The sequence below is a fragment of the Malania oleifera genome, chromosome 1, assembly GCF_029873635.1.
Source record: "Malania oleifera isolate guangnan ecotype guangnan chromosome 1, ASM2987363v1, whole genome shotgun sequence".
Lineage (NCBI taxonomy): Eukaryota > Viridiplantae > Streptophyta > Magnoliopsida > Santalales > Ximeniaceae > Malania > Malania oleifera.
In genome coordinates this window covers 114064291-114136379 of record NC_080417.1, presented here as the reverse complement: position 1 = coordinate 114136379, position 72089 = coordinate 114064291, and the positions used below count along the sequence as shown (strand labels likewise).

General features: G+C 36.6%; 1 protein-coding gene across 1 annotated transcript; it reads left to right on the top strand.

Moving 5' to 3' along the window:
• Positions 1-16289: 16289 nt before the first annotated feature.
• LOC131162588 (ubiquitin carboxyl-terminal hydrolase 8-like) lies at positions 16290-68558 on the top strand. Its single transcript, XM_058119204.1, has 14 exons — positions 16290-16584; positions 17180-17404; positions 25994-26135; positions 28284-28343; positions 28430-28522; positions 33421-33798; positions 33879-34019; positions 34146-34316; positions 35402-35659; positions 57323-57471; positions 58252-58809; positions 59294-59567; positions 67331-67457; positions 67827-68558. Exons 1-13 carry the CDS (start codon positions 16307-16309, stop codon positions 67445-67447), a joined length of 2844 nt encoding a protein of 947 aa, XP_057975187.1. The 5' UTR covers positions 16290-16306; the 3' UTR covers positions 67448-67457; positions 67827-68558.
• Positions 68559-72089: the final 3531 nt, after the last annotated feature.

Below are 72089 nucleotides of genomic sequence, written 5' to 3'. Positions count from 1 at the left end.
TTGACTCAATAAACGTAAATCACCCAGCCGACTGACCCAAAATGAACTGTGTCTCGCCACTCGATTGACTATTTCCTGAATTTAGTTTTTGGGTCGCGACGTCCCGGGAGCGCGTGTGCCCCGGGCGGCGAAATTAAAAATCAATTTTAATATTTTCAGGAAAAATATGGTGTAGGAGTCGCCACTAACCTTTAGTGCGGTTAGAACACATGATTACTACCCCGTTAGGGGTAGAATCGGTCTACATTACCAGAGTTGGGGTCGGGAGTTCGGTTACGCGAGGGGAAGGTACGAGCACCCCCTACGCGCCCGTTCTTACGAACGGTACCTAATTAATTTAAAATTATCCCTAAGTTAATCTAATAATCCTTTGAATTACTCCTTTTTATAAGTTTATAAATACATGGAGAAAATAAATAAATAAATAAATATATATATATATATATACATATATTCCCTCAGAGCTTAGGGTACGTGAAGCCCAAAGGCTAATACCCCCCGCAATTAAATCATAGGGATTTAAAAATCAAGAAAATATTTTATCAAAATATATACCATCGTACGTATAAGATTGAATAAAGAAAATACTAAAAATAGTGATAATATTATTAATAATGATAAGAATGATAACGTTAATAAATAATACTAATACTAATAACCATACTAATATTAATAGTAGTAATAGATATGATAATAATAATAATAATAATAATAAATGACAATAATGGTAACAATAATAATATTAACAGTAACAATACTAAACATCATTAACTAACAATATACATATTTTAATAATATGATATTTATCCTAATATTAACACGCGGTCAAAGATATGCACAAGACATACATATGCTAACAATTAATTAAGGAAAACAAATCGAATTTAAAATATGTAAACTACTAAAACGGGCAAGAAAATAATTGAATTTATGGAAACAAGTTAATTCTAAAATTAATAATTACCTATTTAATTAACACGCAACCTTAACTATACAAATATTAAATACAAAGAGAGTACAATAATGACCAAAAAACCCTAAGTACATAATTTATGTGGAAGCAATTTCAACCCTAAAAGTACATCAAGATACAATAAATCAAAATACGAGAATACCATAGAATGTGCATGAATATGCAAACAATTATATAAGACAATCACAATAATAATACAAATATACAAACTATACAAAAAAATGTGCATTCAAAATAATATAAATATACAAATAGACATATAAGACAATAACAATAATATATATGCACATTAGATAATAACTAATAAATGACAACAATAATAATAGTACTCCAATAATATAATAATAATAATAAGAACATACCAACAATATAATAATAATACTAATAATAATAAGTCAACAATATAATAACATTACTAATAATAATACAAACAAAGTAATACTAATACAAGTAAAATCAATATAATAATGTTAATACAATTAATATAATGGCAATAATAATATCCAAGCAATTTACTAATAACAATATACAAATAATAATAACAATATGATCAACATAAAAAAAAAAACCTTCAATAACAATTTTAATATATATAACAAGGATAAAATAAAGAAAAATTTAAACATTAAAACATAAGGTGTGTGTGTGCGCATGTATTTATAGAGGGGGTCACCGTGGGTATTGCCAGAGTTGGGTGATTGCCGGAACTGGTGAGGAGTTGCTGACAGGAGCAGTGGAGAGGCCTGGTGGTCTGCTAGTGTTGCTGTGCGCGGGTGTGGAGGACCTCCGGCGTTTGCAGAAGAGTTGCAGAGTGGCCTGGTGAGTCTCGGGTGTTCTGGTCCTCCACGGCGGCTGTAGGAAACGATGGTGATGCCAAGTTGCAGCAGAGATTGGAGGATGGAATCTGCTAGTCTGTCGTGCGGGTGTTGCAGCGAGATTCTGGTTGGAGCAAGGGCGGCTACTTGTTGCGGGTTTGCCGGATTGCTGGAGTGCCACTGCGGAAGATGGTTGGAGCTTCAACTGCTGCAAGGACTCGCCGGTGAGGTCGTGGTAGGCTGGATGTTCGGGTGGCTCTGGTTCGTGCCGGCGTGATAGTGGTTTCTGGTGTGGCTGGCTCTGCAGGGAGCGGCGGCGATGGCATGCACGGGGGCAGCGTGTGCGAGTGTAGAGTTGCTGAAGATCGGCTGGATGATGGCGAGTTCGAGTCTGCCACAGCCGTGGAGTGTTGTGGTTCTTGCGGAGATGGATGTTGCCGGAGTGAGGAGCGGCAGCTGGGAGATGGTGAGGGAGGAGGTGGTCGGGGCTGGGAGACTGAGGGGGATCGAGAATGGCTGCGAGAGAGTGGGAGGGGGCAAGGAGACAATGGAGGCAGTGGTGTCTAGGTTGCGCAGAGAGGGTGACAGGAGATGAGGAGATGGGGATCTCGGCGGCTATGGAAGAAGAAGAAGAAGAAGTAAGAAAAAAAATTTTGTTTTTGGGTTTCTTTGCCTGTCGGCGCTGTGCGCAGCCGCCTCCCCCTAGCTTGGCTGTGTTGAAGCCTTTTTAAAGGCTTAGGATACCCCCCAAAACCCTAGTATAATAATAATACATAAAATAATAATAATAATAATAATAATAATAATAATAATAATAATAATAACAGAATAATAATAATACTAATAATAATAATAATAATAATAATAATAATAATAATAATAATAATAGTAACAAAAACAAATATTAATGGCAATAATAATAATAATAATAATAGTAATAAATAATACTAATAATAATGATAGTAAAAATAATAGATAATAATAATAATAATAATAAAGAAAAATAAAAATAATAGTAAAGTAATAATAATACCATAAAATAATTTTTAAAATAATGATAATGATCATAATAATAATATAAATAATAATAATAGTAAAATAGTATTGATAACAATAATAATAATAATAATAATAATAATAATAATAATAATAATAATAATAGAAATAAATAATAATAATAAAAGTTAAAAATAATATTACTAATAATGAAAATAGTAAATAATAATAATAATAATAATAAATAATATAAATAGAAGTAAAAATAAAAATAAAAGTAATAATAAAAATACTAATAATAATAATAATAATAAGAATAAATAAAATAATAAAAATACTAATAAAATAATAAAAATAATAATGATAATAAATATATTGGGCCTGGGTAAAAATGGGGTGTCTACAGCTGCCCCTCTTTGTAGGCTTCGTTGCTTCAAAGTAAAAGTAGGAACTCTCCTACGTTATTTTGTAGCAACAAACCTGTAAAGACAAAAGACGCTAATTTTGGACCAGGCCAATGCATCAAAAGAGATCAAAGTGTGACTTCCCAAAAATGACCAACGAAGGATCAACATGAGTGAGACCGCAAAAGGGTTAATAGAAGTGGATCGTGAAGGGTCAATAAGAATGGACCGCAAAGGGTCAATAAAAGTGGAACCGCGAATGATCAATAAGAGTGGGACCGAAAAGGGTCAATAAGGTGGGACCACGATGGGTTAATAAGAATGAGACTGCGATGGGTCAATAAGGTGGGACCGCGATGGGTCAATAAAAATGGGACCGCGAAGGGTCAATAAGATGGGACTGCGATGGGTCAATAAAAATGGGACCGTGATAGGTCAATAAGGTGGGACCGCGATGGGTCAATAAGAATGGGACCGCGATAGGTCAATAAGGTGGGACCGCGATGGGTCAATAAGAATGGGACCGCGATGGGTCAATAAGGTGGGACACAATGATGGCTTGCTTCGAATGTAAGAATCCGAGCCGTAGGGACACGATGATCCAGCCATGGGACACAATGATGGCTTGCTTCGAATGTAAGAATCCGAGCCGTAGGGACACGATGATCCAGCCATGGGACACAAGGATGGCTTGCTTCGAATGTAAGAATCCGAGCCGTAGGGACACGATGATCCAGCCATGGGACACAATGATGGCTTGCTTCGAATGTAAGAATCCGAGCCGTAGGGACACGATGATCCAGCCATGGGACACAATGATGGCTTGCTTTGAATGTAAGAATCCGAGCCGTAGGGACACGATGATCCAGCCATGGGACACAATGATGGCTTGCTTCGAATGTAAGAATCCGAGCCGTAGGGACACGATGATCCAGCCATGGGACACAATGATGGCTTGCTTCGAATGTAAGAATCCGAGCCGTAGGGACACGATGATCCAGCCATGGGACACAATGATGGCTTGCTTCGAATGTAAGAATCCGAGCCGTAGGGACACGATGATCCAGCCATGGGACACAATGATGGCTTGCTTCGAATGTAAGAATCCGAGCCGTAGGGACACGATGATCCAGCCATGGGACACAATGATGGCTTGCTTTGAATGTAAGAATCCGAGCCGTAGGGACACGATGATCCAGCCATGGGACACAATGATGGCTTGCTTCGAATGTAAGAATCCGAGCCGTAGGGACACGATGATCCAGCCATGGGACACAATGATGGCTTGCTTCGAATGTAAGAATCCGAGCCGTAGGGACACGATGATCCAGCCATGGGACACAATGATGGCTTGCTTCGAATGTAAGAATCCGAGCCGTAGGGATACGATGATCCAGCCATCTCAACAAGTAACAAGGTGTGTAAGCAAAGTTTTGAAAGTTGTTACTCTATTTGGAGAATGCACTTGGGGTAAAGTCTGAATGTCATTGAATGAATCCCCCTGTCTTTGGTATTTGTTGCCCCAGTTCAAGATAAATCAACGTATGTCTGGGGTCAACTTGCCCTAGTTTTCCAAGTAAATCAATGTGTGCTTGGGGTCAGTTACCCAGCTCATATTTAAACACAACAGGAATCTCTCCATCAAGGATGTCAAATAATCATTTGAAAGCTGAAGACAAGTGTGAAGGGTGCTCTATTGCTGCTTGTGATGCTAGAATGCAATGATATGCTGCTATATGTATGCATGTTGCTAACTTGTGATTATATGTATGCATTTTTATTTTTTATTTTTGTGATGCTAAAATATGAAATGCATAAGATGTATGGTAATGCGTGAAATGCATGACAATGCATGAGATGCATGGTAATACATGAAATGCATGGCAATGCATGAGGTGCATGGTAATGTGTGAAATATAAGGTAATGTATGATATGCAAGGCGATGCATAAGATGTATGGTAATGCATAAGACGTATGGCAATGTGTGAAATGCATGGAAATGCATAAGATGTATGGTAATACATGAAATGCATGCAATGCATGACGATGCATAAGATGTATGGTAATGCTTGAAATGCATGACAATGCATGAAATGTACGGTAATACATGAAATGTAGGTACTGCATGCAATGGATGATAATGCATGAAATGTAGATAATGGATGAAATGCATGACAATGCATGAGATGAATGGAAATGCATGGAGTGCATGGCAATATGTGCAATCTAAGTAATGCATGAAATGTATGACGATGCATGAAATTTGGGGCAATGCATGATAATGCATGAATCCTTTCTCCCAATGCACTCGTGATCAATGTCCTCATCTTTGGTCTCTACATGAGATTCGCCACATTTGAATGGATTTGTAACCGATCTTAGCTTAATCTTCTTTATTCATCCGGTCATGGAAGTGATTAACTCAGCTCAAATGAAAATCATAAAATCTGCCCCAGTTGAATGGACCTACAGATGATCTTGACTCTGATTTCCTATTCCAATCCGATAAGAAAGTACTTGAAGGGGACCTACTGAGACTCAACTCGGAATTTGCCCCAATTAAATTCATCTGTCACCGATCTTGAATCTATTGTTGGATTCCTTTTGAACTTGACATAACATTTGCCCCAATTTGACTGCTTTTTCTCCACAAGGATCTTCTTTATAGAAATTTCTGGTGATTCTGAAACTCTTTGACTATCCATCCTCTTTTAATGCTCTAAAGAGTAAAAAGGGTTCCTCCTTTTTTTTTTTTTTTTTTTTTTTTTAAGGAACGAGGAATGATTATGCAACTATGACATCAACTTGTTAAATCAAAAGGCCATCTGCACAAAATAAATGTTTTACCATGTTTCAATGCTATCATAGGAAAAATTCATACCAGTATTCAAAAGTCGTATAACATTAATTTCCCAGCTTAGATGATTGTCCTTCTCTTCAACTGCCCCTGTTTCATTAACTCATGCTTTGATCTCAAGATGGTCTTTAAGACTTGGGACGAAACGTAGGCTTAGGGATGTAGGATTTCAGAATAAAAGGGAAACTAAGGCTCAAAAATACCACCCCAAATAATGTTTTATGCCCCCAGTTCGAGTTGAGGCGCTTTTGCAAGATGTTGACCGAACTTGTTATTTAAACAAGCTGCCTACGTACCTTTTCAGGATCAGGTCATTACGTAGTTCAGACTCAGTATTGAGTCTGACAAATCATTTAAGACAACAATGTATACCAATCTGGTCAGGACTTTCATTTGGGCCGTAATGTAGGCTAAGGGTATAGGTTGAAGAAGAAAGGAGTTACATAAGGCTCAAAATCATCAATTTCATCAAGGGTAATTTGGTCAAAGATCACATATGTAGTAAGTCCCTTATTCTCTTCTTCTTCCTCCTGCTTTCGTTTTTCTTTCCCTTTTAATCTCTTTTTTCCTTCTTTAACTACAAATTTAACTTTTTCTTTTATAAAGGAATCTTGACTTCATTTTCATTTGAACTTCAATTGGGACCAATCTTTTAAAAACTGCCCCAGTATGGGGTGTGATCCTTTGACGGGTTAATCAAGGAATGAATTTTTCAGACTCAAAAGGGTTGTCAAGGGATTTTTTCTTTTACTTTCTTTTGGATAGCAGAAAAATGGCCTGCCATCATTTTGGTAATGACTATTGTCTCAAACGATTTGCCAAACATTAAGGGACCCAAACCCAGGTTGGATTTTTGGTGATCTGACTTTTAAGAAAAAGATGGTTTAACATTCAGGCTCAATTTGGTTAACAAATGGTAAATCATTGTTTGGGTTCTTTTTAGGGATAACTGGTCGGCCAAAGAGGGCCATCCATCATTTGATCAAAGCATATGAGATTAATTGATAGGAAATTATCAGAATAGCGTAGCCACTTCTGAAAGTAACAAAAAAAACTTCTTCATAACGTCTGAATTCAATGATTGTTTCATCCTTTAACATCTCTTTCTAGCTTATGAACACTGGCAATATTACTTTCCCTATTCCGGCATGAAACATAAGTAAACAAAATTTGGCAACTGGACTCTTGATGCAAGTAAGATAACTAAATGCATAATTCATTTTATTGAATATAGAAAATATTCCGAGACACAGGTGTCCACGGATTACAAAAAGTAAATAACAATGGAAAACAAAAGGACATTAACTGAAAAAGGATTAGATAGTCAAAAGTTCGGTACTCCATCATTTTAGCCTCGGTGGATAATGACTGAAACCATTGATTTGGGAACCTCTTGGATATGTTAACCACTTCCTTCCTCGTGTTTGGGCAAAGGATTCCCCTGAACTCCTAGTTGCTTGTCATCAAAAGCTAACCATCCTGCGTCTCTTAACGATTGCACCTTATGCTTGAAAGCCCAACAACGGTCAATAGTATGGCCAGGAGAATTAGCATGGTACTCACAACGAACCCCAGGATCATACCATTGTGGAGGAGGGTTCGCAATGGGCATTCCAGGAATTGCAGATACCATCCCCTTTTCCCGCAGCTGAGGAAATAATTCGGCATATGTCATGGGAATGGGGTCCACCCTGCGGAAGTTTCTGGTCATAAACCTGTCTTGTGTTTGCTGATTCGGTGGACCAGAGTGAACAATCTGGGGCCTTGTGCCTGTATGTGCCATTTGATTTACCATGGGCTCAAAACCAGAGTTTCTATTGGGCCATTGGTTCCCACCTCTAGCATACTGATTCTTCCAATTAAACTGCCCCTGTATCATTTGAACCTCTTCCTCCTTCTTCCTATTAGTCCACCTTTTGCCTAACCCAGTTTCCGAGCCATTATCCTTAAATAGGCCTGCCTTGATATCGCCTTCAATTCTTCCTCCCGCAGCCACAATATCCATAAAATCGTGGGGAGTTGCCCCCCGAAGGTGCGTGCGGTAGGGGTCTTTTAATGTACTTACGAACAAGGAGATAGCCTCTCGGTCACTCACCGGGGGGTCCACTTGGATTGACATATCTCTCCACCTGTAAGCATATTCTCTAAATGTTTCGGTGGATTTCTTCTCCATTTCTTGTAGCATCATCCGATCAGGCGCCATTTCCGTCACATGGCGGTAGTGAGTGATAAAGGCACTAGCCAAGTCCTTCCAAGTGCGGACCCGAGCCTTATCTTGTTGAATGTACCAACGGATAGCAGATCCAGTCAAACTGCTTTGAAAGCAATGCATCATTAGTTTTTCATCATCCGAGTAAGCGGCCATTGCTTGGCAGTACATCACTAGATGTGTTCGAGGGCACCGGGTCCCGTCAAACTTTTCAAAGTCTGGCATTTTGAACTTTGGTGGCAGGGTGACTTTAGGCACCAAGCAAAGGTCATTTGGATTAACTGAATCGAAAGTATTAGAACCTTCCATTGCTTTTAAGCGCTCTTCTAATACGTCGCAGCGACGCTCAGCCTCAGATTTGCTTATTCCCATATCAGACGGTACTAACGGAGGAGTTCCTACCACTGGGAACCCCTGTGCTGGCATAGCAGGGATGAAAGGAGGCATATTTGGCGGTGGACCCCCCATGACACCAGACGGTGGAATTGATGTTTGTCCATGATCAGGGGTGAACCCTGGGGGATGAGCGGGGTCCACATCTACTTCGGGATCAACATGCACTGCCTTTCCCTTGTTCATCAGTAACTCCAGAACCTTACTTATCTTGTCATTTATCTCTTCTTGTCCTTGTTCTAGACCCAGGACTCTACTTTCCAATTGTTCACTCATTTCTCTTGCTCTTCGCCTGGTATTGTACTGATGCGTGGTGGTCTCAATTATTGCTTTATATTACTTAAACCACCTCTTTGATTAGGAGCTGAAAACCAAAAAACTTCCTTTTAGAATCATGAATGCATGATTATGTACTGCATGAGTGAATGTGTTTTGATGCATGATTAGGGTACGCAATAGGTGTTTATGCATGGATGCAACTAGTGCACTTGTATATACAAACAAAAATATGAGCATTCATGCAGCCTATTGTGCATGACTATGTATGAAATGAAATGCATGAATATGATGTCCTAAATTACTACTTAGCTAGAATTCTAGAAAAATCCCACTAATGAGACGAGTCAAGATTAACATGACCATTGATGGGCCACGATTTCAATTCAATTTCTCCCTTACCCATTCATTTCCTTGATGATGGTCCATGTACCTCAGATTCTATAAAGGGTCAAATTATGTTCTGAGGTTGGGGTTGACCCAGGCTAGTCAACCCATTGGATTCATTCAATGTGGGCTTGTGGACTTTAGTGTGCACTTGGGCCTCAAGTATTTTAAAATATGGGCTTCGAGCTATTTCATGATGGGTTAAGGCCCTAGTTGAAAAGGAATTGGGCTTGGATTACTTGAAAAAATGTTGGCCCGAATTTTTAGGTGATAGGGCTGAAGCTCATTTTCGGAAATCTGGGTTTGACCCTCTTTGGAAATCATGTCTGGGCCAAGTTTTTACTTAGGAAAATGTCGGGCCTAAGTTTGTTTCTAAAGAATTGGGCCCGTTTTATTGGAAAGGGTTGGGTCGATCCATATTTCATGATGGGCTGAGGCCCTATTTGAAAAGGAATTGGGCTTGGATCACTTGAAAAAATGTTGGCCTGAATTTTTAGGCAATGAGGTTGAAGCCCTCTTTTGAAATCTGGGTTTGCTCATTTTTGAAAATTAGGCATGGGCCGAGGTTTTGCTTACGAAAAGGTCAGGCCCAAGTTCGTTTTTAAAGAATTGGGCCCTAGTTTGTTTTTAAAGAATTGGGCCCAAGTTATTTGGAAAGGGTTGGGCCAACCCATAAAATGCTTGGGCCAAGTGCTTCATTTTTTGAAAGGATGGGCCATGGTCTCATTATTGGGCTTTTTCAAAATACCGGCTAAGTAGTATGTAAGTCTAAAATGGATGCAGAATGCATGGTATAATACAAGGTATCTCACAACATATATACAATATACTATACGTGGAGTAGGATGTGGCTCCTGTCCCAACCTAGGGTAGGTACGTATATATGGGGTTTTTCATGGCTCTATCCTAGTTAGGGAAGACTATAGACAAGTACGTGTGGGTAGGCTCTAATTCCTATATAAAACAGGTTCCCAATCTAACCTCCATCCTCACCCAAAAGGGGTTTGGACAAAGTTTAAACTGAGTGGAGTGGTTCGCGGGTCCCCACAAGCCCTGCCACGTGGGGACAAACGCTATTACACTCCTATCTAATCCTAGTAAGGAAAGCTCGGGTATAGAGCGTGAGAGCGTGTGATTTTAATTTTTAACCTAATCCCACTATCCCCACATTTATTCACATGCTATAAACAATATGCAAACAATATATTTACAATTAATATATATATATTCAAAAGATAAGGAAACACAATATATGCAATTAATATGTTTATTCACAAAAAAATTTGGAAACAAAAATAAGGAAACAAAATATTTACGATTAGTATAAAAAATATCTACTTATTCAAAATATCTTACAATTAATAGGCTCTATTTAGAATATTTAGAAACAAAATATCTACAATTAATATTCACACAATTAGGAAACAAAATATTTTTAATTAAGTAGGGTTATTTGTAAATTATGGAAGCAAGATATTTACAATTAATTAAGGTTATTTACGAATTACAATATTCACAAAATAAGGAGCAATTAAAAGATTTATTAAATTTGAACATGGGATAATTTCTAATTATTAATGGCTCGACTCTCTAATGGTCCCCAGTGGAGTCGCCAAGCTGTCGCGACGTCCCGGGAGCGCGTGTGCCCCGGGCGGCGAAATTAAAAATCAATTTTAATATTTTCAGGAAAAATATGGTGTAGGAGTCGCCACTAACCTTTAGTGCGGTTAGAACACATGATTACTACCCCGTTAGGGGTAGAATCGGTCTACATTACCAGAGTTGGGGTCGGGAGTTCGGTTACGCGAGGGGAAGGTACGAGCACCCCCTACGCGCCCGTTCTTACGAACGGTACCTAATTAATTTAAAATTATCCCTAAGTTAATCTAATAATCCTTTGAATTACTCCTTTTTATAAGTTTATAAATACATGGAGAAAATAAATAAATAAATAAATATATATATATATATATACATATATTCCCTCAGAGCTTAGGGTACGTGAAGCCCAAAGGCTAATACCCCCCGCAATTAAATCATAGGGATTTAAAAATCAAGAAAATATTTTATCAAAATATATACCATCGTACGTATAAGATTGAATAAAGAAAATACTAAAAATAGTGATAATATTATTAATAATGATAAGAATGATAACGTTAATAAATAATACTAATACTAATAACCATACTAATATTAATAGTAGTAATAGATATGATAATAATAATAATAATAATAATAAATGACAATAATGGTAACAATAATAATATTAACAGTAACAATACTAAACATCATTAACTAACAATATACATATTTTAATAATATGATATTTATCCTAATATTAACACGCGGTCAAAGATATGCACAAGACATACATATGCTAACAATTAATTAAGGAAAACAAATCGAATTTAAAATATGTAAACTACTAAAACGGGCAAGAAAATAATTGAATTTATGGAAACAAGTTAATTCTAAAATTAATAATTACCTATTTAATATGGCAACCAAAATTAACACGCAACCTTAACTATACAAATATTAAATACAAAGAGAGTACAATAATGACCAAAAAACCCTAAGTACATAATTTATGTGGAAGCAATTTCAACCCTAAAAGTACATCAAGATACAATAAATCAAAATACGAGAATACCATAGAATGTGCATGAATATGCAAACAATTATATAAGACAATCACAATAATAATACAAATATACAAACTATACAAAAAAATGTGCATTCAAAATAATATAAATATACAAATAGACATATAAGACAATAACAATAATATATATGCACATTAGATAATAACTAATAAATGACAACAATAATAATAGTACTCCAATAATATAATAATAATAATAAGAACATACCAACAATATAATAATAATACTAATAATAATAAGTCAACAATATAATAACATTACTAATAATAATACAAACAAAGTAATACTAATACAAGTAAAATCAATATAATAATGTTAATACAATTAATATAATGGCAATAATAATATCCAAGCAATTTACTAATAACAATATACAAATAATAATAACAATATGATCAACATAAAAAAAAAAAACCTTCAATAACAATTTTAATATATATAACAAGGATAAAATAAAGAAAAATTTAAACATTAAAACATAAGGTGTGTGTGTGCGCATGTATTTATAGAGGGGGTCACCGTGGGTATTGCCAGAGTTGGGTGATTGCCGGAACTGGTGAGGAGTTGCTGACAGGAGCAGTGGAGAGGCCTGGTGGTCTGCTAGTGTTGCTGTGCGCGGGTGTGGAGGACCTCCGGCGTTTGCAGAAGAGTTGCAGAGTGGCCTGGTGAGTCTCGGGTGTTCTGGTCCTCCACGGCGGCTGTAGGAAACGATGGTGATGCCAAGTTGCAGCAGAGATTGGAGGATGGAATCTGCTAGTCTGTCGTGCGGGTGTTGCAGCGAGATTCTGGTTGGAGCAAGGGCGGCTACTTGTTGCGGGTTTGCCGGATTGCTGGAGTGCCACTGCGGAAGATGGTTGGAGCTTCAACTGCTGCAAGGACTCGCCGGTGAGGTCGTGGTAGGCTGGATGTTCGGGTGGCTCTGGTTCGTGCCGGCGTGATAGTGGTTTCTGGTGTGGCTGGCTCTGCAGGGAGCGGCGGCGATGGCATGCACGGGGGCAGCGTGTGCGAGTGTAGAGTTGCTGAAGATCGGCTGGATGATGGCGAGTTCGAGTCTGCCACAGCCGTGGAGTGTTGTGGTTCTTGCGGAGATGGATGTTGCCGGAGTGAGGAGCGGCAGCTGGGAGATGGTGAGGGAGGAGGTGGTCGGGGCTGGGAGACTGAGGGGGATCGAGAATGGCTGCGAGAGAGTGGGAGGGGGCAAGGAGACAATGGAGGCAGTGGTGTCTAGGTTGCGCAGAGAGGGTGACAGGAGATGAGGAGATGGGGATCTCGGCGGCTATGGAAGAAGAAGAAGAAGAAGTAAGAAAAAAAATTTTGTTTTTGGGTTTCTTTGCCTGTCGGCGCTGTGCGCAGCCGCCTCCCCCTAGCTTGGCTGTGTTGAAGCCTTTTTAAAGGCTTAGGATACCCCCCAAAACCCTAGTATAATAATAATACATAAAATAATAATAATAATAATAATAATAATAATAATAATAATAATAATAATAATAACAGAATAATAATAATACTAATAATAATAATAATAATAATAATAATAATAATAATAGTAACAAAAACAAATATTAATGGCAATAATAATAATAATAATAATAGTAATAAATAATACTAATAATAATGATAGTAAAAATAATAGATAATAATAATAATAATAAAGAAAAATAAAAATAATAGTAAAGTAATAATAATACCATAAAATAATTTTTAAAATAATGATAATGATCATAATAATAATATAAATAATAATAATAGTAAAATAGTATTGATAACAATAATAATAATAATAATAATAATAATAATAATAATAATAATAGAAATAAATAATAATAATAAAAGTTAAAAATAATATTACTAATAATGAAAATAGTAAATAATAATAATAATAATAATAAATAATATAAATAGAAGTAAAAATAAAAATAAAAGTAATAATAAAAATACTAATAATAATAATAATAATAAGAATAAATAAAATAATAAAAATACTAATAAAATAATAAAAATAATAATGATAATAAATATATTGGGCCTGGGTAAAAATGGGGTGTCTACAGGGAGATAGAAGGGTGTTAGCCGCCTGTCCAGCCGACTGACCCTGTGAATTTACACTACCCAGTTACTTGTCCAGCTGACTGACTCCATGAGTTTTGACTTTTTAAATTCCAACGAGAAAATTTCAAAAATTAGTTTTTCAAATATGAACGTTATAAAAACTTGGTAGACACTCCAAGTCACTTGGGGAACAAGGAATCTAATTCTTAAATGCCTATAAATACTCTTTTAATCCCAAGAATTCAAACATCTAAGCAATTACTCAGCACTCTTGCAATCAAAACCTACAATCTCTCAAGTTCTTTATTGCTCACACTCCATTTGGGAGAAAAGTTATGAAATTGTTGCTGAATCATCAAACCACGGTTCATACACTAAGTTTTCTTAATCAATGAACCTTTGGTGATCTCTATACTAGAGCTTCATACTTTCTTTATTATTATTTGATTGAAGTATGCACTCTAACTTGTACAACTCTACTCTGTTTTGAGAGTTTCTTTGTACTCAGATTATTGTAGAATTCTCATTGTATTGTTGACGATTCAAAGCTTGTTTGGATCATTGTACTAAGTCGGGATTGATCGCTTGGAGAGGTTTCTTTTCCTGAAAAAGAAGGAATATTGTAAAGGTTTGCTTTGCCCGGAAAAGAGCACGCTTAGTGGAATCCTTTGGTGGGATTGACCAAAGATGAGGACGTAGGCTGGGGATAAGCCGAATCTCGTAAATCTCTGTGTTCTTCTCATCCTTACTCTCTTTACTATCTACACCATATATTGTGTATGCTAAGTGCAGGTTGCAGGGCTTAAAATCCATATTCAAAAAAGACTCTTGATTTTAGAAAGTACGTTTTAATTAACCGTTTGCGGAAACCCACAATGGAGTACGTTGGTTAATTTGCGAAAATCTTGATTAAGAAAAGCACAATAAAATTTCATTCAAAACAGGGCTTGCAAACAAATACAAGGCTGTTACCAAAAAGGCATACCATTCTTGAATTTTTGATTAATTTTCATATTTTGGTTGGTTGGATTGTGTTTTTAATTTTTCAGTACCTTGTGGTGTGATTTGGTTGTGATTATAAGCTGGTAAATTTACTTTTTCGTTGTTGCATTAAAACAAGTAAGAATTTAAAAATAGGTTCAATTTTTAAATAATCCAATTCACCCCATCTTGGGAAAGCTATTCTAATTTCAGATACAAACATCTACTCATTAATGGAGAAATCTATTGCAAGATATATCTTACAAATATGTATAACTTGTGGAAAGAGATAAATTTAAATAATATATATTAAAGCCCCCTAAGGGCGGCTTAGATAGTAAACTCAAAACTTTCTTGATTAAATGGTCAAGATTTGAGTTTTGAGAGCTATACTTTCCATTTGAGAGCATCAATGATATCTATTTGTAAATGGGTATCTCTAATACCTATTGGAATAAATGCTTCTAATAGAATAAAAATAAAACTATGAAAAAAAAAAGAGTAATTTTGAGAAGTTCTATAAGTTTGGATCAAGACTTTGCTTAGGGAAATGAAAGGAAAGGAAAAGGTCAGGCAAATAATAAAGAAATTTATTTTTATAGTATTTTTTTTATATCAAATATGATAAAAAAATTGACAAAAATCAAATGTTAAGGATGTGTAAAATTAAAATATTATCTTTAATTTAATAAATTTATATTTTATTTTCTTTTCAACATTTCTTGATAATTGATGATGAAAAATTAAAATCATTCATATATATAATTTTCTTAATAATTTTTTTAATTTTTTAAAATTTTCAACGATAATTACTTTAAAGTTGGGTCTTGTTAACTAAATTGTTATTTGGTATCATTGTTGTTTCAATATTCAATTTCTCTTTTTGTACAATGAAAAAATAGATTTTAATAGTATTTTTTTTATGGTTAATTTTTTATTTTTATTTGTTGGTTTTAGCTATTTGTGAAAAAATAAAAAAATTAGATTTCATGATTTTTAGATGTTTCACTTCGATTGGTTCGCCTCACCAAGTCCAAAAGTCTCCAAAGTCATCTGGAAGAGGGAAGTGGGACCGTCGGATCCATTGCCACTTGTACCCCTATATAACATTAAAGGTCATTTGATGGATAGCATTGGTCTCAGACGTTTCCCCTGAAGCCCAACTCAACTCCCACTCCCACTGCCGCGCGTGCAAAGCACCGCTCCCGAGATCACGTGCCCTGCATGCGCTTTAAATACATGTGGGAGCTATCCGAGGACAAAGCTCATACATAACCTGTTTTGTCTCACACTCTGATGAGCCCGCAGCGAGTCTCGGAAAAGCTCCGTTTCTCTCTCTTCAAATCCGCCCACTTTCTCTCTCTTCTCCTCCCCTTCACTCTCTACCTCTGCAGGTGCCTCCTCGCCAAAGCCCTAACCCTCTTCGCCATGGACGACATCTTCTCCCAGGATCCGGAGGACGACCTTCTCGACCTCGACCCTTGCCTCCGCCACCGACCTCGTCCTCGTCTCTCCCTCTACGACGACGCGGACAGCCGCGAGGATGTTGATAGATTATACTTCGTCCCGTACAGGTTGCCTTTCTTTAACGCATATTTTCACTTCTGAGTGTTGAGGGAGGGAAGGCTTTATTTTCGATTGGCGGGAAATGTGGGAGAGTGGAAGAATTTGATAGTTCGAATCTCAGTGTTTTGGGGTATCGGCGATTGGGGCTAATTTCGCTGCTCTCTGGAATTGAAATGACGTCAATTGTAGGGTTCAAGATTCATTTTCGTGTCGTTCATCTGTTTTTGGGGCTGCCAAACAATTAAATTTATTTTTTGGCTACTGGGAAAGTTTTGGAGAAGGAAAGAGATTGATACTTCGATTATGCCTCTCAAGCCCTAGAAAATGAAGAACTATACTCGGTTCCTAGTACAACTATCTATTTTATTAGAGTGGAGTTTTTCTTTTTTTGAGTAATTTTTTTCAACAATATCAAACATGAGATTTCCCCCCTTCCATTTGTTTTAGTTTCTGTCATTTTATTTTCAACCAATGGGAGGTTGATTATCTAGTTGGATTGGTGTGGTTGTATGGAAATAGGCGTCATTGAACTGGACAGTGCAATCCCAAAAAAATTTCTCATTCTCTCTTATGCAGTCTTGCTGTGTTTGCGTTGCATTTCAGGTGGTGGAATGAGGCACATGATAATGTGTTTGGTGATGCCGTAGAAGAGAGCTGTGTTATTTACGTTGCATCATCTGAGACTTTATCTGGCCATTCAAATTCTGATATTGTATTGAGTTTGAGGCGAGAAGTGGATAATAATGAGGGAGACAATGTGGAAGAAGGGTCTTCAGGTGGTGAGTACGCACTTGTGGCTGAAGGAATGTGGTTGCGGGTGCTCAAATGGTGAGAAACCATGACTGCTTTGTTATGTTTCATTCAAATTTCTGCAGAGTTAATTGCAATAGAAATGTGCCTTGAAAGTGTGGTAGTTGCTGTTTTTTGCACTGCGAAGCCATTTTCCTTACATTGGGAATGATGGAAAATAGCATTAAGCACGAACCTGAACAAAATCTGAAGCATTGACTAATTTTATAATTTTGATGGTTGCTTATGATGTGAAAGCTGACCTGCAACTGCAAGAAAGTCCTCATACTTCTTGTTAGAAACAATACTATATGATGAAAGTATGTTAAAAATTTGTGCTTATATTAGAGAGTTTATAGAAGATTGACTAGGAGTAGGGTTGTGAATTGTGATCAGTACGTTCAGTTTTGACTCAAATTAATAGCTAAACTGAATTAATTATTTTTACAATTCATAAACCAAAACTGAACCAAACACCAAATGCTTAGTTGAAGCAAACAACCAATTTAATGGGTTTGGTAGCCTGGTTGTAGATCCAAGTAAGCACAATGGCTTGGAGAAGTGAGTACATAGATACATGATTTATTAGGGTGGAGTGTGGAGTTTTATGTTGGGTTGGGGGGGGGGGGGTTGCCGGAAGGGTCTATGGTAGAGCCTTCTTCCTCTTTGTTGATGTGAGACTGCATGTTGCAACACCTAGACGTGTTTCCTTGTGATTGCAAGGCAGAACCCCTCGGGGCTTCATAGGCTTCATCCTTCTCTTGTCCCATTGAAAATTAGAAAGGTGCATGAGGCTCCTTTTCTCTGTAAAAGGCCTACCCTCAATTCTTCATTTGCTGTTGGAAAAATCACTGCCTTAAATAAATACAAATTAGCTGGATTTCTGCTAAATGGTAAGAGCAATGAAAATAAACAAAATAATAAATAAGAATAAAAATAAAAATAAAAATTATTAATTTGTTTTTTCATTTTTTGGTGTGGTTGTTTGTGTAAAACTGATATTGAATTTGAAAACTGTTTTTTATTCTTCTTTTTAAATATAAAAAACCGAAACCAAAAGTTGAGACCAAAAAATTAAACCTAGATGTCAAACGGTTTGGTTAGCGTGTTTTTTATTTTTTAGTAATTTTTGCACAACCCTATTTAGGAGTGGCAAATTATGGCAATGAAAACATAAATGAAAATTTACTTAGAAATGAATGCTTACAATTTGTATGGTTAATATTTCCAAAATTAAAATGAATTGAAAACCTAAGGGCCTGTTTGTTATCGTTTCCACTTGATGTTTTCTATCTTTTGTCTTCTATTTTCGTTTCTATATGGTGAAGTAACAAATTATGAAGATGCATTTCATTTATGTTGCTAGTTTTCTGTTTCTATTGTTAGTTTTTAGTTGTTTTTGCGAAAAAAATAAAAAAAACTAGATTTTATGGTTTTTAGCTGTTTTGGAAACTACTTGTTAGAATATTTTAATATCCAAATTAAACTATTTTTTTGGATTAATCACTCATTTTATACATCTTAATTAAAATAAAATTGTCCGTAAAATTTTTTTTAAAAATGAAAAATAGTAGAAGCAATTTACAAATTTTGTTACTATTTTTCAATTGTCATGTACAATAAATAGTTCTTGTAAAGTGAATTTTAGAATATAGTAATTAAGTAAAATAATTTTATGAAATTTATTATTTTATTATAGTATTTTTAATTTGTATTATTTTGTACTTTTCATTATTTTAATCTTATTTTTAAATTGTTATTTGATTCAAGGACAAAAGTGGTCATTTGTTTAATCAACTTCTTAATTTCTTTCAATTTTAGAAATAATAATGAAAAAATGTTGTTAGTTTTTGAATTTTAGTTTTTGTTTCTAGTTTTGGTTTTTATAATTTTTGGCAGTAATGCCAAATGACCTGTAATTGAAGAAATGCTCATTTTTTTCATTGAATAATAACCATAAAATATGGTTAAAATAATGAAAATACAAAAAGTTAAAGATTAAAAATATTACACAAATAGAAATTATAATTATTTTTAATTGTTATCCTTCAGAACTCCCTTTTTAGTGCTCCAAGAGTTGTTGCACATGACAAGTGAAAAATAGTAAAGGAATACTTTTTAAATGACTTATTTTATTTTTATTCAAAATTTATGGATATTTTATTCAAGGTATATCTTAAACTTGCATGATCACTTTAGTTTGGTCTTAATTAAAGATTATGTATAAAATGAATGATTTAATCTGTAAAAATGAATTATGCTTTGGCAACAGGTTGACAAAATAACTAGAATTTGGTGTTTAATTTTTGCAAATATAGCTGAAAATTGACTTCAGAAACAAAAATAAACTAGCGTTGTAAACTAGTGCATTGTCATAAGATGTTTGTTGACTGTACTACAATGAATATTGAACATAGAAATGTATGAAATGATACTATACAGCCCCATAGTTTCTCGTCACTTTGTTTAATTTGTGCATGCAGGAAGCATTATTCCTTTAGGAGCATGTACTTCACATTGATTTATAGAAATAATATGTCCAGATATGTGATTGTTTTAGTTACCAATTACATGGCCAAGAATAATTCTTTGACTACAGGTGGAGAGTCCAGGAAATTTCTATGACAGTAGTGTGCATATTTTGAATCCTTATTTTTTTGCATTAGTGATGGATGAATTTATTAGGGATACCCAAAACAAGTTTTGGGTATGCTGTTTGAGGATGATTTTGTCTTGATTGATGAAACTAGAGGCGAAGTAGAATTTAAGTTGCAATAATGAGAGGAGCTTTAGAATCTAAAGGTTTTTAAGATAAATATAAAATTGAAATAAGGAAAAATGTATGAAATAAAAATCTAATCATTTTTGGATGAATATTGGAGAAAAAATTAATCTTGATGGGCAAGAAGCACTGGTAGATTTTGATACCTTTGATCTATTATGTAAGCTAAAAGAGAAATTGAAGAAAGATATAAAATTACCCTTAAAATTAAATGGAAAGTTTTGTAGGATGGCTATAAGATCAGCTGCGCTACATGGATGAGCATGCTAGACTCTGAAGAAACAACATATCCAAAAAGTAAAAGCTGCTGAAAAGAGATTTTAAGTTCATCTCTTACTTTTGGAGAACACTTTGCTAGTTGTGTGGCACTAATTTGATGCTGGGCGGCAGGTGCGAACTTGCCTAGCGTATTATAAAATATAAACTTGCAGTGATATGCATTGTAGAGGTAGGGATTTTGATGTAGGTGAAGTTATGCATTGTAGAGGTGAAGATTTAATGTAGGTGAAGTTGTCATGGTTTGCATTCGTCCAAAATGATACTCCAAGAATTCATTTAAGAAATTGCTTGTGCGAGTGATGGGTCAGTTCCTTGTTATTAGAAACTAAGATCTAATGCTTATCTACTTGATTTGTTTGCTTATATGAATATGAATCATGCTTTCAATTTGGAGGTTGACACCTTATCAATGCGCCTCTGAGCTTTGTAGGTTTGTTATTCCACAAGTACCCTTCATTCCACAATAACAAGATGTGACCAAGACTACATTAGATAATGAGGCGAACTTTTTAGATAGACATTTGTTGACAGTTTTAGCGGGTTGCCTTTGCTTCAAAGGCTACCTGGCTTCTTGAGGATGATTTTTGTGCACTTGGCCCTAGTCTCTTATGATACTTTTTGCAATTGTTGTATGGTGCTAGTTCCCCAAGGGGGGGGGGGGGTGTTCGACACCTGAATTGAAAATGAAGATCAATAAAAGGTGGGATGAATACTGGATCTCGACTAAAACAAAGCCTACGGATTTATTGGTCGTAGACTCTCAGTCTATGCTATAGGGTTGGTTTCGTACTACGGTTATGCAAAGGAAAGGTGTTAGAGCCCCCTGTATGTCCATTCCTCGAATGGTGCCTAATTAATATGATCTCGAGTTGAATCAAAGTGATGTTCAACTAGCCCCTGTTATTTCAACTACGAGCCATTGTATTATTGAATCCCTTTTTGTCAATTTGAAATTCCATTTAGGACCACAAAATTTATCTTATCTCACGAAATCTGGAAAGGACACAAATGCCTTGCTTTTGAGTTTATTTGCTGGATTGGTAATTTTTTAACCAAATTCATTTCAATCACCTGCCTTTCAAATATTAATTCTCTCATGACCATTTGGAATTGTTTTCAAGCGCACGAGTTCATTGCCCTATTCCCTTTCATTTGTTTAGTTGCCAAAAGGTTAGAGGGCATTCAAAGGGGTTCCCTTTAGGGGATCTTGGGGGAGGGGGAGGAGTTCAGGTAATAATCTTGTTAGATGAGGGGTTGTTAAACAACCTTTAAGATATGGGGGTTTAGGGCTCAAATCCTTCTCTATATTCAATATAGCCTTCCTTGGAGATTCAAGGAGAAGGATAGTCCTTGGAGGGGAGGCATTGTTCATAGTGATTGGACTTTTTGGAAAATTTTTTACTGTGGATAACTTGCAGAAAAGGAGGCTGCCCCATGTCAGCAGTTTCTTCTTGTGTTTGGACTCTGACCAGAATCCTTTTGGACTTGACCACTTCTTTGATCAGGCAACAGTGGGTTATTGCTAGAATGATGGAAGGAGACTTATGAGCTTGGAAAGGTATCTCCTCTAAGCAAGGAAGGAGAGGAAGAAGCCGTGCCCCTCATTCCCCTTGCCATCTTTTGGTTTGTGTGGAGGGAAAGAAATAAGAGAGCTTTCGAAGGATCAACCACATCCCTACATGTTACTAAAGAGCACTGGATTACTACTGTTACTTGATGGCATACGGTTTTTTTATGGTTGATTGATGAAATTAAAGATGTATTCCCAAGAGGGGTTGAATTTAAAATTTTCTTAGCAGAATTTCAACAACATTAAGTAACCTTGATTCGTTATCATCAAAACAAGATTAAGCCTTGTTAGGCGAACAATTGACTTGTAACTCTTGATTTTTTTGACAGCCCATCAGTGCAGGTGTTGGCTTGTTATTTGCACTTGGGTGGCATCCCCCTTGATGGAACTTTCTTTGCCGATTAGATAAAAAGAGACTCACGTGATCTCAGAAAATCTCGGAAGGCCTTGTTGTTGGATTCATTTAACAAGATATATAAGACAATAGTGAAATAGCAAGACATGAATCAGGATGTCATTTCTAGGCTTTGTTGTTGGATTCATCTAATTCGTTTAACAACAGTACAATAGTGAACTAGCAACCTACGCCAATTAGAATGTTGAGAGAGAGAGAGAGAGGGAGAGGGTATGTGGACCTAGGAGGTTAATGGAGATGAACGCTGGTGGCAGGACTGTAGCTGTGGCTTCTCCTCCTCCTTGTTCTTCTTCTTGTGGAATTTGGCAAACGAGGTTTTAGAGGGATTTAGGGTGGATACTGGAGACGAATGCTGGTGGCAGGACTGTAGCTGTGGCTCCTTCTCCTCATTCTTCTTCGTCTTGTGGTATTTGGCAAAGGGGGAATTAGATGGGTTGAGGGTGACGGTGATAGGAGATACGGTGAGGATTGTGTGCAGATATTCTTGTGTGTATGGGTAACCCCTCTGTGGCTCTCTTTGTGTATAATTGAAGAGGGAAAGGGGTGTTTATAGGTGATTGGGGGAGGTTTTTTGGTGTGGAAAGGGACGGGATTAGAGTTGACATGTTGGCCGCCGGAGTGCAGGGTGACTGGCAGGGATGGCCGATGGCAATATGGTGGGGGGCCCAGGGGACAAGGCTGGGCTAGGGGGCAAGGGGCAAAGCCTGCAGGCTTTGTGAATGGGGAGGAAGCAGGGCCTGTGCAGCCCTTTTTCCCTGCAAACTATTATTATTATTATTTTCTCAAAAAACAAACCTTTGTTTTATATATATTTTTTTTGGGGGGGGGGGGGAGGGGGCAAAAAAATCTCTTAGGAGTGAAGTTTTTTCAGCTGAAGGATAGTGATGGAGGACCAATTCTGCTACATTTTAAACAGTTATATTGAAGGCAATGATTGATAATGGAATTTATCTTAGTTTGGGGATATTAGCTAGGCAAAAAAATCTCTTAAGAGTTAAGTTTTTTCAGCTGAAGGATAGTGATGGAGGACCAATTCTGCTACGTTTTAAACAGTTATATAGAAGGCAATGATTGATAATGGAATTTATCTTAGTTTGGGGATATTAGCTTATCTTAGTAATTTTTGTTTAATTTGGGGTTGTTTTATAATTCTTGATTGTTTTGGGGTTATTTTGTAAATTCAGATACTTTTTATCTTTAGAGGTTCTTAATTATTTGCATATAGATATAGGCTTATACCTTCGTAATGATTATTGTCTCACTTAAAAATCTCTCTCATATTAGTCTCTCCTTCTCCCTCTGCTTCATGACTGATTCTCTCCCCCTTCCTCGTGCCTCTTCTCCCTTCTTGTTTCTTCTTGGTCTTTTTGATTTCCCTTTCTAGTCTCTTCTCTTCTCTGTTTACTCTATCCCTATTTTGTCTCTAATCTGTTTATTTTTCTGCGTCCTCTTTTTCTGTTGCTGACCTACATCAGACTTCAGACATGCAGAGGGCAAAACGGTCTTAGCCTTGACCCCTCTCACATTTTTTTGGGTTGTGTGAACGAGGGAGAGATATAGTAGAATTTTTGAAGTCTAAAACCACCTAACTTTTAGTTCTCAAATATAGGAGGTTTAAGGCTTGATATGTTTTTTTAGTGGAGAAGTCTTGGACATGCATTTCCTTCACACACACACACACACACACACACACATATATATATATATATATATATTATTTTGGCTCTTTTACCATGTATTGATGATTTTTTTGGTTGTCCTTGGCCAGCATCCTTTTGCTGCCCTTCATTGATTCTTTTTGGCTTATAAAATGGCTCAATTGTTGTTGTGCCATTATTTGTTGGAAGGTTTTAGAAAAAAAAAAGGTGTATTTGTAGGTATATTGATGCCATAAAGGATATGTACGATGGAGTAATGACTAGCGTTAGGACTACATACAAGTGGAGAGGCTAGGGAATTTGCAATTACAATAGGTGTACATCAAGGATCTACTTCGAGCCCTTGTCTTTTTTCCCTAGTGATGGATGAACTTATTAATAGTATCCAAAATGAGGTTCCATGGTGTCTATTGTTTGCAGATGATATTGTCTTAATTGATGAAACCTAGGGGTGGAGTAGAACCCCAGTTAGAATTATGAAGAGAATTTTAGAATTTAGAGGTTTTAAGAAAAAATAGAAACAAGATAGAATATATGAAACACAATTTTAGTCATAGTAAGAGGAATATTAGAGAAAATATTAAACTTGATGGTCAAGAAATCAATAGCATTAGTAGTTTTTGATATTGTGGATCTATTATGCAAGCTGATAGAGAAATTGAAGAAGATGTAATACATAGAGTTAAAGCAAGTGGGATAAAATGGTGAAATGCTTAGGGTGTGTTGTGTGATTGTGGAATACCATTAAATTTAAAAGGGAAGATTTATAGACCAACTGTAAGACCAGCTATGCTATATGAATCAGAATAATGGGCAACTAAGAAACAAAATACCCAAAAAGTAAAAGCTGCTGAGATAAGCATGTTAAGGTGGATGAGTGGTATAACATAAAAGATAAATTATGGAATGAACATATTCGTGGTAAGTTACGCACCGTTCTTGTAGGAGATAAGATAAGGGAGGGGCGACCAGATGGTTTGGGCATGTGCAATGTAGGCTGAATAGTGCACAATTAAGGAAGAGTGAGTTAGTTATTGTGAGGGTTAGAAGGGGTAGGGTTAGACCTAAAATAACTTAGAATGAGATAGTGAGTAAGGACTTAATAGCCCTGAATTTGTTGGAGAAAATTGCCCATGGATGTGTAAATTGCTGGGAATGGATTTATGTACCTAATCTAACCTAGTGGGATTTAAGGCTTGGTTTTTTGTTGTTGTTTTGTAGTACTTGGAGAATGCTTTGAGGGTTAGAAGAGTACATTTTTATCTGCTTTACAACAGATAAAAAGCAGACCAATGACCATTGTTTAAAGTTGTGCACATTTATGTATGTAATATGACATAAGTAATCAACAAAATTCTTAATGAAATGCTTTGCAGTTATGTATAGGTTAAAATATAGTATCCATGATAGATTGCTTCATTCGATCGCTTTCTAAATAATTCTGAACTCTTTTGGAGTATCTTAACATAAACAACAAAACCCTTTCACTTGAGCGTGTCACATGCCCCAAGGCTATTGACTGGGTGGTACTTGGGTGGCCATACATGCGCTATCATGGGCCTCAAAGACTGCCTTGCCTGAGTGCTTTATGCAAGTGTCCGAGTTGCTTTTTACATGATGTCAACTGTAAGTGATCTCCTCTTTCATTATTGTGGCTCCTTATGCTTGTCAACCAAGGAGGATAGTCAACCCTCAACCACTGGAAACTCTCACAGAGTGGAGACCCAATATGTGGCTGTTGTTAACATTGCCTGGATAGGAGACTTGATGGCCTACACTTGATGTGCATGTCAGCGTGTGTATGCGCACAGATCATGTGTATTAGTATGATTATGCTTGAATGCATTTAATGCTATGTATTGATTTTAGGAGCTAATATATCTTATTATATTCTTAGTATTGATTTATGTGCTTTTTCCAATAGGTATAATGATTCTAAAGTAGCACTGATGAATTTCGGAAACCACCTAGCTGCAGAAGCTGATGTGAAGGGTGTGTTTCCATTAAAAATCAGGCTCTCATTTTTGAAAGAGACAAATTCTTTGGTGGTAAAGATTAGTCAGAAGGTCAGTTTTGCGGTCTTGCAATTTCTTCCATTATTTGTCTTTATCATAGGGCTAAAGTAACCAGGCCTTTGAATGTGAGGATATGGGTTTTTTCATTCTGATTCAGAATTCATTATCTACTTTGTTTTTTGAAAGATTTAGTTTCAGGTATTTAGTATTCTACTTGGAGTTAATTTGTCTTCTAAACTTATGTAAAATCTTATAATGTGGGGGAATAACATGTCAATTGGGCAGTGCATTATTTGAATGTAGTAGTATATCAACGAATCGCTTTGGCTCTGCATTTTTTTTTTTTGGGTGTTTCTTTTGACAACTTGCAGTGTTATTGATGCTGTGCTTCACTAGCTATTTTTTGTAGGCGTTTGTCCTTTTATCTTACTAGTTGTTATTTTCATTCAGTTATTGGAGGATGCCTTATTCTTCATGCTGTAATCCTTTATTTCTTCCAAATTAATTTCTTTTTTCAGAAAAAAAGAGTAATTTTTTAAGCCTCAATTTGAAGAGCTCATGTAATTACCTTCAAAGATTTAATCTAAGGAAAAGTTTCTTAGGGGCTGTTTGGTATCACTCTGAAAAGTATGAAAAAGAAAGCAGAAAAAACTGTAAAAAAACAACCTGTTTGGTTAATATTTTGAAAACTAAAAAAAACTAAAAACCTAATTCAATGCATGTTCATTTTTTGCCTTTGACTCAAATAGAAATTTAAAAATATGATTAAAATAATGAAAAGCAAAAGAATGCAAATTAGAAATATTATAATAAAAATATAATTAAATAATAAAAATTTTTAAAATTAATTGCTCTACTTTTAAACTCATTTTTAGTGGTACAAGAGCAATTGTATTGTGTATGACAATTGAAAAATGGTAAAAATATCAAGGATCAGAAGACTTCTTGCATTTTGCTTTGGGATAAAGTATTTTTTTTTTTTCTTTTTGTTTCTTTTTGGCACATTTCTTTAGGGTCTTTGGGAGATTTTTTATTTTTATTTTTTCTTAATAAATTTTCTTTGCTATAAAAGATCATTCGATTATAATTTATGCATGTGGGATCATAATATTTTATCCTAGTACTCTTACCTGGCAGTCTTAAAATGCAAATTTTCATTTATTTTATATGCATACTTGTAGACTTGGAAATGCGATTAAAAATGTATCTTTTTGAAGGAGTATATTATAACTAGAATATGGAAAATATTTCTTATGGATGTCTAGATTCCCCACAAAAGCTAATTTTGTGCAAATCTTGATATGCCTGTGTTGAGTGGGTAGCTGGGGTTCTGGAAATATGCTTTATTATGAAAAATGGTGATACTGAAATGACAATAATATCTCCGTGTTCTAGGAACATAATGATATTCTTAATTTGAACAAGACATGTGTATCATATGTTTTGGGATAAGTGAAAATTTTTATTAGTAATGATATCAACGTACAATAAATCTGAGGACACGGTGTCCACATAAAACAATGAACAATGATCAAAGATCAAAAGATTGCAGAAGAGCTTCTCTCCAATGCCTTTGTGACAATCCCCCAAAAAAGCCAGAGAATGAACGCTGGATGAGCATCTCCTAAAAAAATTGCATTCACAAGATCCCCAATAATCTAGATGTCATAGGGCATCTAAGATTTCCTAAACCAGAAGGCACATTAGTGACAGTGAAAAGGTAACTTGTACAGGCTGCGGACTCGATATTTTCTGTATTTGTTATTGTATGCTCTTTGGTCTTGCATTTTTCTTCTTTTTCTCTATCATGGAAGGTGAAAGTTGTGGGTGGGATTAAATAACAAAATTTGGTTTCTTTTATTGACTGTGAAGTTTATTTTATTTTATTTTATTTTATTTTTTGTTGTTGCATGCTGTTTGATCTTGCATTGTTTTGCTTTGATTATCATTGTGTAAGTTCTAATTTACTGCATGGTACACGAATTCTTGTCCTGGTGATTATATAAATATAGCTGTAGATTGTTTTGGTCTTATTAGAATTCGAGTGCAATCAATGCTGAATTCGTAGTTTTCTTAATTTTATTTATTATCTGTAGCCTGCTATTGGCTCTTAAATTGAATCCCATTCCTTTTGTTTTACGGCACGCATTTTCAGGAAACTTAAACCCATTCCTTTTGTTTTACAACACACATTTTCAGGATAATGCAATTGAGTTTTACGAAAAGGCCCACAATATATTCGGTATTCAGGCTGGGTTGGTGAGCTAGCTAATCATATATTACTTTTTCCAATAACAAATGTTCAATGTTTGGAGTGCATCACTCACTCAATTCATGGACGGCAGCGTATTTGGGACTTCTCGGGGCAGACAGCCTTATTTTTCTCAAACGAAAGAATTAAATTATCCAATCATTGCCCAGGCAAACCAGACAGTGAGGTAACTCATTGATTTATTCAATCGTTATTCTTTTTTAAATATCTGTATTATTTTGTTGAGGTCTTCAGATATATATGACAAAGCTGCTCCCCAAATATGGCTGAATATCAAAATGGAATGTCTGTTAGGCTTATTAGTGGTTTTGAAGAAGCGAAAAATGGACTTGTTTACACTCATCGAAATGTCTTATAAATTTCTTTTATCAATGGGAATCCTTATGGTTCCTCACCTCTCTATGCTCATTGGAGTTTCAACATTATTGGCTGGCTTTTCTTCAACAAATGAAGGGATTTTTTTTGGAGTTAGGTTTGGATGGAAAGGTGAAAAATTCAGTTTTTGTTCCCAGTTGAGAAGAAGGTGGGTGGTGAGGGTTTGTGAAGGAAATTTGTTTGGTGGCTAAGGAATCTTGTGGATGGCTAATGATTCCACAAAGGTGAGGGAGTAATGTTTGATTGTGGAGCCAAGTTGTGACGGAAGAAATCAGATCTGTGATTGTTTTGGGTGTGCAGTGCTGAGCGTGATGCCTGGCCTTGCATCCCTTGCTGTGGATACTCAGTTTTTAAAGTTACAGAGGCAGCTAGGGTTTCTGAGAAAGGCTGCAAGGAGTGGAAGCGGCTGGGCCTTACAAAAAGTGTGCCTGACTAAATGGAATGGGTGTGTATTTATAATGGGCTGGGCCGGGCATTATGAATATTACTCTGCATGTGGGCCACTTTCTGGGTATTTGAAAAGGGCATTCTTCAGCTAGCCCAAAACTTAATGGCCAAGAGTATACAGCCCATTAATTCCCATAAAATCAGGCCTGTAATATGAAGAGGTGCTGAATCCTAATCTGCAGATTAGTGGAAGATGCTGTCTCTCTAATATGGTGGCTCCTCAATCTTCACTGATGAAGGGAATTACTATTCTTCCTAAAAGGGTTGATCTGCAATCAGAGAATAGGTAGCTGCATCTTCTTTGCAAGCTAATGGATCCATGGGTCTTGTTAGGCAAGCTTTGGTAAGAGCCAGGAATTGTGTAGGTAGATCTGGGAATTCAGATGATGTTCCTGCTTCTTTAGTTGGTGAGAAAAGTTACATGATGGGAGATTGACTAACAAGCACCATTTGCTTAATATCGATGGGGGTATAGATATGAAGGTTCAGGCAGTTTGTGGGGATGGTGTTCAGGTTAATCTTGGTGTGGTGGCGGAACGAAGCATAGATGGGGGAATTAGCAATGTAAAGGGCAAGGGCAATTAGGTTTATCAGATGTTAACAGTCAAAAGAGCATTCAAAAGAAAAGGATATTAAGGGTATGGAGAAAAAGAAATGGGGAGTTGTGTTGGAGTATGAAAGTGAGGCTTATAGTGAGTTTACTTGTGATGATGGTCTGTTATTGGATGAAATTCAGGAACTGCAGGGGCATATGCCAAATTCATCTGATTTACTTGGAGCTCTATCATATGTGCCTCTATCTTTGATGGAAGGCTTGGAGGAATTCCTGTTTTTGAGGAAGATGGTCTGGGAGAAGAGCAAAGGGTTCTGACTATTTTTGTGGTGGAAACTAGTGGAAAGAATGTAGCAACCTAATATCTTTCGGGTAAGATGGGTAATGGATGCCAGTCCTGGAGGAAATGAAGTTTGTCTAGATGGTGGTGCTAGAAAGGTGAAGAAAGGCCAGCAGGAATTAGAGTTTTCTTTCTTTATGGAGCTGTATTTTTTCAAGAATCTCTTGTTCTCTTTTAGATTGTAACTCTTCTTCCTTAGAACACTTCTTTTCCTATAAAGAAAGGACTAGTTTACTAATACTTGCTGAACATGGTTTTTTAGAGGAAGGTCCATGATGTTTGCTGGGACTTCAATTGGGTAACGGCGAACGATCATTCATCATCAAGAAACATCTTTAGTGGATTTTTTTCCTTCCAATTTTTGCATTTTAGTTAACATAGAAATTTATTCTTCCAATCAGAATATGATTTGTAAGAATATATTTATCAAAGTAAAGATATCTTGTTTCAAAAAGTTCCCCTGTTTTTCTCTCTTTATGGATGTTCAAGTGACACCTGAAACAATTGCAACTTACAATAGGTCTAGCCTTCAAGAGAAATTTTGCAAATATGAAGAGGCACTTGGGAAGTCTGGACTGAAACATGGTGTTATCCATTAGTGCCCTTTATTTTTGTGGTTGGTCCTCCTTAGGGTTCGGTCTCCTCTGCTGCCCACCTCCATAAAATGAAAGAGGGGAGAAAAAGAGCTACACCATTTTGCATGTGTGGATTCCTAAATGCATTCCTAAATATGACAGCAACATCTGGATCACTTTCGTTGTTATGTGCTTTATCTTCCACTTAGTGTTTCCATTGGATGTTTGGATAAAAATGGTGATAAATATTGTTTTTCTAAGAAATTGATTTTATTCTTATTCAAGCTGTCTAGTAATGATTTCAGTTCCATGGATGTGTCAGTAAAAAATTACATCACTGAATGTGTCACCTTTCATTGGTTCTTCATTATTGTGTTCTAGTCTCCAATGTGCTTTTATGAGGATGAGGCCAATACTTGTGTGTGCTGTTTGTTAGGGACTACAGAATCAGTTTTTTTTAGCCTACCACTGAATGTGTGTGTGTGTGTGTGTTTGATTTGAATTGTCCTAAATATGTTACTGAATCTGTTACTTTCTAGTGATCTGTGTTTAGGAATTGCCCGCAATGTTTTCCTATCTGCTATTGGGCCTCTCATTGTGTCACTATACGGGATATGCTTCTCAACAGAGCTTGTAATTTAGGCATGTGTTGCCCAAGGCCATACGTCTTGATTGTTGATAAAATATGATACACTTGTGATTTTAAATATATCGTTTATAAATTGATTTTTGTTTTTGATATTGGCTTGCTATCAAAGTTTAGTTGATGGTGTGTCTACAGTGTGGCTGTTTTACATCAACTGGTTTTCAAAGTTTGTAAAGAGGCTTACTTGTCTTCTAACCTTCACTGCTGAATTCTAGGACTTTGATATGAAAGACTGTTCTCTTTGTAGTGGAGAACTCTAAAAGGATCAAAGCAAATAATTTCAGAAGTCATATTCTGTTCTCGTGTTGTACCGCTGCACACTGGGGCTTCGCAAGAGGATAAGTTAATTTTGATTCATGGAATGCAATAGAGTGGGGTAAGAATATAAATTGTATGGGGACATAGTAATTTATGAAAGTCACATGCAAAATTTGTGTTATTCAATCTAGCATGGAATAGGATTGGAACTGGCATTCTTATAGTGAAAATTGGGAATATCCATTCTTTGTTTATGATAAAACATGTCTTTTGTAAGTATGATTATTCCATTCCTAGCCTATTCCATCCTCGAATCAAAGGTAACCTCTGGTGCTATCTGATGTGCGGAATAAATTTTTGAAAGACATTTCCAGGAATCCCATTTTGGGAATGGTATGCCTGCCTCATGGGAATATTTTTGTTTTGGTTCGCATTGTAAGATTCCTGGCATGTAACGAGGAAGCCCATATCAATGTTTGGTTAGGCATGGGAATCTTGGCAGGCATTTAAAAAAACGATTACCATTGTTCGCTTGGCCCGTGTATGGAACAATATATGAAGAATAATCATATTTCCTTCACAAAAAAATCAGTAAATGTGTGCCAAATTGAATTTTTGTCAAAAAGTTCTGATGAGACTTTGGTGCTACCTTGGGACTTTGATACCTTCTTGTTGGTGCAGTACATAGGTTTTGGGAGTAAGAAAGAATTAGCCTTGCCCGTATCAATGTTTGGTTAGGCATGGGAATCTTGGCAGGCATTTAAAAAAACGATTACCATTGTTTGCTTGGCCACTGTATGGAACAATATATGAAGAATAATCATATTTCCATCGCAAAAAAATCAGTAAATGTGTACCAAATTGAATTTTTGTCAAAAAGTTCTGATGTGATTTTGGTGCTACCTTGGGACTTCGATACTTTTTGGTGCAGTACAATGGGTTTTGGGAGTACGAAAGAATTTGCCTTTCGGAGATGTGCTGTCTTTGCCCTTACTTGGACTTCATGGATTGAAATGAGTGCAAATATTTGCGATGGCCAAGCAACCCCCTCTCGTCTTTTTATGGTTTTGCATGCTTCTTTTGAGCTCACTCTTTTGGCTGTTTTTTTTTACCCCGGGGGCTTCTAAGTGGTTGAAGGGAGGGGGCTTATTGTAACTTTTTTTTTTCCTGTCTTTTAGGAGGATATCATATGCTTTGATGTTTTTATTTTCTTCTTTCTTTTAATGCAATTATTTTCTATCGAACAAAGAAAAATTTCAACTTTGGTAAGTGACAAAAAATTCCAACACAAGGATATAGTACTTTTTTTTTTTTTTTTATTGCTCTCTTTTTTTTAATATGATAATAATTATTATTCTAAACGTAATGATAGTGTATAACATTATAATTGGCCAGAATAGGAGACAATATAGTCCCAAAAATAGGACGCCCATGGGAATGAGATTCTCATGAAAAGTACTTGTGGGAGAGCATGGGAAGAAGATCCCCAAATTTTCATGTTGATATTGCATTACTAGGGACAGGTGTTACTGCTACGCCTCCTTATTGCTCCAAACAAATGTGGGAATGTTGAAAGATCCTGTTAACCAAAACAGCCCTTGAGAGTAAAAACATAAAAATAAAAAATGGAAACGAGAACAGACTACTATAATCTCTTCTCACAAGAGTAGGGGTAAGATAAGTATAAACAGCATCAAATGATAAAGTGTCATTATGCACATTTTATAGATGAGGAGAAACTTATTCTGAATTTTAATATTTTTGCTGGAAGGATTTGTGATTCATAAATTATTTTGTTTCACTGTTGGTCTGTTAAGTATTTATATAATTTTATGACATTCTTATATAATTTTCAAAAATTTCTGTCCAGATTCTTTTGGAATTGCAAGTTTATGGATCATCAGATTCGTTGAAGGTTAGAGAAGGGATGAAGGAAGAGATGGCGTTAGAACAATCTAAGAGAGCAGGTTCCTATTGCAGTGTCTCACAGACAATAAATGGGAGCACTGGTGATGTGAACTCCTTAATGTCTGGCAGTTCAACATTTCATGGAAGCCATGACTCCCCTCCATTTCATAGTGGTTATAGAGATTCTTTCTGTTTGGGTTTGACCGGATTGCAGAATCTTGGAAACACGTGCTTCATGAACAGTGCCATCCAGTGCTTGGCACACACTACAAAGCTTGTGGATTATTTCTTTGGAGACTATAGAAAAGACATAAACTATGAAAATCCTTTGGGAATGCGTGTATGTGATTATACATTGTGCTATACTTATTATAGTTTTGTTTTGTTTATGAACTTATGATAAGCATTCATTTTGGTCAGGGTGAGCTTGCTTTAGCGTTTGGTGACTTGTTGAGGAAGCTATGGGTTCCAGGAGCAGCACCAGTGGCTCCAAGAATGTTCAAGTTGAAGCTTGCTAGTTTCGCTCCTCAGTTCAGTGGCTTCAACCAGCATGATTCCCAAGTGAGTGAAGTTTTATTGCTTCTGGACACTGCATATTTTTTCCCAAAAAAGTGTATGATATTTGGATCAATATTTCTATGGCAATTAGAACAACTGTTCTTACTAAGTTCTGCTTTTGTAATGCAGGAATTTCTCGCTTTTTTGTTGGATGGACTTCACGAAGATCTTAATCGTGTGAAATCAAAGCCTTACACAGAAGCTAGGGATGCGGATGACTGTCCGGATGAAGAGATAGCAGATGAGTATTGGCAGAATCATCTAGCTCGCAATGACTCTGTAATAGTAGATGTGTGCCAAGTGAGTGTACATTTAAATCTAAGGTTGCCACGTCTTCTAGATTGAACCTTTGATGACATTTATTTATTGATACAAGGCAATTAATCTGTGATGGTCATAATCATGATGTGTCAAAAATTAGAAGTTGGGGGACAATGCTACTTCGTAGAAGTCATTGATAAAATCCTCTCAAATGGGCTCCTAAGTTCCTATCTGGGAAGCACTGATACCGATCTGGGATATGGATGCGGATACAACATGATATGGATATGGCGATGTGGCAATTTACGTTAGTTAATCAATATTAAAAATATATTAATTTAGGCACATTTTTCCTTTTAAATGAAAAATGTTGAGGTAATAGGCATCATTCATTCTCAATTATGAATTGCATAATCATTAACAACTCATATTAAAGAAAAGGAAAAGAGGTCCAAGGCCATTGAGAGAAAGGAAGCTTCGGCTTTGAGTTTGAGTGTTGGACCCTTCAGCAGAGAATAGGCTGTGAGCCTTCATATACTGAGATTCCGGCATCTGGAGGGAGTTCGAAAGGCTGATTCTGATGACTGGAGGGAGTTTGGGAGGCTGAGATTCTGGCGAGTGGAGGCTGGGGGGAGGTTTGAAGGCTGGGAGGATGGGTCGTGAGCATTAGGGTTCCAGACTGGTTGTCAAGTGTTTGACCTGCTTGTTTTCTCCTGCCCCAGCTCTTTTTTTCATTTTTTTTTTCCCTGATTTGAATTTATATAAAAGGCAGAGTTTTGCCTTGGGGTGTGTCTGAACATACCAAATGTATCCAGGCGTGTCCAGCTGTATCCTAATGTGTCCAGAAAAAAAAAAAAACTTAAAAAATGATTTTGGACATGTGTCAGACATGTATCCAACCGTGTTGGGGCTGTATCTGTCAGATACTGACACTCCTGCCCTTTTGAGTATGTGTGTTTCCTAGGTTCCTATGTCCGCTTTAAAATTATCATTGCTTTTGTTTTTTAGCAAGTCAAGATGGAGCACTCAATGTTTCTTGGCTTTTGTATATGGGTGATAACTTGAATTTTTTTTCCTCCATTCAGCTTAATATAATTTTATTTTTCTTCTATAATATTTTATAGGGTCAATATCGGTCTACATTAGTTTGTCCTGTTTGCAAGAAATTGTCGGTTACATTTGACCCTTTCATGTATCTATCACTGCCACTACCTTCAACAACAATGCGGACGATGACAGTAACAATTTCAAGTTCTGATGGATCTGCTCTGCCTTCGCTGGCGACTGTAACTGTACCCAAATTTGGAAGCTGCAAGGATCTTATTCAGGCTTTGAGAAATGTGTGTTCTTTTAGGAGTGATGAGAACTTACTGGTGGCTGAGGTATGTTGCAAATAGCTATGTTGTGTTATGACTAGTTCTCTGATTTTCTTGTATTCCTGTTAAAGATACTTGCATTTGAACCTTTAAATATATGGGTCTAGCACTATAACTGACCACATTGTGAACTGACCACGCCATAAATGATGCTTGTATAGTTGTATAACTTTTGTATGCATGTGTGAATGCATGTATGGAACAACTTGGATTCACTAGTGTGGCTTTCTTAGTTTTTGAACACTTGGTCATGTAGTTATAGTATGATTGTAGCCCTTTTAGTTGCATTTTCTGAGTTGTTTGCGCATACATGTGCACACAATATGGAATAACTTGCGTGTGAGATGTACTGAAAAGATTAATGGCAGATCATACCCTATTTTTTTTTTTGGATAGACAAAGATATTCATTGACGGGAAAGAGAAGAATTTATAAGGAGTAGAGGATAAGACACCCTCCTACAAAACAAGAAAAAATGAATAAAGCAAAAATTAAATAAAGCTTCCCTCTCGGAAGCGTCTATACTGACACGAGACGCAAATACACCACAACATTGACATGGCGATACATCTATTTAAAAAAAAATGAGGATACAGCATGCAGGGATATGTTAATATTTATTTTCCTTTGAAATATGACAAATATTTGGCAATTTTGATTCAAAAAATAAAATATAAGCACCATTCATGCAAAATTATAGATTACACATTTTACAAACTACATTTGTACAATTATCAGCTACATTCATAATTTCATATTATAGAATATTGGTCGAACAACAGAAAAGACAAATCAGGGGCATGGTTGTGGGCTATGGGCGTTGCTTGTCAAGAAATTTTTATAAAGAAGAATCACAGATTAACAAAGAGTGGCAAAATGGCGATGACTTTACAAGGGGGAGCTTTGGGGGCTTGGATGTCCAGTGGTACTCTACAAGGCTGGTACAGTGGCAAAAAACCTGACTCTTAATCTCTTGACCTGTCTGTAAATTTTTTTTTTTTTGGGAGTTAACGGAATTTAAGGGGCAACAAAAAATGCAGTGTTTCGGTGCAAGAAGTGTCCCGGGGGTGCCCTCTGCTGTGTTAGGAAGTGTTGGGAAGTGTCTCAACTGTGTTCGAAAGTAAAAATAAATAAATAAATTTTCTCTATGTGTTGTATATGTTTCATGGAGTGATGGGCTGGCATCCATGTTTCCTAGGCTCCCCTCCAGTTCCTTTGAATATCTAATGATAACAATCCTTGGAAAAACCAAAATAATACCAAAAGGAAGCAAGGAAAATCACTCTATCCCAAAGAAGGCTAGAGGGAGTAGCTTTGCCATTAAAAATCCTAGTTTTTTTTTTGGTTCAAAGATTTCAAAAAGAGAGTAAAGATCATGGTTTTAAATCGCAGTCGCGGGTAACATCGCTTAACTGTCACGGAAGACGTGGGTGTTATGTAATAGGAAGCAGGTGTAATGGTTGTGAAATTTTACGGATGTACAAACATGCCAAAATTGAAAAATAAACATGAAATCCATTAATACATGATTTTTAATGAATTTTGACTGCTTTTATTCAACCTAGAAATGCTTTTTAATAGGCAATATGATTTTTATATTAATTTTAGTGCGCTATTTACAAAAAAAGGCATATATTTTTTAGTGCATTACTTCAATGGGTAAAAAAAAAATGTAGAAATGTAATTAAAATGAAGAATCAATTAATTAAAGACATTAAATTACTAAAAATGAGTCTTTCAATATACACATACATGAATTTGAAAAATGATTGGTATCAATAGTTGAATATATGGATGCAATATTACAAATTAAAAGAATGACGTGGAGGGCATTCATAATCTGCATTTCTATCTTGAGATTGGGATTGGGAATTATCCCCCCACCCTTGTGGAAATATATAGCTGAATATGCCCATGTTTATGTTATTTCGTTGGTGCTCCTGAAAATCTATGGGTGGTGAAAATCCAACTAATATAGGAGATGCATAATCTCCTCGTTGACCATATCTTGAATAATATCCATAAGTTGGGGCTGGGGCTAGCTCTGGGTAGTGTGTAGAAAAAGACTCACGAGATCTTGACCCACTAGGATAAAGATGAGACGCATAATATGGATCATAGTGTTGAGGTGGTGGATATGCTAGATGAGATTCATATGATTGTGATGATGAATCATCTAAACCAAAGTTGCCAAAACTACGAACCACGCCATATGAATCTTCAGCAGAATCACTATCTCACTGTCGGTGACTTCTTCTAGTTTGTGCACCATGACTCTTACTAGTACCACCACCAGTAGCACTCCTCCTCTTGGGTTGTGAAGATTGGTACTGTGGAGGAATACCTAGGTCATAATTTTCGGGTATATCATGTAGTTCATAACGACTAGGAGGATATGTATCCCCTACAAATGATGTCCCTGTGTCGTACCCATAATCATATTCTACACTGCCACCCCAACCATCACCCCTAGCCCTAGTTGCAGCACCACTACCGCCATCATCATCACTTGGTGGGTTCAAACCAAGATTGTCATCACTTTGTGTACGTTCAAGGCTTGAACTTGAACCATGCACGTTTATTGTTGGTTGATCACCTCCTTTTGTAGTACCACCAACCTCTTCATCTAGCCAATTTGAGTTGTCTTGATTGTCGAGTAATGGGGTCTTTCTCTCTTCTAACCATGGACTTCGAAAATATAGTCCAAATTGATAAGGTTGAAACTATCTTTAATTTCCTGTTTGCTTATTCTCATTGTATGTCTTAACTTTAATCTCATGTTGTAATGCACGAAAACAAGTTTTTGTAGTCTCATGTACTTTAGTCTATTTCTCGTTTTCGTATGGATGAGGCTAAAAGTGCTCCAAATACACTCACAGTTCGAAGCTGATTTGGTCTAGTTAAGAACTTTGATTGCTATTCTTTGGAGCTCAGGAGCACACATGCTATAATGAATCCACCATTTGACTGCATGAGTAATTAAAGAGAGTTTTATGTTAGTAGTGTATTTTTAAAAAGTCAAATTTGAACATAAAATGACAAAATATATCAATTCGTCCATTTTTTAGCTATATTTACTAGGATTTTTTTGTTTCACTGCCCTTTGAGCCAACGGGGTTCTAAATGTCTCCTGCCTATCCCGATTCAGCAACAACTAAACAAGGTTGATTGTGAAGTATAATTAATTAATTAGGTATATTAATATATATTCTAGAAAGTATTACAGAGTATTGAAATAATTCATTATTCAATTTAATAGAACCAATACTTACTTGATTAATAGTCCTAATTTGAGTATTTATATCAGGTACCAACTTGGTTATCACTTTTTTAACCCCATCCGTGACTTCTCTAGCAACTTTAGGAGAGGGTGGGGCACCATAAAGAAATTGGATGCTAAAAAAATATCCTAAAATTAAATATACACAAATATTAATCAATAATAGTGTTTTAATGCAACTATACATAATTTAGAAGTTAAAATAAGAAGAAATTGTATTTTATTTACACTTACTAGCAGCATGCAAATCTTGGTGCAATTGAAAACTTCGCCGATTGTCAATAATTTTCCAATAGTCTTTGTAGAACCAACAATATTTTTGAATGGCCAACTTCGCCCTATCAATTGCCTTGTATATGAAACCCATGGTTGGTTTTTCATCACCATCAACCAATTTAAGAACTTTTACTAAGGGTTCTTGTCCTTTAATTATATCGGAGGTCTTTTGCCAAAACTCTTTCCCTAAGATAATTTTCTTTGCATCATATGCTGGACCTGATTTTGCCATCCCAAACCTTGAGTTTTTCTAAGCATCAGATGTGAACATTTTCCTCAATGGTTGTTTATGCCTAACAATAGTTTCCAAGACAATAAAGTTGGTAGCAAATTGAGTAATGGCAAGGCGAAATAACTCTCTATTATTTATGAATTTCTTTATGAAATTCACTGTCCATGTGTGGTTGTAAATAAAATAGGTTATTATTGTTCTTGCATCTTCTAAGACCTTCTTCACGTTATTATTATTTTTTTTTACCAATATCTTTAAGAAGAAGGTCTATATGATTAGCTGCACATGCTGTCCAGTAGAGATTGAGTTTCTTCTACATTAATAATTTCCCTTCTGCCTTCATTGCAACTTCATTATCTGTCACTACTAGGACAACGTTTTCCTCTCCAACTTCTTCAACCACCTTGTCTATTAATTTGAAATGAAATTATAGATTTAATAATTATTACTACTTAATTAAAAATATACAAGTCTATAATACTATTTTGCATATGCAATCAAAATTAGAAAACTTCCTGAAATCATAGTTGTCAAAAGCGCGCATGAGGCGCGAGGCGCAGATAGGTGAGGAGGCCAGCGCCTCATCCCATGCAAGGCAAGGTGACCTGTAAGAGGCGAGATGAGGCGCGATGAGGTGCATCGGGGCGTCAGGCGACTTGAGGTGCGCCTTGAAATTTTTGAGCCTGTTAAATAGAGAAATAGCCAAAGGCCCTTCATGACAGAGCCCTAGCCCTCGTTCGATTCAAACCAATAGAGCCCTAGCCCTCTTCTACCCCTCAAAGCCCCACGACCCTTCGCGAGTTTGTTTGCACTGCTGCACATTTCGAACCAGCAGGAGCCTTCACAAGCCTTCGAACCAGCAGCGTGAGTCGTCTTCGAGCCTTCGAACCAGCAGGAACCTTTGTGAGCTCGTCTTCAAGCCTTCGAACCAGCAGAGTGAGTTTGTCTTCGATATTTTGAACCAACACGACCCTTCGCGAGTGCCTCTTCCACATTTTGAAGCAGCAGGAGCCTTCGCGAGTTCGTCTGCGAGCCTTCAAACCAGCAACGTGAGTTCGTCTTTGACATTTCGAACCAGCAGCTAGCTCGTCTTCGAGCCTTTGAACCTTTGGACCTTCATAAGTTGTCTTCTTCTTCTTCTTCTTCTTCTTCTTCAGTTCTTCTTCTTCTTCTTTCTACTGCCTGCTTCCTTCTGCCTGCTTCTTCTTCTTTCTGCTGCCTGCTTCCTTCTGCCTGCTGCCTGCTGCTGCTTCTAGTTCTTCTTCTTCTTCTTTCTGCTGCGTGCTGCTTCTTCTTATATTATTTTATGTATCTGCTGCCAGCTGCTTCTTCTTAGTTCTTATAATATTATATGTAATTAAATATGTAATTTAATGCAAGTTTATAACTAATACATAATACTTTTTTTACTGAATTTAGCTACTGTTTTGTAATTAAAACATAATACATAATAGTTTAATACATAACACTTTGAAATCTTTTATTGTACTATTTTCTTTTGATGTTGAACTATGATGAATTGTTGATGCTTTTGGCCTTGGCAATTTCATTGAATTTCCAATTTTGCTATTGAATGTTTTGGCATTTTAAATTCTAATATTACTAGATATTCATATGTTCATATATCAATTACCCCAAATAGGCATTTTACAGCATTTTAATAATTGAGGCGCGGGCCTTTGCCTCATGCCTCAGCTTCATATACCCTTTGCTCCTTGGCTCGCCTTACGCCTTTGACTACTATGCCTGAAGTAATATTTAGATGTTTGACTTGGCACATCAGAGGCATCAACTGACTTATGAAACACGGTGCCTCTATCACAGTAAATTAAAAAGTTTATTATGTGTTTTCTAGTTGGTCCTGACCAATCATCACACGTAATGGTTACACTTCTTTCCTTCCAAATGCCAGAAAAAGAAGTTATGTAATTTTTTATTTTCCGATACTCTTGCTCCAAATAAATTTCAGATACCTCATAAGGTGAGGGGCCCTTCACCTCCTTTCCAACCTCTGCAACAACATCAAGCATAGGCTGCATAAATGGAGAGTCAACTACATTTTTTGGAATCCAATTATAAATTAATAATTTTTCAACTGCTTTTCCCAATTTATTTCTTAAACCTTTCAATACCTTAGTGTTTATTTTTGGTTGTTTTGTACTCTTGCTTCTTTCTAAAACGGGATCCATTGCCCTTAGTCTAGCTGTAGGGGCATCGAGATTGATCCATTGTCGTCCATAAAAATAAAATATAATCTTTGATTAAAAATAATAAGTAGTGTTTATTTAAAATCTTCAAATAATTAAAAATTTAAAATATTAGATATTTCATCTATTAATAAAATAAGTCAAAAATAAAAAAAATATTAATTATTTATGTACAATATATTTATTTTATGACCATTAAATTTGTTTCTCAAATCTTAGCAATTTGGAATTTAGGATTTTAGGTAAACCTCATTAATATATAATATATAAATAAAGCTATACTTGATATAATTTATAAATAATATGATATATAAATAACTAAAGCATTATATTATATATAAATAAAGCTAAACATGATATAATATATAAATTATATACTAGTTTAAGATTTAACTATTTAAGTAAACAAGAGAAAAAAAAAAAGCAAAAAGGAACCTAAAAAGTGAAGATTCAAGAGTGAGAGACACAGAGGGTGCGCTGGAGGCATCTCGAAGAGTCCACTAACTCCAGTCGAAGACTTGAAGTCTTGAACTCTTGAAGACGAAAGACCAGAAGGGAGATGGGGCTGGTGGAGCTGTTGCAGTGCTGGCGGCGACTTGCAGAGCTGCTGCAGGGCTGGCAGCGATTCGCGGAGCTTTTGCAAGGCTGGCGGTGACCCACGGGGCTGCTGCAAAGCTGGCCTGCGACTGCCGAACAGGCTAGGACAAAGCTTCAAGTCTTCGACTGCTTGAGTAGGGGAGGGCAGTTCTTAGCCTTCAAACACGAAGAAATTGGAGAAATGGAGGAGGGGGAGTGCTGCCCGATTGCAACGAAGGGTCCTTATTCTTCAGCTTCCAACAAAAAATCAAAGGTATGATTTCTTGGTTTCAGTCTTTGGAATGGTAGATTTGCCAAGGAGGAGCGGTTGGGAGAGGGGGAAATCAGGGAACCGTGAGAAAGTTGGGTGGAGTCAAGTGGAATTGCCGATTCAGAGTGTCGGCCAGCGTAAGGGTCTGTAATAGACTGTAACGCAGTGTAACAGATCGTAATGGCTGTTACAGACCGTTATGGCTATGAATTCCCCCCACCACGAAAATATTGGTCTGTAATGGTTTTGGCCTCCCCATTTTCTATTACGTAACAATTGTTCCGCTACTTAACAGCCGTTCTTTAAAACCATGGCAAAGATAGCACATCTCCACAAGGTCAACCCTTTCTTACCTCTCTTAATGCCTTTGTAACGCACCATCAAGGAGGTATGATCCTTTCAGAGGAGCACTGCGAGCTCATCACAAACTATAAACAAAAGGACCCAAAGCTACTTAGCCACCAATTGTGGAGGAACAAGTGGTCAATAGTTTCTTTTGACTCCGAGCACATGAAGCACATGTTCAATAGCTTTATTAGGTCTCATTTGCAACTAATTGTTGGTATTAAGCCTATAGAAGAACCCAAGTCCACATTAAACCTTTGATTTTGAAAGGAACCTTTGCCTTCTAGATGAAATTGTTCTAGGGGGAGGAACAAGGGCTTGAGGATTTATGATTTTGTGGAGAAAGAACAAGAGGAGTCCCCTACACAAATCCTCAAGTTATCTCTTGCTTGGCAGAAAAAATATCACTCTCAAAGAAGTGGTCAATTTAATGATCTCTCTCCTATAAAACAAAAATCTTGAGAGAGAACCCCCCTTAAGGAGTAGGAATCAACCATCGAGGAATTATGTAATCTTGACATGTCTAATGAGGTGAGTGCCTAAAGACTCCAACAAAACCTCTCCCAGCTGAATATATTTCCCACAATCCATGAAATTCCCATTTCCAACTTAGAAAAAAGTAACAGGCAGGGCTGTTCATGGTTCGGGAATCTGAACCGAACCTATTTGTGCAGAGCCAAACCAATCTCATTGGTTTGAAAATTTTCTGAGCGAAACCGAACTGAATTGAACACTTCGGTTAACTGACAACATGGTTAATCGACAGTTTGGTGAGGATATTCGATTTGAACCGAAGACCAATTGATTCTTTATTTATATATTGAACCAAAGAATCAAAGTGGCATTTGACAAAAAGAGATCAAATCTGCAACTATTTTAATGTGGGGAAGGAGAGTTGAAGCCTTGAAAGGGAGATCTGAGTCTGACGCAAACCTGAAAACAGGTCAAATCTACAAGTATTTTATGGTCGGAAAGGAGAGTTCAACCATGAAAGGGAGGTCCGAGTTCAACAGAGTGCTTAGGCCAGATCTACAAGTATTTTAAGGTGAAGGGGGCTCGAGGGCAGTGATGGAGAGGTTGAAGTTGTCGGAGGAGTTGCAAGGCAAAGGAGGAGGTGATTAGGGAAGGGCTCGATGACGTTGCAGGCGGTGGCGTTGTTGAGGACAGTAGGCAGCAGCTGCAGCAGCGTAGATCTAAGTGGCAGTCTGACGAATATTTGAGTAGCAGCTTGGTATTAATTTGGAGCAAAAGAGACGAGGCAGCTATGGAGGCTTCGTACATGAGAGTAGTTAGAATGAGAAGAGAAAGAATCATGAGATAGGGCTCCTGGGCTTGGGTTTTTGGGTTTAATTTTGTGTCCTTTTGAGTTATGGTTTGGTGTGGTGTGGTGTGGTTAGCCACACACTATCTTTACATAAACAACCAATCAAATATAGCCATTTACTTCTTAATTTTTAATCTTAAAAGGCATTATATATATTTATATTAATATAGTTATATTACATATATTATTATAAATAATTATATATTGGTTCAGTTCGGCTTACCGTCGGTTCACGATCAATACAAACCGAAACCAAACTAATAACCGAAAATTGTAAATAATCTGATCCAAAGTTGAACCGAACAGATCGTTAATCGTATTTTCAGTTTGGTTTGGTTCGGTTTTCAAATAATCTTGAACGACCCTAGTAAAAGGCATGGTTCTTAAAATCATGATCTAGATCCAATGATTGTACTGTATTAAAATGATCCCTATCTGACATAGAATTGCAAATTGGTATGATCTTGGTAGGATCAGTGGGATCATAGTAGGATCGTAATGGGATTGTAAGATCCTACATTCTTTCATATTTTAAAAATCTTACTAAAATACTTTTCGTAGTCTTCGTTTTTGTCATGTAAAACTTATATGAAATAGATGACTTAGGAAGTCATTAAGTATAGTTTACATTAGGGGTGTTCATGGTTCGGTCACTAGAACTGAATCTTTAGAAACCAAACCGAACCAAAAGTTTTGGTTCGGTGTTTTTGTGAACCGAAACCGATCCAAATCCTTCAGTTAACCGACAGTTTGGTTTAGCTCGTTTATCCGATCCTAACCAATTTTCAAACCATTATAATTTTTTTGAAGAAAAAATGAGATATTTTACTTGGCTTTCGATTTTTTGTGTGCATTTATACTTTATTTTTTATAAATTAATCACCCCAAAATATTTGTGCATGCTATTTTATAACTTTAAGATACATTATATATATATATATATATATATATATATATTATATAATAATATTTAATATAATTTATATGTATTGTAAATAAGTACATGTATCGGTTCGGTTTGGGTAACTGTTATTTCATGAACAAAAAATGGAAACTCAACTGATAACTGAAAATGGTAAAAAAAAAAAAAAAAAAAAAAAAAAAAAATTCAAAATCAAACCAAACAATCAGTTTACCGAAAATTCAGTTTGGTTTGGATCAGATTTTTGGATCGGATCAGTTTTCAAATATTTTTGAACAGCCCTATTTTACATGAATGAAATTGTGACTCAAAAGTGTCTTTTTGCTTCACTGGTGATTGTTAAGTGAAGGGGAGCTTTGGTGCAATGGTAGAGTTGTCCCTGTGTGGCTTTGGAAGCGGCCTCTTGCAAGAATGCAATGTAAGGCTGCATAGTATAGATCCATTGTGGCTGCCCCTTCCTTGTACCCTGCATATGCAGTAGCTTTGTGCACTGGGCTGCCTTTTCGGTGATTAGTGAGTGATGCGAATTTTAAAAATTAAGAATGAAATAGATAAATAATACATTGATGCATTTAACAGTACTTATGATAATGATAGTGATGATTGATGATTCTAATGATGGCCTTGATTAAGTGATTGATGATAGTTTTAGTGATAATGAGACAAATGGCGGCTTGGATGCTGACATTTAAGATATAAGCTAGCTTGATAGTTTAGCTTTTGTTTGCCAAGTTTTTTTTTTTTTTTGTTTTAATTAAGAAAAATGGATGTTGATGTTGTATGATTGTTTTTTGATTGATTTTTGTTAAAAATTACATTCTTAGGTTTTTTATGGGTAATTATTTCATTTTTAGATCTTTTTTAAAATACAAATGGATGTTGATGTTGTATGATTGTTTGTTGATTGATTTGTGTTAAAAATTACATTCTTAGGTTTTCTGTGAGTAATTATTTCATTTCCATTAGAAGGCGGTTTGATTTAGGAATGCAACAATTTGAATGGTTCTTTTTCTTCTTGTAATATGAGGCCCTACAATTGATACTTGTTTTTGAGTCTTCAACACTTAAATTTTGCAGGTTTATATCATAGAAATTATGAAAAACAACATAAAATTTCTTATTCAAATATGTATGTAGTAAGATCTTATGATCCTTAATCCAATTCTTCGATCTGATCCTGCAAATCATCGTAGTGATGATGCTACGTAGGTTTCCGATTTTAATAACCTTGGTAAGAGTGTAGAATAAGTGGGCTATCTGAGAGATGAATCTCCAAGGTCTTGCATGAGAAGCATTGCCACTTCTTAATGATGTCCACCCATTCTGATGCAAACCATGTTTGCTTTTAATTACCATGTGCGAAAGGGGGACAACCTCCAAGGGGAACCTCCAAAGCCATTTTCCAACTAGGGAAATGTTTTTAGACACCATGCTTTTGAGGCCCTAATCCCCTCTAGAATTATGCTAATCCTATCCTAGCTAACAAGATGAGTTCTCTTAGCTTCTCAACTCCTAATCCTCTCCAAACCCTCTACCACCCTAATTGGTTTTTTGAAAATAAATGGGGATGTTGGAAAGAATGACATTAATAAGGGCAATGTGACCTCCTAAGGATAAGTAAGCCCTCTTCCTACCCCCAACCTACTACCCACTTTCTCCACCACTGGGCCCCAAAATGAGGTGTAATTAGGATTGCATCCAATAGGGAGACCTAGATAGTCGAAGTTCACTCCAAAATGGTGCAATTGGCTAAGTTTGCCATGCCATCTAATATGCACCTATCTACATTGATACCGTTACCTTGATTTTGGACATGTAGATCTTAGGGATTGAGATATTCTTGAAGATTTTCAGTGAAGTGAGTCTTAGAAATTTCACACTCATATTCGAGAAAGAAAAGAATGCCTTTAGCAAGTTGGAGATAGAACATATGGCCTCCTTATTGCCTACCTTGAAACCATGAATGATATTAAGACAATGAGCATGGGTAATCATCTTACCTAATAGGTCCACAACAAGGTTAGAGAGAAATGGGGAGAGAGGATCCCCTTGCCTCAAACCCTGTGAGGCTTGAAAGCACTACCTACTCCCTAGGCTGGCCATTGACAACAAACAAAATACTCATTGTGGATAGGCATCCTTTAATCACTTTCTCGAAACCCAATTGAAACTCTTATTCACCAACACATGATTCAAGAAACTCTATCTAACCATTTCTTAGGTTATTTTGAAGTCTAATTTAAGCAAGAATCCCGTCCTTCCCCTCCTCCTCACATGCTCCACTACTACAATAGCAACTAGAGCAGCATATAGAATTTTGCCTTAATGAAGGTAGAGTTCTAGAGTAACTATCCTCCCTGACACCTCTTGAAGGCCTTTTGATAAAATCTTGGCAAGGATTTTGTAGAGACTAGCAACTAGGCTAATATGTCCAAATTCTTTCACCATCTTTTAGTGCATCTTAGGGATAGTAACATTCCTCTGCACCGCACCATTTATGTGAAATCACGAAAAAAGGCCATTAAGCCCCACCTTGAATTACCTCCCATGGAAGAAGGCCATAGTGAAGTTGTCAAGACCTGGGGCCTTATCGCCTTATCTTTATCCATTTCAAATACTGCCTCTCGATCTCCTCTATATCAAAAGGCCTTTCTAACCACCTAGCAAAGTTTTCATTGATTGAGCTCAAGTTAATACCTTCACTCATCAATCAACTCATGCAAACTCTCGTTATGGAAACTCTTGTAGAAATATGTAATTACTTCCTAGATTTGCTTAGAGTCCTACATCACACATCCTGCATCTAATTCTTGCTCCTTAATCGGGTTCTTCCTCCTCCTCCTCCCTTTGACCACCTCGTGAAATAGTTTGATATTGAAACCCCCTTCTTTCACGCACTTTATACTAGATTTCAATCTCCAAATTATACCTTCTCAAAAAAGGATCACACTATAGCGTTCAAGGCTGACACCTTCTAGCTCAATCCTTTTCATTAGCCAAGTGCACTCTTTCCACTTGCCCAATCACTCAATCTCATTTAGAATCAAGTTTTTTCTCTTTTAAATCACCGAAAACATCCTTGTCCAAAGCTTTAGTCTACTTTTTATAGATTTCTACTTCCTCATAATTCTAAAGCTTGACTACATTTGAATATTGCTCTTCTTCCACCAAGCCTTAGTGTACTCCCTAAGAGAAGAAATGTGTCAACCACATATTCTTAAAATGGAATGGGGTAGGGCCCAATGAATGGGATTGACATCAAAAGAACTGAGTAACAATCCGAAGCTAATCTAACCAAAACATTCAGGAAGATGTCTTCTCATTCATTGGTGAATAAAAAGCAGTCAATACAAGAAGAAGTTGTGCAATCTCTCAAAGCTGCCTAGGTGAAGAGACCATCAACTAGCATTAAATCCTCAAAGCCCTTAATCTCAAATGATGGAACCAAAGGTCCTCGTTGCTGTTCTCCTGAGAAACTCCCATCCTCTTTCTAGCAAGTTAGATGGTATGAAATGCCTTCCCATCACCCAATGCGGTTACAAAGGCCAAGTGGGCTAGCCAACTCCTCAAAGAAATCTATTTACAATTGAGATAGAGTGGGTCCATAAACAGACGAGAACCACCATTCCCCAAACCATTTCACCTCAAGTGACAAGGAAGGAGAAGAAAAACGATCTACAACACAATCCCTTAAGGACACTGCCTTAGCATCCCAAGTAACAATTTGACCCTTGTAAGCTCTTGAGGATGGGAAGAACACCAAATCTTTTAGCCTAGAATACTTGCGAGGAAGGCGTCCATAGTTTTAATAATAGATTCTTGGAAGAACACGTTATAGGGAGCAACTTGATTGATTAGCTCTGTCAACACTCCCTACTTCCTACTATTTCCTAATCCTTGAACACTACAAGAAAGAATCTTCATTAACAACTACTAACACTACCTGTATGCTTTTATCTTGTATCGTGATTGATCGAGAAGACAAGCTTACCTAGTTCTTTGCTCAACTTTGAGGATCTTTTTCTCTTCCTTGTCCCCTGTTGCTGAGGCTAAGACCCAACTCATCAAGAAAGTTTGAGCATTGCAAGTCTCTCTCATCTCCTAGGAGGTCCACTAAATGTGAATCCCCTATTTTAGTTAACCTCTTTTGGCATAGTAGTGTATTAGGTGTAGAATTTGAATGCTTTGTGATGGGGATAAGCCTTTTGGGTTAGCCACAACAAGCAAAGTAGTCTCAAGAAATTCATTTATTCCCAAGGTTACAAGTTGGGCTATCTAAAGTGGAAGCTGGAAATGAACTTGGGACTTCCAAAGAGAGGCACTAGGAGAAGAGTTTGAAGTGTTTTGTCTAGATTCCTCCATAATTAGAGCTTCATCCAAACTCTAGGTACCCCTAATAGCTTGAATACCCTAAATGTCTTACTTTGGAGCCTTTAAGTTTGAATCCTAACCTTCCCCTTCCTTATGTTGAGAATCGCTAAGAGCATCTTTAGGAGAAGGGCCACCTTTGTTTTATGAACATTTGTGACCCCTTCTAATTACAGGTACTCAATTGAGAAGTCCTCATTTTTGGGGCTGTGAGGGTGTAGGGAAGTGCTCTCAAAGTCATCAAGATCATTAGAAATACAATCAACACCATCAATTCAATCACCCGTTTTCCTTTGCTCCCCAACCCAACAGTCAATTTCCAACCTCATTTTGATCGTTGTACACCTTTAGAGTCTTTATAGAGTAGGATGCTCATAGTATTTTGTTCCTTCGTATTCAATTGCATGCCCCTTGCCTTCCTTTCCTTTTACTTCCCTCATGCCCCCTGAGATGATTTGGTCCAAGAAAAGCTTGCCCTAGATGAAGACGCATGATTATTTGAGTAGTTTTGTGTCTGGGCCTAGACTTGCATTAACGTTGGTCTCCTTGTCCTTAACAAATTCCTTGCGAGCCCATTTTGTCTCCTTTAATTCTGTCTGCTTTCTCCTTTATTACAATCTAACTTGTTCTAGGTTGGACTTTGTATATTGCATCACCCATGGTTGGTTCAACATTGGGCCTAGGAGCTTGGATTTGGTTGTGGTCACTTGGCTTTTTTCGAGAAAAGTGTTTAAGTTTGAGTTGATTCCCAAATTGTGAAAGATCTCTCTCTCTCTCTCTCTCTCTCTCTCTCTCTCTCTCTCTCAAAGAAACCTTAGAATCCTTGGTCAAACTTTACTGTCAAATCTTGTTCTTAGACTCTCATCGCAAGAGTTCTCTATTTTTGGAGAAGTGGAGCTTGCAATCTTGCAAAAATTGAAGGTGTTCGTTTCAAAGAGGGTTGTTCTCATTGCTTGCTTGTAGGGTAGATGTTGTAGTAGCCACAATCAAGGCAACACAAGGATTAATTCAAGTTGTTTTGAGCTGTTCATTCACTCTTTCCCACACTATTTTTCCATTCCATTGCCTCTTTTTCATATGGTGCGTACGCCATTTGCATCACGCCCTTGGTTGGGATCTTCTCTAGTGATATGAAATGACCAAAGGCATTTGCTCTCAATTGAAGCAAGAAGAAGTGATTTGGAGCCCTAAAGGTTTTCACCCAAGGGCTTACTGTCTTTGAGTAGATGAAGAACTTAAACTCCTCGAAGGCCAATTTTTCTCCTCCTTTGAAAGTGAGATGGAAAAGGAGCCACGTTTGACCCTTTTAGCGATGATGAGGATTTCCTAAATGGACCAGCGCTTTTTCTTTTTATTAAGACCTTAAAACTCCTCATGGGAACAGGAAAAAAGGTTGTAGTGAGAAAGTTGAGGTATGATTTGGTTTGTGAGAAGATGAAGATAGCAAGATGTGTTTTTGTGGTCTGGCGATGGGAGTCATAGGGACCATCTAGTGAACTGGGCTGAGGTTTGTAGAATCTAAAATGGAGGGGGGTTTGGGTCTTGGTAAGTTGGTGTCGAAAAACATCCGGGTCTTCTAGCTAAATGACTATGGCGCTTCCCTCGAGAAGAATCTTCCCTTTGGCATAAAGTAATAAGAAGCAAGTTTGGGATGGATGAGAATAGGTGGGATACCAATGCTAATTTAAGATGCTCTCTAGGAGTCCGTGGACTTCCATTTCTTAGATCTATTCTTTTTTCACCCATCACACTAAACTTGGTCTGGGGAGGGGTTCTCATATTCATTTTTGGAAAGACCCTTAGCTGGAAATGCACCATTTTCGACTTTTTCTCGTCTCTTTCATCTAAGTTTTGAGCAAAATAAAACCATTTCTTTTTTTTTTTTTTTCCTTTTTAGTTGGTGACTTGAGCAGCCCTTTGGTTTCTTGGAATCTCCACTTTCGGAGACCTCTCAACGATAGGGAGATGGTGGAAGTTGGAACTGTCATTTTTGTTTTTTGTTTTTTAGTTGTTTTTTTAGTTTTTTGTTTTTTTTGATTGGTAAATTATAAATTATATTGATCAAAAGGAATATATACAGAAAACTCCGAACATACACCAAGCAGGGAGCCAAAGCTCCCAATCAAAACTAGTAACTGTCATTTTTGTTATCTTTATTGAATGGGAGTCACTTTTTTGAGGGTGGGACATTCTTTCTTGGTCTTTGGACCAGTTGAGTGTTTTCTTGCAAATCCATTTTTGAATTTTTGATTCGTTCCAACTCTTTCTTTCCCGCTCTACTCTACTCATTGGAAGGCTAAGGTTCCCCCTAAAATGAAGGCGTTCACTTGGTTGTGCTTAATAAGATAAATACTAATAACTTGTTGCAAATTAGGAGACCCATGAAGGCTCATTCTCTTGTTGTATGTGTGCTCTGTTACAAGAACTCTGAGACAGCTTCTCACCTTCTTTTGCAATGTGGGTTTGCTTGGAGTATATGGAATTATGCTTTTTGGCATTATGGGATAAAGCTGGGTTTGTCCTCCTTCGGTGGAAAATTTTGTAGAGATATCCTTTGCAGGCTTTGGTAGAAGGAAGGATAGGGGAACATTATGGAAGTTGGGTTTTTCGCGGTATTATGGGGTTTATGGATGGAACATAATACTCAGATGTTTTCTAGGAAAAATTTAAACCAGATTCTGGTTTGGGAAAAAATTAAATACTTGGCCTCACTGTTCTGTGTCGACTATGGAGTTTTAAAGAGGCAAGCTTCCAGGAGTTTCAAAGAGATTGGAGGAACACACTGACTTGATAATCTCTTTTATCTTGCATTTTTTTTCCCAGTTTTGGAGTGTCTCAGTTTGTCTCGGTGATATCTCATTCTCCCTCTTGTAAATATTTTATCTATTAATGATATCTTCTTTTGTTCTCAAAAAAATTGTTGGAAGAGGTATCTGGCTATGAGAAGTTTTGCAGTTCGTTTTGTAGTTTCATGTGGATGAAGACAAACAAGATGTGATTTTGAGTATAGTTGGTGGTGTACACAAGACTAGGGGAACAGGGTCTTATAGGCATGATTGCAAGGTAGAAGAAGGGGTAAAAGGATTGGGGACAGGTACTGATGGGGAGAAGTGGATCAACCATTTGACTCATCAATCTATATTATCAACATAAACTACTAAAAAGGATGACACCTGAGCAACAGGAGAAGGGGGGGATCATACCTTTTCTAAGTTTCCTTTCTTATCTATTGCAATGCTTAAAATTAGGGGGAATTATGCTCATAGTAGTCAAAGGCGCAGCGGGGCGATGAGGCCAACGCCTCATTCCTGTTGAGGTGAGGTGACCTTCAAAAGGCGCAATATCTGTTACTAAGTTTCCTTTCTTATATATTGCAATGCTTAAAATTAGGGGGAATTATGCTCATAGTAGTCAAAGGCGCAGCAGGGCGATGAGGCCAGCCCCTCATTCCTGTTGAGGCGAGGCGACCTTCAAAAGGCGCAGGCAGGTGCACTGATGCTCCAGGCGCAGTGAGTCGCGCCTTGAAATGTTTGTACCTATTAATAAAGAAAATGTAGTCAGAGGGCCTAGAACCAGCCCTAACCCTCTCCCAGCAATCCATCCTTCGACTTGAAGCAGCCCTACTGCCTTAGCCCTTCATCTTCAGGCCTTCGACTAGAACTAGCAGGATTCATTTTCAACCCTTCAAACCATCTTGAAACCAGCTGGAGCCCTTCGTCTTCGACCCTTTGAAGCAGCATGAAACCAGCAGGAGCCCTTTGTCTTTGACCCTTCGAACCAGCACGAGCCTTTCGTTATCAGACTGCTTTGAAAATCAAACTAGTAATCTTCTTCTTCTTCTTCTTCTTCAGTTCTTCTGCTGCCTGCTGCTTCTTATAATATTATAAGTAATTAATTATGTAGTTTAATGCAAATTTATATATAACATTTTTTTTACTGAATTTAGCTTCTCTTTTGTAATTTGTTTGGGAATGCAGTATACAAACTATACATTTTTTCTGAATATTTTGGCATTTAAAATTCTAATATTACTATTGATGTGTTCATATATCAATTACCCACCAAATAGGCATTGTACACAATTTAAATAATTGTGCGCCTCACCTTTGTGAGGCGCGCGCCTTTGCCTTGCTCCTCGTATCCAAGTATCCTTGCGCCTTTGACTACTATGATTATGCTTAACCCATGTGACTTATGGTTGATAATTTCTCCTTTGGCATTTAAATAATAATGGATTTTACCTCCTCTGAGATCCTATTATTTATCTCTGCCAGGCCAGCATCTCGTAACAGTCAAATGTGATCACAAAAAGTGATGGTATCAATAGAAGTTTAGCTTGAAAGGTTTATTTTGTCCTAAATTGCCATTTACGAGTACAATATTTTGCATAAACCCTAAACCCTAAATATTGTATTGAGACTGGGTGTTGAAAAACGTACTAAATATATGGTAGTTTTTATATACTTGCGCACACACTAGTAACTATGTCATGTTCATTAGACGTGATAGCACGTGAATAATCAGTAATATATTTAGATAATTTCTAGTAGTGTTTAGATGCTTCTTAAATAAATTGATGGTACATTGTTGTCACTAAGTTTATGAATTATGAATCCTTATGTGCATTTATATTTTATTTACTACTACAAAATGCGGCATGAACACAGTTCAAGGTAACAATTTTTACAACATTGCAGATATGGGGATATGGCAAATTCTCAAAATATAAGACACAAGAAGTGAATGTAATATTAAATTAAAAAATATTATGTATGACAAGCATTTCATTTTGATATCTATATAAAATTTATATTAAATAACATAATAAATTCATATGAATCTTCATTTTTCTATTTTATTTTGTAGAAATTTGTAATATACATGTTCTTTCATTGAAAATGTCAACAGGTTTATTTGAATTTTTTCAAAAGAACAACTTGTAGTGTTCTTTTGTATTTATGATGTTTTATGAATAAAAGTAAATTAAATATTACAGCGCTTCATTAGATGCCTAAAACATGTTCAAAAAATCGTTGGGGTGTCCAAGAGTTCTCGATAAGTGCTGAAGTGGCATCCATGAGTTCATGAGAAGAGCTGAAGAAATGTCAGGCATTAAAAATGCATTTTTAGAAATTTTCAATATAGTTATGAGGCATCATATGCATGTCGAGGAGGTTCAAAGATTGACGGTGTTATAGACTGATACGACACATACAGATGCAACACGTTTATAAAACTGACAGGGCTACATTAGTTTGCAATAACTAAACTTATAATAAAACGGAAGTCCCCGAGCCACAAGGCTCCCCACTTTGTGATGTTAGGAGGGTCATCGCAGTGTATGCAGCCTTTTCCCCTGCTTTTATACAGAGACTGTTTCCTTGAACTCAAGCCTGTGACCAACTGGTGACAGTGGCGTGACCTTACAGTTGATTCAAGGCCCACCCTCTGCTAAGCTATATAATATATAATACTAAAATTATATCTAAATTGAAATGTTAAAAGACTAAATATAATTAAATTTTAACTGTTTTTTATTTTTAAGATGAAATTTAATTCTCTGTATAACATTTAAAATCATAGAAATAATATTGACTCTTTGTACTAGGTTGGCTGTGAGTCGAGCTTTTGATTTACAAATTATGGAAATAGTGTTCAATTTACAAACTAGATAGCCCACAAGGTTTGTGAGTAAAACTCAATAGTTTCCGTACATAATTCTTATATGCATCGGTAATTTGAAATTTATATAAATTTTGATTTTGTTAACTAAAATCTTCACACCTGCCACTTTTGGTTTATTTAGTGGCCAATTAGTGAGTTTTGTTTAATTTAAGATCAATTTGTTCTGGAGACTACTTCTAAAGCCTCTTATTCATTATTTTTATCTTTCAAAAGCCATGTTTATTGTACATTTAAATGATATTAGGCACTTCACAATAGTTTTCTAAGATGTGAAAGAGCTTTATCTATTGTCTATTATATATTTCTTTCAAGATATACATTCTTTATTTTAAATGCTATTTACATTTCACTTGACAACAGTTTAAGAGATGCCAAAAGGCTTTTCCTATACTATATTTCTTTCAAGATATATGTTTTTTATCTAACTTTTATGATGTTGTTTTCATTTTCTTTAAACCAAGATATACTACTTTTATTTGTATAACAATATTTTGACAGATTGCCAAATGTTGATAATTAGATATTTTCTGAAGTTGAAATAGAAACTGAATTTTAAAAATTGGTGTAAGCAATGAATATAGACTTCGTTCTTAAAGGTTTTTGTGTTCAAACCTCAACGCATCTAAAGTAAACTTTCTAATGTAATTCTTATTGGTTGAACTTAATTCTTTTTATGAATAATTTGTCTTTCTTTTAAAGTGATATTTTGTCCACATAATGATTACACTATTCTTAATTGTGTATACAGTATATTTTATAAATAAATAAAATCAAGGCTGTCTTCCTACGTTGGAGTGGAATCAGTCTACCAGGCTGACTTCCATGCCAAGATAATTTGTTCAACTCATCCTTAAGTTGAAAGGGCTTTGGGAATTTTTCTTTGGCTTTTATTTCTGTAGCCTGGGCTTAAGGAGGGGGATGTGTTAAAAAAATAGTGAAAAAAAATGTATTAAGAAAGCACAGCTAAAGAGATTACAACCTTAGAGAGGACAAGAAATTCTTTAAAATAGAAAAGAAACTAGTTAAAAAAGAAAAATCCTTCTTTAAACCCCTGCCATTGTAATTCACAGAGCACTGCAGTCTGCTAATTCCTCCAGATTTTTCTTCACCATACTTGTGCCACCATCCAGTCGAACTTCATTTCCTTCAGAACACCCATCTTATTGTTGAGCTCTTAAATCTGTACCATTAATCTCCTCCACAGAAATAGAGAAAATCCCAACTTTACATTGCTGCTCTTAGCCTGTCCATTGTCCCCAAAATTAGGCACTCCTCTGAACTTCCATCGGAGTGGGGTTCATGAATCCTCATGTAAGTTGGAAGATTCAGTTGTCAGACACATACCTGATTGTTTTAAAAACTCCTCCAATAACAATCCATCATCACAGGCAAACTCATTGGCTACATCACTCTCATCATCCGGCATATCTCCCTGTTGTTTTTCTCCTTTCCCATACTAAACTTTTCATCTGTATCCCCCTTTTGAACAGTAACACTTGCCTGCACTGCTCTCTGATGAGAATAAACCTTGCCACCCCTTGCTTTATCACGGCTGCTTCCCTCATCAGTTATAGCCACGCCGTCTTTACAAAGAACCATTTAACTCCTCCAGAAGGATAGCAGTGGGCATAATTGTCCCTTTAAAACCATAATATTACTGATCTTACTAGTTACTAGAAGTTCCTGTATTTATTAAATTTGGGATGTAAGTATAAGTTACATTAGGTTATGGTAAACATCTTATCTTGTATTTTTCAGATTTGAACGTTTTTGTTCCAAAAATTGCCTCCAGGAAGGCAATTGGCCACAAGATGAAGTTGGACTTGGAGATGAATCCCCTTTAGTAGCCAGACCTGTGTTTAGCTTGGTGAAGTGAAAGAATGGAATGTAGGAGTACTGGGGTTTAATGAAACTATTGTTTTTGTCATCTATGTAACATGTCATTTATATGGTCTAGAAGTGTCTAGTTACCTGTTTTTTCCTATATATTCTTACATGTTTTACTGCTGGATTTTGAGCCATTGATTTGTAAGACTCGTAGGCAAATTAAGCTATTTATTTATTTATTTTATTTTATTTTATTTTTTGGTGAGAGATCTGTTTACTTGGACTGAATGTTTATGGCAAGCACAAGCTCACATGTAATTCAATTTTGTGCTCTGAACTTTTGGAGTGGTTTGTAGATCTACAACAATCGCATTCTTCGTTTACTGGAAGAGCCAACTGATTTGTTATCCTTGATTAGAGATGATGATCAGCTTGTTGCGTATCGATTACCCAAAGATAGCGAGGCGCCCCACTTAGTTGTGTTCATGCATGCACAGGTGGAAAAGTAAGTCCAACTTAACCCATATTCAATTATATATGTTCTTTCTACTTGATTAATTTGATTGATTTTACTTCTCATAGAGGGAAACATATACATGTTTTTTATTTTTTTTTTCCAAGCGCCACTGTTCACCTTCCGAGCTTAAGTGGATCTTGATCTTGGATCTCTATTCCAAAAAAGGTGCATCATTATCCATCATTTTGTGTTCCAACTCGTTTGGCTACATTTAACAGCACGAGGACTTTTGAGTTTCTCTTTCATTCTATGTAATTTTTCTAGCTCTTCCTGCTTGTTTGGCGAGACTTACCAATTTGGGGTTTTGAGTAACATGTTATATTCAATACCGGTTCATTTCCCATCATCATTTTCCCAATTAATGTTCTTGGACTTGGCTTCCTGCCCCTATTCTGGTATTTCTTCCTGTTTCTGCTCCTTATTCTGGTAACCATGCTTGTGTTCTATCATTCCTATTAATGTTCTTGGACTTAGCTTCCTGCTACTATTTCTGATGTTTCACATTTGTGATATTCATTCTGGTTGCCTTGCTATTAGGTGTTTATCTTGTGGTTAGCTGTTTATGTCTGAAGATGCAACTTGTGTTACCTGCAGTGTTTTAAACCTTACGTTTCAAGTAAAAGAAGAAAACATGAAACATATGCTTGTTATTGAACTTTTTGATTATAGTTGTGTGTTTTTTATGAGCTTTGAATTTGGAATTCTTTTAAAATTCATTCTTTTTATTGATTGTCATGATTGATATTTTGATGCTGGGTTTTTGATCAGGAATTCATTGTATGGGAGGACAAAGTTATGCAGGAAGATTTTTGGAATTCCCCTTGTGGCAAGAATGTCTAATATTTCTAAAGGATCCTATATCCGCAAACAGTTTCTGAAATTACTTGTTCCATTTCTAATGCCTAACGAAGATAATTTAACTGATTATGATGATGCTGGAGATAGTGGTAATGAAGATGCTGAAATGGAGGATGCTACCAGTCCTGCTGTTTCAGATGTTGATTCAGAATCAGATAGTGAGACTGGGGGTAGCTCACACTTGGATTCTGATTTCCAGTTTTACTTGACAGATGAGAAAGCATACATCCAGGGTGCAAGGATAAAGATGAATGAGCCAGTGGTGGTCTCAGGATTTTCCAGGATGTTGAATGTGTGTGTTTGTTGGCCGGATAAAATGATTGAACGGTATGATACTAGGCTTCTGAGCTCTTTGCCAGAGATATTCAATCCTGGGTTGTTTACGAAAAGGCCTCAAGAAACAGTTCCGTTATACAAATGCCTTGAAGCCTTCTTGAAGGAGGAGCCTTTGGGACCAGAAGACATGTGGTTAGTTTATACTCAATCTTAGTTCTATTATTTAATTTAATTGTAACATGCCAGTTTTTTGTCAAATTTTCATTCAGGACACAATAAGGGAGCTGTAGTAATGGGCGTAGAGTTTTTGGTCATAATGGTTTAATTTAGTATAGCAGGATTGGTTTGATTTCTATTTATTTTGTTCAATGGAGTTAGGAAACATTTCCTTTTAGGCTAGAGTGTAGCATGTATTTTATTGCTTTTTTTTTTTTGGTTTATATGTTCAGTTATTCTAGTCTTGTAATTTTTTGGTTTTTATTCTTTCTATAGGCCTTTTCTATACTATTGTTTGTCTCTTTTCTTGTGAAATACTTTATTAGGAGAACAAAAAAGTGGGGGAAAAAGAGAGTTCCTATTAAGCAATCAAGTTTGTATTCTGTTATTTCACTTGGAATTATGGCCATTGTCTCTTTGCCTTTCTAATGTCAATTGTTGTGATCTCATCTAATGCTAGGTACTGCCCCATGTGCAAGCAACACCAGCAAGCCAGCAAAAAGTTAGATCTTTGGAGATTGCCAGAGATACTGATTATTCATTTAAAGCGGTTTTCATATTCGCATTTTTATAAGAACAAGATGGAAACATTTATTGACTTCCCTATTGATGATCTTGACCTCTCGACTTACATTGCTCACAAAAGTGGCCAACTGTCTGATCATTACTCATTATATGCAATCATCAATCATTATGGAGGCATGGGTGGTGGTCATTATACTGCATTTGTTTGTGTAAGTAGTGTTTCTTTTACTTTTGGATTTAGTGTATAGTTTATTGCTATTTCAATTATTCAAAATCCTGAAAGTACGACTATAGAGAGCTTCCTTTGTTAGGACATAGTGCTTTGTCTATTGAGTTCAAATTTTGATTATAAGTGAAGAGCAAGTTTAATGTTGTGTGTTATGGAAGAAGGGTTGTAGTTTGATATGAAATTTGACTTACGTTACATGACCACGGGCTAAGCTTGTTCAGGTAATTATGCTTGCCTATGACCGCTTATCTCGTGTGTTTGGGATGAATTTCCATAATGTAAATACTAGTGTAGGGTTATTTTCTAGTATTTATTTCATTGTAAGCCAAATAAGGCAGTATGACTCCTCGGTCACTTTGATGTTTCCTAGTGCCAGAGTGAGAATGTCCTAGAAAGCTCTTTAGGGGAGGGTGAGTGTTCATCAGTCATTGTAAAACTCAGTAGCAATTGTCAACGTGCTTAGCTTACTTGCCTCCCTCCCTAAGTACAACATGTCAACGGAGGATTTGTTAATGAATTACGTTTGCTTCAATATTTACTGCTTGGTTGCCACGGCTTTCATGAATTGATTTTTATTTCCGCTACTATCTGATTGAATGTTAATGAAAGTGCTTCGTGGATGAATGTTGGTAAACAATAGGCTGGCTAGTTAAGCAAGAGTGCTTTAGCTAGCGCCGCACGACCCTTCACAACGGTGTGAAAAAGGCGGACCGTGACATTTGGTATCAGAGCCAAGTCGGTGACACTTGGTGAGAGCCCAAGGTTGAGTTGCTACGTGAATTCGATTGCCTTCGTTGTTGGATTTGGGAAGCTTTGGTAAGCGACCATGGCACCAAACACTGTTGAGAGGATTAGCGTGCTGGAAGCACAGGTTGAGGAAACAACCAATACTATGGCCGCGGAGGTGGCCCAGATGAGAGAACTTGTTGATGAAGTGAGGGGATCACAAAAACATCAAGCAGGTTTGATAGGCGACATGTCAGAGGACTTTCGCCACACTGTGGAAACTTTGCAAGCCCGGATGGCAGATCTGGATGCAAAGGTAAATGTGATGGTTCTTGCTATGGGGAACTCCAACACTCCGGGAGTTAGCAAAACCAAGGTGCCAGAACCCAGGACGTATGGGGGTGCCTGAGATGTCAAGGAGTTAGAGAACTTCTTGTTTGATGTGGAGCAGTACTTTCGCATTGTGAGGATGGCCTCAGAACAGGCAAAGGTGGATACTGCGACCATGTACTTGGTTGGTGATGCCAAATTGTGGTGGCGTACCAAGTACAGAGAAATTGAAAATGGAAACTGTGTGATTGATAGTTGGGCAGACTTGAGGAGAGAGCTCAAGGCCCAATTCTTTCCTGAGAACGTTGAGTATAATGTAAGGAGAAAACTGAGAGATCTCAAGCATACGGGGTCAATCAGTGAATATGTGAAACAATTTTCTGCTTTAATGTTGGATATTCGGGATATGTCGGAGAAGGACAAGTTGTTCTATTTTCTTGAGGGGATGAAACCGTGGGCAAGAACTGAACTTCATAGGCAAAGGGTTCAAGACTTGTCAACTGCACAAGCGGCTGCAGAGCGTTTGACAGACTACGCTGGTGATGAGACCACTTCGTCCAAACGATTTGGCAGAGAGGGAAACAGTGGAATGTCTTTCAAGAATGGCAAACCCAAGAGTGGGGGAGCCGACTCTAAATCATCAACCTCACAGGAAGCTTCGTCGTCTCAAGGGTTCAACACACCCAATGGAAAGGGGAAGAGTAAAATTGAGTGTTTCTTGTGTCGAGGTCCTCATAGAGTTTTTGAGTGCCCTCACAAAGCATCACTTAATGCCTTACAGGCTTCCATTGTAGAACAGGAAGTGGGAGACGATGGGGAAGAGGATGATGCCCCGAGGGTGGGTTCAGTGCGGTTAGTGAACGCATTGGAAAAGCAGGCAAAAACACCGAAAGTTACACGAGCAAAAGGGTTAATGTTTGTGGACTTGAGGATAAATGGGAAGAGTACTCGTGCTATGGTGGAGACGGGAGCTACTCATAATTTTGTTTCGCAGTTGGAAGCAGGAAGACTCAACTTATCCTTAGAGAAGGATACAGGACGCGTGAAAGCAGTTAACTCTGTAGCCTAGCCTACTCTGGGAGTAGCCAAGCAAGTGGCTATAAAGCTTGGACAGTGGGAAGGTCATGCGAATTTCACAGCGGTGCCATTGGATGACTATCCAGTCATTCTAGGAATGGAGTTCTTAATGGGGACGAGGGCAGTGCTGATGCCTTCGGCTGGTTCCCTGTGTCTGATGGGAGATCACTCGTGCATGGTGCAAGTCGTTGCAACGAAGGGAGACGACGGGAAGTCCCTTTCAGCCATACAACTCAATGAAGGATTGGGTCAGGGTGAGCAGACACGTCTAGCCACGGTGGTGGTAGACAAAGAAGTAGGCCAAGAGCTGGAGCCTACGACCATCCAAGCGGTGTTGGATGAGGATAAGGAGGTGTTGCCGGATAAGCTGCCTCACAATTTGCCTTCACGACGGACTGTGGAGCAAGAGATCGAGTTGTTATCAGGAGTGAAACCACCTGCTAAAAGGCCATGTTGGATTGCGCTTAGAGAGATAGTAGAGTTGGGGAAACAGCTTGATGAAGTGGAAGCGGGATGTGTTCACCCTTCCAAAACACCATTGGGAGCATCGGTGTCGTTTCAGAGGAAACATGAAGAGCATCTACGGAAGGTGTTCGACAGGCTGAAGGGAAACAGTCTGGATGTGAAGAAGGAGAATTTCTCTTTCGCTCGGTGGAGCAACAAATTCCTTGGTCAAGTCGTTGAACAAGGTCGTATCCGGAGGGTTATGGAGAACGTAAGGATGATTCAAGAACGGAAGATCCCCACGACAGTGAAGGAGTTGCGTTCCTTTCTTGGCCTTACTAGTTTCTACAGGAAGTTCGTTAAGGGGTATTCGCGGAGAATGACTCCAATGACAGGACTACTGGGGAGGTATTATTGGCCGCACACGCGGGATGATGTGGTTGATTATACCAAAACTTGTCTCACTTGCCAACAAGACAAGGGGGAGTAGAAGAAGTATGGTACTTTCATGGCCGCCCCAAAGTACTGTTTGGCAGAGGGGACGACACAATTGTTCCTTGTGACTATTGTGAGATATTGGGGTGTTCCCCAAGTTATTATTTGTGACCAAGATTTAATGTTCACTGACAACTTCTTAACAGAGTTTTTCAGGATATTTAGGTCACGCCTTGACATCTTTTCGAGTTATTATCGACAGATAGACGAACAGATGAAGAGATTCAGAGAGCTACTAGATGAGTACTTGTGCCATTGTGTCAATGACAACCAGAAGAATGGCGTGCAACTACTTGATGTGGCTCCGTTCTGTGGCAACGCCCAAAGGCGCTCAACAACCAACAAGAGCCCTTTTGAGCTTGTTACAGGTCAGTTGCCACTGTTACCTCACACAGTGGGCGAGCCGTACAGACAAAAGAGTCCTAGGGCGTACATCTTCACCAGTGAAGGGAGACAGAATGCAGACTTTGCCCAAGCCTATCTGGAGAAAGCTTCTAAGCAGATGAAGAAGTGGGCAGAACAGGAGACAAGACCGCAATTTCATGTCAATTGCCTTAAGCCATTCAATGCCAACACCAACAACTTGAGCAGAAGTCAGCCAAACAGCGCAGAGTTGAAGACAGTGCAACCTGACAAACATGATGTTGAAGAGATCCTTGCAGATAGAAAGTTCCTATCCTCAAGGAAGAAGTGGCAGAAGTTCCTAGTGAAGTGGAAGTGCCTTGATGATAAAGAAATCAGCTGGATTTCTACGGAAGATTTGAAGCCATTCGTGGACAAAGTTGAAGTGTACCTATTGCCAAAAGTCTACGAGGACGTCGACCGCATAAGTGGGGGAGAATGTTACGGGCTAAGCTTGTTCAGGGCATTATGCTTGCCTATGACCGCTTATCTCGTGTGTTTGGGATGGGTTTCCATCATGTAAATACTAGTGTAGGGTTATTTTCTAGTATTTATTTCATTGTAAGCCAAATAAGGCAGTATGACTCCTCGGTCACTTTGATGTTTCCTAGTGCCAGAGTGAGAATGGCTTAGAAAGCTCTTTAGGGGAGGGTGAGTGTTCATCAGTCATTGTAAAACTCACTAGCAATTGTCAACGTGCTTAGCCTACTTGCCTCCCTCGCTAAGTACAACATGTCAACGGAGGATTTGTTAATGAATTACGTTTGCTTCAATATTTACTGCTTGGTTGCCACGGCTTTCATGAATTGATTATTATTTCCGCTGCTATCTGATTGAATGTTAATGAAAGTGCTTCGTGGATGAATGTTGGTAAACAATAGGCTGGCTAGTTAAGCAAGATTGCTTTAGCTAGCGTCGCACGGCCCTTCACAACGGTGTGAAAAAGGCGGACCGTGACACTTGGGCATGGGTGTTGACGTGGATATATGTTTAAGCATTTGTCATCTAAGAGCTTTAAATCAGTGGACACATGGGCATGAATAGTTCAAATAACATAATTTGACTTCATTTTCTAAATAAGTTTTTACGTAAAATGTTTTTTTTTTTTCCAAATTACTAGAATAGTTCAATATGCATGCTCTATCCATTTTTAGAACAAATGTGTCGGTGCAAATGGGCAACAATACAACAGTAGCAACAACAATAACAGACTAAGCCTTAAGTCCGATTAGGTGGGGTCAGTAACATGAATCCTTTTCTGCCAATTTATGCAATTATGGATAATTTCTTTCGACAAATTTAGGGCTATTAAATCCTTACTATCTCATTCCAAGTTGTTTTAGGTCTATCTCTATCCCTTCTGCTGCCCCTTATAGTAACTAACTCATTCTTCTCACTAGTTCACTATGTGACTTACGTTGCAGGTGTCCAAACCATCGGATTGGTCCCTCCCTTATCTTATCTTCTATGGGAGCTATGCCTAACTTACCATGAATATGCTCATTTCCTAATTTATTATTTTACATTACACCACTCATCCATCTAATCGTTTTCATCTCAGTAACTTTTACCTTTTGGATATGCTATTTCTTAGTCGTCCAACATTCTGATCCAGGTAGCATAGCTGGTCTTACAGTTGTCTTATAAAATTTTCCCTTTAATTTTAAGGGTATTCTATGATCTCAAACACACTTGAAGCACTTTTCCATTTTACTCATCCTACTTTAACTTCATGGATTACATCTTGTTCAATTTATCCCTCAGCTTGCGTAATAGATCCAAGGTATTGAAATCTATTAGTGCTATTGATTTCTTCATGACCAAGTTTAACTTTGTCTCTAATATTCCTCTTGCTATTATTGAAATTATATTTCATATATTCTATCTTATTTCTACTTGTCTTAAAGCCTCTAGATTCTAAAGCTTCTCTCCATAATTCTAACTTAGACTCTACTACACCCTTAGTTTTATCAATCAAGACAATATCATCTGCAAACAACATACACCATGGAATGTCATTTTGGATACTTCTAGTCTGTTCATCCATCATTAAAGCAAAAATATAGGGGCTTAAAGTAGATCCTTGATGTACATGTATTGTGATTGGAAATTCTCTAGTCTCTCCACTTATAATCCTAACACTAGTTGTTACTCCATCATACATAATAACATCAATATACCTACTACATACACATTTTTTTTATTAAAACCCACCATAGAATTTCCCTAGGTACTCTATCATACATTTTCTCTTAGTCAATAAATACCATATATAATTCCCTATTCTTTTCCCTAAACTTTTCCATTAATCTTCTTAAAAGATATATAACTTCTGTAGTAAATCTCCCAGACATAAAACCAAATTGATTTTCTGAGACCTTCGTTTTTGGCCTTAATTTTGTTCAACTACCTTTTCTCAAAGTTTCATTGTATGAATCATAAGTTTAATTCCACGATAGTTATTACAATTTTGAATATCTTCTTTATTTTTGTATATAGGTATTGCAATGCTCCTTTTTTTTTTTTTATTTGCCTTACATTTTCCTATTTTTTTTTTATATAATTATGCTAAATGAATTAGTTAATTATATAATTCTGTTATCACTTAATCATTTCCAAACTTTAATTAGGATGTTATCTTGTCCTATAGCTATTCCATTTTTCATTTTTTTAGTGCAAACCTTGTTAACTCTGATCTTGTGAAATTTCATATTTTTATTCTTCTCATCATTTGTCAATTCTAAAGTTTAAGCCTTCTACTTGGTTTTCATTAAATAACTTACTATAATAACTTCACCATCTTTCTTTTTATGTCTTCTTCCTTATCAAGACAATATCGTCCTCACTCTTTATACATTTTACATTACCGTAGTCCTACTCTTTCTTTCCCTAGCTCTAGCAAGTTTAAATATCTCTTTTTCCCCCCTTTTTTTTTTAAATCTAGCATACAAATTATTGAATGATCTATTTTCAACTTCACGAACAACCTTTTTTTGCATCTTTTCTCGCCTCTTTATACTTTTCAAAATTATCTATGTTTATGCATTTTTGCCATGTTTTATACCAAATTCTTTTTATCTTTATGGATTTTGGACATCCTGATCCTACCATAAACTTTCTTTGCTATTTGAAAATCTTCCTCTTGATTTACCCAAAATCTCTTTTAGTATCTTTTTAATAGAGTTAGCTATTCTACTCCAAAGAGTGTTTTTGTCTACATCATCTTCTATAGTCTAGTCACCATCTTTGATCATTTTATCTTTAAATTTTATTATATTTTCTCCTTTAAGGTTCCGCTACCTAGTTCTCTTTCATTGATTTATTTTATCCTTTCTCTTCCCTTTTTTAATTCATATATCTAATGCTAAAACTCTATATTGTGTGGTTAGTGTAATATATTTGAGTATCCATGTGCCATAGTTGGTCTCTTGGCTGTTTGGGAAAAAAAAGGAAATTTTTTTTTTTTTCAGAGCTTGTTGCTTTTGGAATTTTGAGAGCCACCAAAAAGGACTTCCAAAATAATTTAAAATGCTTGATTTCAAATACAATGCCTTCTAGAGCATCACTTTCAAGATGAAAATCTCAAGCAGAATATAATGTCAAAATCCATTTGATTATGATTCTTTTTAGTAGGCTTATCCTATGTTTTGGAGCTTAGATTTTGGACCTTGGATCTTAATTTGTATGGATTTGGATAAAATGTTGTATAGAATTATACTAAATTTTTATCCAAATCCATACAAATCCACTGCTCCTAAACACAAAAAAGGAAATATCCTGCAAAACCATTAATTCATATAATGGCTTCTTAAAATTTATGTTGTTGTTATTATTATTATTATTATTACTGTTTTCTTCTATTCTAATTTTTTTTTCTCAATTTTTTTTGAATGTACAATCTCCTACACATTAGTATGCCTTTTGGATTATTTCATAGGAGTAATCAATGCCATTTCTATGGGCTGCGACTTATTTGCATGTATTGCCAAGGGAGTAGCTTAAATTATTTCCTTCCCAAGAAAGAAGTCACTGATGTTGTGCTTGGCTTCTATTCCTTAAGATTGCATGATAATGAATGTGAATTGCTAATTTTATGTGTATTGTTTGGGTTAGTGGCAATTCTTTTATATTTTATTTTTTATTTCTATTCTGTTCTTTGTTCTATGTTTTTGTTTCTATTTTTAATGTTTTAAATGTCCATGTTTTTGGACTGGAGTTTGGACTCGTGTTTAATATGGGTGTCAATCTTTTTCTCTGGTTCTCGTGTAGGATGGACTTGGCCAGTGGCATGAGTTTGATGACAGTGCAGTTTCTCCAGTCGGTGAGGACATCATAAAGACATCAGCTGCCTATGTTCTTTTCTACACGAGAGTTCCAGATGCATGATGTGGTATTGGTATGGTTTTCTCTACAATTGTAAAGTAGGACAAGTATGCTCGACTTTAATGAAGACCATTCTTGGCTATTGCTAAAATCTAAAATAAATGGCATCCTTCAGCCTTGGGGTTAATATGACCCAAGATTGAAAGAAACAGAAAGTTGATCTATTTATCTTAAAAGGATGCCACATTGCCAATGAAGATATTTTTACTTAAAAGCAAAAAAACTAGTTTATATTTATTATGCATATGTTATATTTTTTCTGGAGAAGAAACGTGAAATGTTCATTAGTTGCTTGTTCTCCTGAGAAGGGGTCTGCTTTGCCCTTGGATGAATATTTGTAGAGTTACCTATGTAATGCGTATGCTTTTTCTTGGTTGACCAGGTATATTGATGTGTCTCATTTTGCTCAAATACTGAAATTGCTGAAGTATTTCAAGTTGTTGGAAATTGGAAGCACGGAATTGTACATATAGTGACAGCGGAAGCAGAAAAAGGTTGTATTTGAAGTAGCTACTGAAAGAATCAATGCTGTCCCAGACAGGAAGCTCCTGCAGAACAAATGCCAGCTGACACGCATAAAGCTGTATACTAGAATGAAGTAGGCAGGGAGGCCATGCAGCTTTCTTGGGTGCATATAATGGAAGCCAAGTGGAGTTGCTTCAATTGGGTACTCCATCTGGAATGGCACCTGCTTTGTTGTTAGTACATCAGTTGTACATTGAAGTTATTGAGATGGTTTTATTACTTGATCTTTGTACTTTGTTCTCAACGTGGCTTCTGAAAGGTGAGTAGGTTTAATTTTCAGCTTTCATTTGAGCTAGGTTTGATTTTGTTGCATGTAGATGTATAAGGATGTAATAAGTGGGAAAAGAAGGGATGGAAAGGAAGAAAGTGGAAGGGAAAGGGAAGGGCTGGGATCCTTGTAACACAGGAAAGTGCTTTCCTTTCTCCCCTTTCCCTCTTCATTGGTGACAATGTTGGAAAGTGTCATTTGGGCCAAGTTTTATTTTGTTCATCTATTCTTGTTTTTTCCTCCGCCACATTTCTAGGAATTGTATTTATAGGAAAGAATTCTTTCAAAATTTTGTTAATAAAAAATGCATTTTTGTGTTCACTTTCTTTCGGTCTCGAACTCTTCTTCCTCGAACAAGGTGACTCTGCAACTACTATGAGATACTGCTTGATAGTTGCAGAATGCTACAACAAATGATTAACCAGAAACAGCTCCCCCTCCCCCCCCCCCTCACGCAATCGTGGTTTTCCTGTTAATTTGATACGATTTTCTTTTCTACTGTTAAATGTTGGAAGTGTGCACTGTGCTTAGCTGGCGTCAATTTTTTTCTCTCCCCTCTGTCACTTTAGAGGTTGAGTTTGTATGTCATGCTTTAAGAGGAGCTGTAGGGATGTAAATTGTTAGGTTACCCCTTTTACTTAAAAGCTGAGGCTGTTCGGTCAACAATGTTTATCAAACTTATATGTAGCCTAAAAACTCATAATAGGGAGTTCAATAATTTTTTAAAACACAATGTAATGAATATGAGCAATGAGACTAGAACTCATGGTGTCGTAATAACTAGTTCCGATATCATGTTAGATTATTATTTTATTTAAAATTTAAATTGTTAGGTTGTGGACGAGTAGTGTATATAAAACTTTAAAATAAATGAATTTTGGATGGTACCATATTTAGCGGTAATCCAGTTTTAGAGGTACAGATTTGGTAGTCCGTAAACATATTAGTTAGTTATAGTAGTAGATGGGATGAATTTTGTGATCCAAGGTTGGTAGAAATTCATTGCATTAGGAGTATCACCATTTTTGACTGAAATTCTTTCCAAATTCATCTCAAATATGGATACATGAACAAATGGATATGATATTGTCATTTAATTATTTTTGGCTGTCCAATGTATTATTATTGTTTTATATTATATGCTTCTATGAGTAAGATAAAGTTCTAATAATGATACAATTATGTCAAAGTAAAATGAGTTATTTTATCTTAATAATTCGTAAAAGCACGAGTATTTTTCATTTTTGCATTTTTTTAAAATGTTTTCTGAGTAGTTGGCATGATGGATTTGGATTTTGAGTGAGGGGTGGATCTTCTAATGAGGTGGGAATAGGGATACGTATGTGATGTGGGCTTGAGACGATAGGCGGATTATGCCCTACTTGTATATTCCTAGTTTGCTGAGATGGTGCTAAAATTTATCCGATTGTAAATAGGTAAGCTTCCTTTGGAGTGGATTTTCATTATAAATGTGAACGAGTGAACTGACTATTTGATTAATTAATTACACTCGACATTCTATTTGTTTGTGGAGGCATGTTTTATTTTATTTGAAAGGGAAGACCATGATGTTGGCCTTTCCTTAGGTTAGTTAATATTCTTGTGTTGCAACTTAATTTTCTGATCAACATGTTAACATCATGTTTTTGGCTCTTTTTAAAATGAAAAATATGATGACAACTCCAAGATATAGTAGTCTATTTCAATTTATACTATTCAAAATCACGTCAGCTTGGATGATGAAAATTATGGAAGTTCCTTTCATCTAGTTATTTAATCGAGGGGCATGATCTATTAGGGATCCAGGATTATTGTCATTTCCATTAATGTTATGATCTATTAGAATTCCTGGTCTTGGTATAGGAATCCGAATTTGGATTGCTACAACTAGATTTATATTGTCTAAAAGTAGTGGTCCTTTTTATTAGAAGTTGATTAAGTTATCATGCAATAGATAAGTAGGGCTTGTGTTGGAATTTTCATGTTCGAAATAATTTAAGGAGAATAAGGATATGGAATGAAAAATGCGCTATATATGTAATGTTAGGCGGTTCAAAGCAACGGACAAGACAAGAAAAAATGATAAAGAGGTTATGACTTTTTTTTTAAAAATAAGAGGTTATGAACTTTTTTTATTTTTTGTTTTGCTTTTTTTAAATTCTTACATAGGAACTTCAGCCATCAACAAGCCATTTGGACCTCTTGGTGCGACACCAAACCTACGGATCAGCATCTTCCGCCCCCAGGTCTCGCTGATCAAGGTAAAGGCCGGATGCAGATACGATTTTCGTGCATCAGTTGGACGTTCTAACCCGACCTCGGGATACATCTCTATTACCATTCACGGTCCCCGCTGGCTCTCAGCGAACTCTCACTATCTACGGTCCCTGTTGGCTCATAAAGCGAACTCTCACCATTCATGGTCCCTGCTAGCTCACAGAATAAAATTTAATCAGCCACAGGTACCGCTAACTCCGTGAGTGTATCTATCTAAAATTGAACTCCCGATACTCCTTTACGTGCTGATGCATTTCCACCTCGCCATGCCCGTGGGGGGCATATTAATCCTTAGTCACTTGTACGGGGATTCTAAACATTTCGTTCTCAAAATTCCATCTTTTCAATAATAAGAAAAATGAAGAAATTTCAATAATAAGTAAAATCAAGAAAATTGAAAAAAAAAAAAATTCCATTCAATTGCCAGATGTTCACAAATTAGCAACTTTTTTGTCATAACGATACATCTATCATCAATACCTATAAGTGACGGCTTCTAGCGCTACTAGTTAAATCATACTAATAAAAGTATCATAAATAATTATTAATAATGGTTCTATAGTAGCACCGCTAATCCTAATTATTGGTTACAGTTATTGGACTTCCACTAATAATAACTATAAATAGAAATAACTATTAGCAGCGGTTTAAAAACTATCACTATTTTTATTATTAGTCTTAAATTTTCAGTGCTAACTATTGTTAGTGATGGCCTAATAAACATCACTAATGCTTATTATAGTAACTATACTTATTGAATAGTTAGTTTTATAGTCTTGATTTTAATGACAACAATTATTTTAAAATAAGGGTTTATGTATGTAACTTATAATTGTAGGGATCTGATTTTTTTTTTTTTTTTTCAATTGGGAGTCAAAGGGACTCTTTTAAGGATATGGAAGTAATAAATAATTGAACTTCAAATTATCTAGGTTAGAGACAAAAACGATTTAGAATGAGTAAAAAACATTTATCCTTATCCTGCCCTTTAAATTAAACCGAGAATGTTTGTTGAGCAAATGTGATTGTTAATGTTGAGTTGTGGCTCAAATTCAAAGACTATAAAGGGATGTGCAGTTTTAGGTGGAGGTACAAGTCTAAAAACTCCAAAAGGGTAAGTATTCTCTAAAATGAAAATTGTTGAGTTGTGGCTTATTTTCAGAAGGCATACACTAGACGACTATTACAAATTAGAACCATGGTGTAATACTACAATATATTATATGAGGGGGTATAGTATGTTAGAGTCATGATTTAATACAACTATATATCATATAAGGGTACAATATGCTAGAATCATGGTGCAATACAATTGTATATCATATGAGGGGGTACAATATGTTAGAGTTATGGTGCAATACAATTGTATATCATATGAGGGGGTACAATATGTTAGAGTTATGGTGCAATACAATTGTATATCATATGAAGGTATTTTGGGATTTCATATAGTGCTATATATAGACATTGTAGTCAAGGATTAAAATCCAGGCCCAAGACAATTGTTCATTAGTGATAATAAAAATTGCACAGGGACTCCGTGAACAGGGCCGGCTCTTCCTTTAGGCAGCTGAG

Excerpts from the sequence above, each read along its gene's own strand:
- LOC131162588 (XM_058119204.1), top strand. The coding sequence starts at position 16,307 with ATGAGCCCGCAGCGAGTCTCGGAAAAGCTCCGTTTCTCTCTCTTCAAA. Across the intron at positions 26,136-28,283 it reads TGGTAAAGATTAGTCAGAAG|GATAATGCAATTGAGTTTTA; the intron begins GTCAGTTTTGCG and ends ACACATTTTCAG. Across the intron at positions 58,810-59,293 it reads TTGGGACCAGAAGACATGTG|GTACTGCCCCATGTGCAAGC; the intron begins GTTAGTTTATAC and ends ATCTAATGCTAG.